The 72,089-nt window shown below is 45.0% G+C and overlaps 2 protein-coding genes across 2 annotated transcripts; both read right to left on the minus strand.

Annotated features, from left to right (window-relative positions):
• Positions 1-7,688: 7,688 nt before the first annotated feature.
• On the minus strand, positions 7,689-8,630 carry LOC141049967 (olfactory receptor 11L1-like). Its single transcript, XM_073546809.1, has one exon. It carries the CDS (start codon positions 8,628-8,630, stop codon positions 7,689-7,691), a length of 942 nt encoding a protein of 313 aa, XP_073402910.1.
• Positions 8,631-30,097: 21,467 nt separating this feature from the next.
• LOC141049968 (olfactory receptor 5G9-like) lies at positions 30,098-39,832 on the minus strand. The gene is made up of 2 exons (XM_073546810.1): positions 38,936-39,832; positions 30,098-30,142 (listed from the first exon to the last, which is right to left on the minus strand). Exons 1-2 carry the CDS (start codon positions 39,830-39,832, stop codon positions 30,098-30,100), a joined length of 942 nt encoding a protein of 313 aa, XP_073402911.1.
• Positions 39,833-72,089: the final 32,257 nt, after the last annotated feature.

Here is a 72,089-nt window from a genome sequence, read left to right on the forward strand (position 1 = left end):
TGATGAGGCAAAGGTTATCTGTAAGAAGTGCGGAAAGACCTTTAGCCAAGGGAAAAATCTCAGAAATTAGAATACCAGTTGCATGCTTAGACATTTAAACACCATGCACTTGCAAGTGTGGACGGAGTACAATACCTCAGGTATCACATGTGCACCTTCTCCGACTGAAGGTAGACAGCAAAGCAACATCGCTTCCCTCACTGTAAGCCCACCGGTTAGCACACCACCAGAAAGAAATGTTGAGGTGTCGTCGCAAGACCAAAGCAGTCATGGAATCACAATGTTTTTGCAACATAAGACTGAATCTAGGCCATCACCACCACCATCACCATCATCCACACCCTCCCAGTCCGTCATGTCCACCGCTAGTTCCCCCATATGCACCTCTCAAGTCCAGCTCATCATACCAGACACTCTGAGTAGGACAAGAAACTACTCATCCTCTCATCCGCGTACTCTGAACGCCTACATTGCCAAACTGATCTCATTAGTTGGTTGAAAGCGCTGCATTCAGAGACCTCATGGCCTACGCTGTCTCACGCTATGATCTACCCAGTCACCACTTCTTTTCTCGAAAAGCCATCCCTGCCATCCACCTGCATGTGAAAGACCACATTGTCCATGCACTCAAACAATCAGTGAGTGGAAAGGTGCACCTCACAACAGATGCATGGTCCAGTAGGCATGGCCAGGGCCGTTACGTGTCCATCACTGCGCACTGGGTTAATGTGGTGGACACAGGATCCACAGGGAACAGTGGCAATGGAACAGTGCTGCCTAGCCCACAGTATAGGAAACAGTTGGCTGTAGGCGTTCGACCCTCCTCCTCCTCCAGAAGTGAAAGCTCGTCGACAGAGCGCATTCACACGACCACTCCATCCGCAGATGCCAGTGTTGCACACGAGGTGTCCCACTATCGATCAGCTAGTGGTAAGCGGCAGCAGGTAGTTTTAAAGATGATGTCTTTGGGCGATAACAAACACACTGTGGAGGTACTGGCTGACTACTTGCAGCGAGAAACTGAGTCATGGCTGGGCAGTCTACATCTTGAGCCAGGCAAGGTAGTCAGTGATAATGGCTGTAATTTTGTGGCAGCCATAGCCCTTGCAAAACTCAGACACATACCTTGCCTGGCTCACACCTTGAACCTGGTGGTGCAGTGCTTCGTAAATAATTATCTGGAGGTAACAGCCCTGCTCCATAAGGTTCGAAGACTGTGCTCGCACATCCGTTGCTCGCCCAAAGACTCCAGTCGTATACAGAATCTGCAGCGATCTCTCCACCTCCCCAAGTACCGCCTAATCATAGACGTTGCAACAAGGTAGAACTCCACCATGCACATGGTTGAGAGGCTGTGCGAACAGAGGCAGGCTGTAATGCATTTGTGGGAGGATACATGGGCAGGCAGTTTGAGGGCAGACATGGAGTTGTCGTGTGTGCTGTGGTCAAAGCTGTAAGACCTCTGTAAAGTCCTTCAGTGTTTTGAGGAATACACATGGCTGGTAAGCGCAGACGATGCCATCACAAGCATGAGCATCCCACTCATGCGTCTGCTCATGCAAACTTTGACGCACATTAAGAATCAGGCGTCTGCAGCAGAGGAGGAGGAAGAGGAGGAGGGAAGCCTTGATGACAGCCATTGTCAGCGAGGGCAACTGACCGGGACGAGGTGGAGGAAGAGGATGAAGAAGAAGAGGAGGAGAAGGATGAGGGGGATGATTATTTTGGGGAGAAGGATGCTTCTCAGGGGGCAAGAGAAAATGTTGTTGTGCCAAGGTCAGGTAGAGGGTTTGTGCGGGACTGGAGGGATGTGGATTTGCCAGAAAGTGCTCCTCCACCCACCACTGGCAGTGCATCATTGACACCTGGAACATTGGCCCACATGTGTGATTATGCCTTGCGGATCCTAAAAAGGGACCCCCGTATTGCCAAAATGATGAAGGATGACGACTGCTGGCTGGCCAGCATCCTCGTTCGACGCTATAAAGGCAAATTACAGAACATCATGCCAAAGGAGAACCTAGAGCTAATATTGGCTAACAAACAAGCTACTCTGGTAAACCGTTTGTTAGAGGCATTCCCAGCACACAGCAGCGGTACTGGTTCTCCCATGAGCCGTAGTGGGCCAAATGGAAGAGGTGTTCATGGTGGACACAGCCGAAGTGGCGTTGGAGAAAGAGGTTTCATGACCATGTTGTGGACTGATTGCTCAAGTACCGCTCCCAAGACGGGTAATACTGAATCAATTGCAAGTGACAGGAGACAGCAGTTGTCAACTATGGATAAAAAACTACTTCTCCTCCCATATCGAAGTTCTCCCTCACAGGTCATTCCCCTGTGACTATTGGGCCACTAAACTGGACACCTGACCTGAATTGGCACACTATGCCTTACAGGAGCTCGCTTGCCCTGCTGGTAGTGTGCTATCTGAAAGAGTCTCCAGTGCTGCTGGATCAATCCTGACAGAAAAAAGGCCCGTCTGTTGATCCAAAATGTTGATGATCTAACCTTCATTAAAATGAACCATGCAGGGTTTCAAAGGATTTTGTCCCACCTTCCCCTGATGACACATAGGTTGCCAGAAAAATGGCCCGCTTTTGTCCTCTTCTTCCTCGTACTTCTCCAATTCCTCCATTTGCAGCTGCTGAATGTCCAGCCTACACATCAACATATGCCATTTTTTTCAACCTCCCTAACTGGGCTGCCCCCCAGGGCCGGGGTCACCACCTGGCGCACCCGGGCAAGTGCAGTTGCCCTGAAAAGGTGGGTTGGCCCACTCCTGGGCGAGGGCACTGCCACAGGGCCCCTCATAGTACAAAAAAGTGTCTCTGACGGTGGGGGGGCCCAATTGCTGTCAGACACACCTGCGAACTATGAGGGGCCATGTGTCAGTACCAGCGCCCACGAGTGGGCCTCCCTGCTTGCACAGGGCCCCAGCACTTCCAATAATTAACTCTCCCTGCTCCACCACTGTGTAGTCTGGGCAGTTAAATCCTTCACAGGGACGGCCACTACAAATTTGGTGAACTGATCGATGAGGGTTAAGACGTAGCTATGGCCTGTCCTGCTGGGCTCTACCTTCAGATGCTCAATGGCTACCATTTGTAATGTTAGAAGGTGACGGGGTGCTCACTGCTCCAGTCTGGTGGTCAGAGGAAAAATTAGAACATATTATAGAAAAAAACCTCGGCATACAGTATAGTATGAATCCAATATTTATTCTTCCAGAAAAATACATATCATGGGACCCAGATAATACAAACAAAAAATATCAACGTTTCGGCTATTCAGCCTTTCTCAAGATTTTATCTGCATAAGCAAAGGTCCATATATATCACGATTAATAATCCCTCCACATTCAATTCATATAGGTGATCAGTGAAAAAATCATTCACCAAAGTGTTTATCCTAGAGGCACAACGGCAAGCGCCAATGTGAGTTAACTTTTTGGACACCATCATTAAGCTACAAAACAATGAAATAGAGACATCCCTGTATCAGAAGCCAATCGACCGTCCAACATACCTTAAATGGGACAGTTTCCATCCAAAACATATAAAGAACTCTATTATCTATAGCCAAGCTATCAGATACAATCGTATATGTTCCAACCCCATGGATAGAGACAAACACCTTGGTCACCTCAAAAAGACCTTTTTGAATCAGGGCTACCATCCAAGAACAATTGAAAACCAAATTACAAGAGCCACCAGAATGTCAAAGAATCACCTGCTACATTACAAAGCTAAAGAAGAAAATAACCGGGTGCCTCTAGTAGTCACCTACAACCCAAATCTGGAAGTGCCAAGGGGAGCTGCACGGAAATTACAATCTTTACTACAAAAAGATGCTACTACTGTGCTTTAGGCAGCCCCCAAATCTAAGGAGCATCATTGTCAGAAGCTCCCTGTCCTCTCCAACAGCTGGAGGAACATTTCCTTGCAACCAGAAAAAATGTAAAACCTGTCCATCTATAATGACCACGGACAAGATAAAGATCCCCAATTCACATCAGGACTACAAGATCCCAGGTACTTTCAGCTGCATTACATCTAATGTGGTGTACTTAATTATTTGTACTAAATGTCCAACTGGGGGTCTGTATGTGGGGGAGACCGGGCAAAAACTGAGAACAAGGATGAATTCTCATCGTCACACAATAAGAGAAAAAAGAATGGCTCTACCTGTGGCAAAACATTTTTGTATGATGGACCACAACACCATGGATATGAAATTACTGGTATTGAAAGGTAACTTCACATGTCAGAGAGAGAGAAGAGTCTGTGAGTATAAATTTATGATGACCTTTGACACTCTCACTGCTGGAATGAATGTGTCTCATGGATTTATGTCTTTTTACATCAATTAAGGAATTTGCTCCTAAGACCTTGTGGGGACATCACAACACATTAGGAGACCCCAATTAGAGGACAATTAAACTTCCAGACTCCTCATCTATGAACTGGTCCAATATTTATGTTTCTCCCTCTCCCATAATCATAATTCTGCTTCACGTCACTTGTCTCATCTATTGCATTTTTTCTGTGCTGTATTGTGCATAAATATGTGACCCTTCAGATTTTGTATTAGTCTATGCCTGATGAAGAGACCTGAGTAGTCTCGAAAGCTTGCAATGTGTTACCATCTTTTCAGTTAGCCATTAAAAGGTATCAACCACTGAGGACTCTCAATTCTGAATATTTTTCTATCTACTGGCTATCAAGGTACAAAGATATACATCTTTCCTGTATGGCAATTATCCAGACACCCTCAATAAAGGAGTGGTTCTGCAGGTGGGGACCACAGACCACATCTCAGTAAGAATGCTTTCTGGCTGATGTTTTTGTCTCTTTTGAATGTTGGTTGTGCTTTCACACTCGTGGTAGCATGAGACAGACTCTACAACCCACACAAGTGGCTCAGGTAGTGCAGCTCATCCAGGATGGCACATCAATGCAAACTGTGGCAAGAAGGTTTGCTGTGCCTGTCAGCGTGTGTCCAGAGGCTGGAATTGCTACCAAAAGACAGGCCAGTGCACAAGGAGACGTGGAGGGGGCCGTAGGAGGGCAATAGGCCAGCAGCAGGACCGCTACCTCCGCCTTTGTGCAAGGAGGAACAGGAAGAGCACCGCCAGAGCCCTTCAAAATGACCTCCAGCAGGCCACAAATGTGCATGTGTCTGCATAAATGGTTGGAAACCGACTCCATGAGGATGGTCTGAGGACCAACGTCCACAGATGGGGGTTGTGCTCACAGCCCAACACACTGCAGGACGCTTGGCATTTGCCACAGAACTCCAGGATTAGCAAAAATAGTCAAAATTAAAAAAAAAAAAATCAGTGCTTTCAGACCTCAAATAATGCAAAGAAAACAAGTTCATAATCATTTAGAAACAACAATAGTAATATTTTAATTCAGGAAGAGTTCAGAAATCAATATTTTGTGATATATCCATTATTTTTAATCACAGCTTTCATACGTCTTGGCTGCTTTCCACAAGTCTTTCCCACTGTTTCTGAGGCAAAAATTTAGGCAGTTCTTTGTTTGATTGCTTGTGACTATACATCATCCTCTTGATTACATTTCAGAGGTTTTCAGTGGGGTTTAGGTCTGGAGATTGGGTTGGCCATGACAGGGTTTTGATGTGATGGTCTCGTAATTTTGGCAAGTGCTGTATGTATGTTTCCCAGGTAATTCTAGCATTTTTGGTCTGCTGTCTTTATCACTGTACTTTTTGTCTAGTCATTTTCGGTACTATTGATTTTATGTTCCAAGTACTGAAGGGAGAATTCATCAGCCGACGCCTGTGCTGTAAACAAATAATTTAAAAAATATAAGGTAATCCTCCCTTTTAGTCCTGCTAATACTCAAGCCGGTTGTGTACAAAATATAGCTCATCCGGACATTATACTGGTTAGTGACTGGGCGCTGATACTATATTTGGTTAGAAGAAACTTTCTCCCCCTTCTCTCTCCCTATATAATCTCCGGATGAGCTATATTTTGTACAGGACCAGTTTGAGTATTATCAGGACTAAAAGGGAGGGTTACCTTATCCCCTGTTATTTAACAAGTAGCCCCATTACAGTTTTGGTGCCATTTGGGATCTGTCATGGGACGTGTTAACTTTTGTATGCCTGGTGTATGACATACAGTATATATAAGTACTTTCATATGGAGGCCCATTGTCCCTTGGTGGTGTCTGACTGAGCACATTTGCTTTTACTCTTGTGTGTGTTATTTGTGGTCTTTTTGATGTTTAACAAAACTTTTGTAATTTTATATCTAAAAAATTCCTGTCATTCTGCTGTTTTCACATATCATTTGTAGTGGAGTTTATGCTTTCGTCAGGGCACAGCACAATTGTGCATGACATACAATGAGTCTGGATTTTTGCATAATATTAGGCTGATGGGAGCAGTACTTTCATCAGCCGAAATCAGTGACCGGAGGTAAACTATTTACCTCCGATCACAGCTGCAGGCTCATGCTGTCATTTGACAGCTTGGGAATCATGGCTTTCTTACTGGCATTACTGATTTTACTGTCGATCTGGTCACTGGTGCTGGCTGATGGGACTACTGCTCATATCAGCCAACACCTGCTGCCGCTAATAACAGAGAGAACAGGCGGCAGCTGATGGGAGAATTCATCAGCCGACGCCTGTGCTGTAAATAAATAATTAAAAAAATATGGCATGGGTTACGCTGCATATTTCATAACCAGCCAGGCAAAACTCACAGCTGGGGGCTGCTACCCTCAATTGTCAGCTTCTGCAAGGCTGGTTATCAAGAATAGAAGGGGTCTCCACATTGATTTTTTAAATTGTTCAAATAATTTAAGAAAACAGAGTGGGGTCCTTCCCATGCGATCATAACCTGTGTTTGCCATGCTGTCATACACATGACAACATGTCAAATACTGGATGTTTGGGCCCCCCATTCAAGTGAATGGAGTCCAGGTTCGGACTCGGGTCTGGGTACTGTTCTGGTACCCGAACTTTTTGTAACAGTTTGACTGAACCTGCCTTATCTAAACATCCAGAGGACTGTCCTTCTTCACTCAAGACCCAAGAACTACTAAGCAACTGTGCTAACCACTAATCCACCATGCTACCAATAGCCGGTAGTATCAGTGGGTTGTTGTTGTACAGGGTCATGCTCAGGGTACCAGGATTAGGGCCAGACTGAAGTTACAAAACCAAGGGTAGTGCTAATAAATAACCGTCTGTTTTTGTAACCACTGAGTCCCTTTGTGCCATTGCATTCACATACCTGTTCACATCTGGAAGTGAACTGCACTTTCAAGCTTTGTCAGTCTGCAGTCACAGTTACTGACTGCAGATTTTTCTTTTAAAATGCTCTTTAAGGAAATGTAAGGATAACTTAGAAAAAGACCTAAAGAAAAGAAGAGTCATAGATTAAAGAAGGACCCTAGGGAAACCCCAAATGACAGTGGGGTTTAAAGGTATAAAGGGCATCATTCCCATCCACTAATCGCTTACTAAGAAGGAGGATCAGTGGACATTTGTTGACTAAAGTGTGTTATGCTCATAATATCTACAATTCCCTACCATGCTTGAGCTGTTATCTATCATAATGTCCCCAGCTGCTAATAATTTTGAGATGATTGTTGACCTGTTCCTTTCCTGTACCACAGAAGCAGGAAACGTGACGGAATAGTTGGATATTTATTTGCATAAGTTTTTAATGAAAAAGAGAATTCTAGAAAACTGCCTTCGGATTTCTTGGTTCCTGAAATAATATATAATTGGATTTAGCAACGGTGTCCCCAAAGTATACAGAAGAGATAATATCTTGTTAATGTTATTGGATTGATCATGTGAAGGAAATAAATATATACTCAGCAATGAACCATAATAAGTCCCTACAACAAGCAGGTGGGAGCTGCAGGTAGAGAAGGTCTTTTTTCTTCCTGTAGATGAAGGTATCCCAATGATTGTCCAGAAAATGGAGATGTAGCTACCTAAGACAGTTAGAAAAGGCAATAGGACTATGATATTGACAAGGACAAATGTTTCAATGATGATGGGTGATACATCTGAGCAAGAAAGCTCTAACATCGGAAGGAAGTCACAATAGAAGTGGTTGATGGTCATACTGCCACAAAAGTCCAATTGGCAAAGCAATGAGATGGTTATGAGCATAAACATAAAACCAAGTAACCATGACCATACTGCAGAAAGCAGGCAAAGCTTACTGTTCATGACTGAAGGGTAACGTAACGGGACGCAGATGGCCACAAATCGGTCAAAGGCCATGACAGTAAGAAGATAACATTCAGTGGTAGTGCAAGACGCAAAAATATAGAACTGGATAAGACAACCAGAAAATGAGATGGTGCTTCCACCTTCTAGGGCAATGTGCATCATATTGGGGACAATGTTTGAGGAGAATAGAAAATCAGAAAATGACAGGTTGCTCAAAAAGAAGTACATGGGGGACTGTGAAAGATGACTGGTGGACACCATTGTGATAATAAGAAGGTTTCCAATGACAGTCATGATGTAAATGTTGAGCACAAATATAAAGAAAAGTTTATTGTAGTTGTCAAAATTCTGGAAACCAGTGAGGAAGAAATCTGTGACTAAAGTTGAGTTTTTCTGAAACATGATCTGTAGGTAGAAAAAGAAAAAGTTAAATTGTTTTTTCTTCTTTATATAGAAATGAGAGTCCTATCTACTTATTTAATTGCCTTGTAATGTTTTAATTTCCTGTTCCGTCCAGATGTCACCATATCCCAGAATTCCAAGTGGAGGAAGTTCACTGACCGCCGTATATGGACACCCAAGAGATGGGTGTCTCAATATCGAAACTGCTGCTGGTACGAACATATTGTGCGGTACCACCAGCGGAACGCCTTCGCACCACACACACTCACACTCTATACGTGGTACGCACCACACACACACTCACACACTCTCACACTCACGCAGCCTCTTGCATAGTACCACCAGAGGAACACCGTTGCACTGCGCCTGCACAAATTCCACGCAGAAGAAGTGAATGATTCAGCTGATCCCGGCGGCAGATGCGTGATGTATCTACAGGCAGAGGAAGCCAGTCATAATAAAGGGGTTTTCCCACCAACGAAAGTTCTTTTTAATAATTGGCATACAACATCTCCTGGGCAGGGGAGGAAGCAAAAAGTCAATACTGACATTACAGCAGGGGATCACAGAGGATTCATTTTGTGAGGTAAAATATTTCACTGACTGTTTTTAAACAATATTTTACCTCGCAAAATGTATCCTCTGTGATCTCCTGCTGCATTGTCAGTATTGTCTTTTGCTTCTTCCCCTGCCCAGGAGCTGTGGTGTGTTCTGTACACGGTCAGACACAGGGGTGAGAGAGACAGAGCACAGGGGGGAGACAGCTCAAACGGGACAGCACATGAGGGGAGAACACGGCACAGGAAGGAGAGAGACAGCAGACAAGGGAGATAACACATGGGGTAGACAGGTTAAAGAAGAGAGCACAGACAGGAGAAGTCAGCACATGGGGAAAGAGAGAGTAGATAGGTGGGTGACCACATGGTGGGAGATTCTCAATGCTGCAAAGCCTGCCCCCATCGTGACATTACCGCCATCCCGATGTGATAGCATCCGGCCTCCATCTAGTTGTTTATAATATAGAAATTCACATCATTTACAATTTATTTTTTAGAACAGTAAAGATGCACCTTTTGATGTTAGTCATCATCACCAAAGCCCATGGAGATTAGACTTACCTTAACTGGACCTTCTATCCAAGGGCTGTAAAGTCACTCGGCCTGCCTATATGACAAATAAGTTCTTGTCTGCCTTTGAAGTTAATGTATGTGGCAGTCAATCACCTTCCATGGGCCCTTAGCGGTCCAATTGGCATCCTCCAAGGTAGGCAAGTTCCAGATGTTTGGAAAACAGAGTGATTCATTTCAGGCAAAAAATGATTTATTGCCAGTAAATATCTTCTGGTAACGCTTATAAAGATTCACATTCTTGAACAAATACTGTAGTAATATCCAAACATGTAAGTTGATGTTTTTGAACAATATTTGATGTTTATGAGCAATATTTTTTCGGTTGAGATGTGATATTTCATCGAAACAGATATAAATAATATTAAGCAAAAAATATGCAATGCTGCTGCAGTGCAGTATAGCACAACCTCCACCACGGGGAGCTGGTGAGGGAAGCGAGGCTGCACTCACAGTGTAGCACAGCAATGCGGCAGCGCAGGAACTACTAGGTGGTGAGAGAATGGTCAGAAGAGCCGGGTCAGCAACAGTCAGGAAATGCAGTACTAGGGGGAAGCACAATACAAATGGTCAAGTACAAGCCAGAGAAGTCAGACCCAGCCAGGAGCAGAGATATCAGCGACAAAATATAGTTAGACAGGTTAGAGGGCAAGCCAGGAAACATACCAAGAAGACAAAGCATGGGGAGAAAACATTAAGACAAGCGGGGTAGCAGGAGTAAATGGGCAGAGGAAAAACCAGGGTGTAACAGGGTCAGCTGCTCAAGCCTGGGGCAGGAACTATAACTGATGCTGCCTGTCAGCCTCAATGGACTGAAATAGCAACACAGATCCCAAGACAAAGCAGGAGAGTTAACCCTTGCATGACCAGACTGGGGAGAGAATAACAAGAAACAATCCCCGGCCTGAATCATGACAAAATAAATGTTTTTTCATTGATCAGTATGCCTTTTGATGGGGTAAAAAGACCTTTATTTTCACTGACCGCAAAACAGCTGGTAGGTGGCACTATTCTGTGACATTATGGTCAGTGCTTAACATTCAAGGAACAGGGATGTGTCAGTCTACCACTGGGTTTATTAGTCTGAACCTGAGGTGCTAGGCCATGTTAAAGAGCATGCTGTGATGTTCCTCGTCCACTGCTTCCCTCTTTTTTGACACTTTAAATCTGTACCAAAACCAGTAGTTTACTAACATTTTCCGTTTTGATATGCCAATGAGATGGAAAGGTCCTTACTCTTCTTTTGAATACCCCTAATGCACCACTCCATGCCAAGGGCAGTACCTGTGTTGACCCCTCTTCTAACCTTGTGCCACATCATAAACTCTGTCCTCTCCAATCTGTCCAGAATGCAACAGCCAGGTTCATATTCTTTTCCAACCTTTACACCTACGCCTCTACCCTCTGCCAGTCATTGCACTGGTCACCCATCCAATGCAGCGTTCAACACAAACTTATCCCTCTCACCCACAAAGCTCTTCACAGTTCTGCACCACCCTACATCTCCTCCCTTATCTCTATCTATCACCCTACCCGCGCCCTCTGTTCTGCTAATGACCTAAGATTAACATCCTCTATAATCATAACCTCTCACTCCCATCTCCAAGACTCCTCAAGTGCTGCGCCAATTCAATGGAATGCACTACCCTGGATGATCCGATTAATTCCGATTAATTCCCAATACCCAGTTTTAAGCAATTCCTAAAAATGCATTTCTTTAGACTGACCTAATGCCCCACCTCTCTTATCTAATCATCCCTGTTTGGCCCATACAAAACCTTCATCTGTTCACATACCCTCCACTCACTTATCAGCCCTCTGTGTCTGTACTGTGCACATACTTGCTGGTAACCAGTTCATGCAGTGTTATTTGTGTCACCTATGTATTTTATTGTTGGTCGGACCGTACAATACAAGTATGTTTTACTATTCAGTTTTCGTTTCTCCCCTATTTCCTCATACATTGTAAGCTTGCGAGCAGCAGAGCCTTCACGTCTTTGGATAACTGAGACATGTTTATCCTGTAATGTCTTTATTGTCTGTATAAGTCCTCTCTAAAATGTAAAGTGCTATGGAATATGTTGGCGCTATAGAAAAAAAATTATTATTATCATAAGGCCCCTGCATGCATTTGTACTACTGTTTTTTTTTTCTCCAAACAGGCCCCTTTATCAACATTCTTAATCTCATCAAAATAGCTGATAAATTATCTTTCAAACATAACGTGATTGGGTCAGATATCCACCAGCGTTGCCCTGACCTACGCACCACTAAAAAGTGTAGGAGTCTGATCTGAGATCTGAATAATGTCCTTTATGGTTTGATTTCTCAATTCAGGAGGGTACAATTATGTAAGTGGTTTGGAGTCTTAGTTTATCAACGTGTCTGGTCTGAGGTGATACCTAATTTAGGGCTCTAATCTGGATTAGGACTGTATTTATGTTGTTCTAAGGGAGTTGTCATAAGAAGTCAATAATGGGCTGAACGCAACTAAGAACGGAAAAGAGGACAAGATCTACAACAAAAGGAGACATCTCTTCTGAGTCAATGCATTTATAGAGGAGCTGTCACTTCTAACATGTCTGTTATAGTAATTCCTTGTATTAGTATTACTCAATTTGAGGGAGGATAAATTTCCATGGATATTTTGGCCAGCGCTAGCCTTGTGATATACTGTAGCTTCCTTGTAGATGTAATTACTTGGTTATGCTGGAAGACTTCCTAGACCCTTTATCGAGTTGGCTTTCACATATCTTAGTGTCCACTGCATTCAGAAAATTGCACAATAATTGTCTGCAAATTTATGATGGATGAAATCAATGATCTGTAGAAACTTAGGGTACCGTTACACTTAGCGATGCACCAGCGATCCCGACAACGATATGGATCGCTGGTGCATCGCTAAGTGGTCGCTAGTGAGCAGCCACACAGGCAGATCTCACCAGCGACATAGCAGCGGTCGGGGGTCGCTACTTACCTGTTAGACGCGGCGATCCTGACGTCCTCCCGCCCGCGTCCACGCATCGCTCGTCGGTGCCACAGGAAGCCCAGCAGGAAGCGCCCGACGAGAAACGGTCCAGGACGTTCCCGCACGACCAGCGATGAGCAGCGGGGGAGCCGGTCGGAGGTAAGTATCAGACATAGCGATATCGCTAAACCAGTGATGTTATAGCGATATTGCTAGCGATATCGCTTAGTGTGACGGGGCCTTTAGTGTACACTGCATTCTGAAAATTGCACAATAATTGTCTGCAAATTTATGATGGATGAAATCAATGATCTGTAGAAACTTAGTATTACATAATACAATTAAATTAAAATCATTAAAATAGTTGTAATATTGTAAACAGATACTGTAGTTGAATTTTAAGGAAGGTCTTTTGCATAACGATAATTTAGTTTTGCTTTCATTGCACGAATAACCAATAAATCATGAATTACGAGTTATGGGTTTACTCTGTGAGGTGTTTAATGTCTGCACAGGTCCCCCCTGAAATGCAAAATGCTGACAAATGTATTGGAGCAATATAGATTAAAAATTAAGAATTGTTATTATTAATGCATATCAAGAAAGTGATAAAACAAATATTGTAAAAAGTTTGATAGTGGAAAAATGAAATAAAAATGTAATAAATCTACAGACTTTATAAGAAGAACCTGGATATTCTGGCTCCAAGTAGGCTATAACGTAGTCCACAATAACAAGCTGCAGCTCAAAAGCAAATAAGAAACTTTGGAGCTAATAAATGAGAGATAAAATCTGCCATCTTTCTGTAATATTACTCTTCCATAAATAACTTCTGAATGCAGGATTTGCTTTGGGCTCCACATCGTAAAATGGATATTGGAGAGACAAAGAGACTTGTGGTCTCCTGATGAAGTCAGTGCATGTCGAAACTCATTGAGAATAAAACCAATCTTTCCACTCAACCATCTCAAGTGTTTTCTGACATCTCTATCTGCTGAGTCGCCAGCAGCGCAGCACATCCGCTTCTCCACATCTGCTTCACTCTATGTTGGATCCACCACCCTGCAGAGCAGCAGCTGCTGGACCACTTATTTCTGAGCCCTTCCAAGGATTGAGGTTTCTCACGACACCACCAGATGAGCAGTTTACACACATTGAAATGCCTGTTGTCTGGATACTGTCCTATTTTGCCCTTCCTTGTCCCTAAAGTTTTTATTCAAAAAAGGTTCAATGGGCTACGTGGCTAGAAAAAGACATCTTAGAGGTGATCTCATCTGACGTGGTGATATCAAAAGCTGTCCCATGATTTATTGCCTACAAAGACTTTAAAAAGTTACGGTCACAAAAAATGATCCCTCCTTTTTCAGTTTAATATATTACATAAATATCTAAAAAAAATCTACATATAAGTAATTAAAAATTAATTTAATAATTTGAGAATATATATGCTAATGCAACTGTCGGTAAAATTCCCCGCCGTAGAGGTGCTTCTTTACTCCATAGCTGATACCATGTTCCGTGTTGGGGAGTGAGTGAACGCTGCTCCCGGGGACATACTGCTACTTTATAAGAAGAGTTTTCCCTGCCGCTCCTCAGCCTTGCCATCTATCATTGCCCCACTGGTCTGTGCCCTGATCGGAGTGAGGAGAGAGACCAGGAGATGATACCATACACGCAGAAGATCACTCACTGCCACCACACCGCCCTTCACCAGCGGTATCACAGTTTCCCTGCGCACTGAAGCACCACTTCATCACTATCACTGTTCTTTCCTCTGATTGGAGCGTTTTCAATGTGATCATAGCGCAGATCAGTGATAATGATAGAGAAGCAGTGTGTCTCTGTGAGCAGCGCACTTTTACTCTCTACCTGCTCTTGCTTATTAGAAGCATGCGTGGTGTTGAGGTTCGGTCACTGTGGTAGTCAGCGGTCTTTACACAGGCAGACAATATCCTGCTCCTTCAGCATAACTAAAAACAAATAGCCTTTCTCTGAGACAAAGGTCCAACAAAACCAAAACAGTTCTTTCAGATGTTACAGGCTCACTTGTTTAGAGTACAGTCCACTCTTAACCATTCTTTAGCAGGGTCTGACCAACCTTCAATAATAAATCTTTCTACCTTCACTCATAGACAACCTCTGAGGCTGCACGGTCTGGATTGGAGATATGAGTGCAGCCAGTCCCACCCTGCTCTTCTAGCTCCTCCTAAAACCCAGATCCAGAAATCTGGTCCCATATAAAACCATAACAGCAGCCTAAAGCTGCATGAAACTGCTATCTTGGCTTCACATCACCAAGGCTAACTATGTAGGTGACACATATTTCCGATTCAGGACCTTTCCGGCTGCAACCTTACAGTGGTCAGAAACATCAGTGAGAAGCATTGCCATCCACAAGATGGTGGTGCACTTCCATTGAAAAATAGGTGCAAAACATAGGTTTTTAGACAAATATTGACTTTAAAAATAGTCAGTATACATCTTACATAAAACACATGTATCTACATTTTTTATATTTTAATAATATAATATTTTTGGCGATAAGTCCTCTTTAAAGATAAATAGGGAACATCCATTACATGTAAGATGAATCTGATTCTCAGAGATAGCATTTTTAAATCTTACAAAGTTACAAATTTCTGTACCAAGAAACCTTGCAGGATTATCATATGCGCATCATGTTAGGAAATGCTACATCTGTAGAGATTATTATAGGAAAAGGCTTGTTACATCTCTACAGTTACAGAAATCAAACTACAGGATACTAAATACCAAGAAGTAGTAATGGCAGATAATAAGTCAGTATCTAACGCCTGGATGCTATTCTCATAGCAAATGCCGGTGAAGGTTCGAAATAAACGTTGTATAACGGATCAAGAACGGTTGAACTTGGTGGAATTGTGCTTTTTTGTTAACTAATATAACCATAAATAATCTCTTCTTTAAGAAACACTTACATGTGCTGGTAGATTCAGCATAGATCAGGTCACCTCCTGGAAAATCTCGTAATATATAACAATCCTGTTTATATATCTTTAGTGTTCAGATAGAAGAAGAATAAGGGAACAGCAAACTGAACACAAAGACATTTGCAGATTTCCCTTGTGATCTAATTACATGTGAAAATGATACTAAGGATTGCTGACGTTCGCAAAGTTTGACATTAACTTTCTCTTAATTTTTTTTACTCCAAACAAAGAAAGTAAAGTTATTCACTGAGCAAAAATCAAGTAAGATACAAAAACATTTTTGATCTGTTTGAACAGGATGATTCAGAGCTTGGGACTCGACCAGAGATTGACCACAGCCCAAGCTGCCACGTTTGAAGCTTCATAGATGTTATTACTAGGTGGCCTGGCCCTCGGCTTACTACTGGTCCAGAGCAGACACAGTTGTGCTCAAAAGTTTACACACTCCGGCAGAATTTTTGCTTTCTTGGCCTTTTTTCAGAGAATATGAATGAGAACACCAAAACCTTTTCTCCACTCATAGAGTAGCCATTCACACCCATTTGTGTCAACTTCTGTGCATGTTATCAGGCCAAAATCACCAGGGTATGTAAACTTTTGATCAGGGTCATTTGGATGTTTCAGGTTGTAATTATGATTTAAAAAGAGAAAACACAGTAGTTTGACAATAAATGGCTTCACCCAACCACGAGTGGAGAAAAAGCTTTGGTGTTATCATTTGTTAGGCACCAGGATTCTCCCGCTGTTTGGGATAGATCCCAAGCCTCATCTGGTGCTGTGGTCTCCCATTCAGGCTCTGCCCCTGGGATGACTGCTCAGCCCAGACTCCAGTCCCAGCACCTTGCCCAGGGTTCTGCTGCATGTATAGTTACTGCTGGCTCTCCAGCCAAACCTATAGTGATTACTGGAAGACACATGCAGCGTTGCACTCTGGAGCCTAAGTCCGGATTTCACCTTACTGAGTATCTCTGTGAGGCACCTTCTCATTGGTGCTCGGATGTCAGGTGCGCAAGTCCTGTGGCAAGTCTGGATTGGTCCACTAGCAAGGTCCCGGAACATAAAAAAAGTTCTCAGGTGCGCACGGCCATGTGCTAGTATCATTTTCATTATAATTTGGGTCGTGTGTGCTTGGGACTTCGGCTCTGCCTGTAAGGCCGGGGTCACACTAGAGAAGAATACGGACGAGTGAGATGCGTTAAAAGCACACATTACACACGGAGCAATGATTCTCTATGGGGCAGCTCCCAACAGCCGTATATTTCTCGTCCGTATTCTACAGTCTGTGCCAATCGCAGCATGCTGCGATTGTCAGCGTACTACGCCCGTAGTACGCCAATGCAAGTCTATGGGTGCGCAAAAAAAAAATGGATTACACACGAACCACACGTTTGACTTGCGAGAAATACGCAGGTCTTTTGGCAGGTGACAGGAAATGGGCCAATCCATCATCAGGAAGCCTAGACATGCAAATGAGCTCAAAAAGCGCTCCAGACATCCAGGAAGTACGCCTCCACGGAGTACAGCAGCGTCATGGCGCCATATTTTCTCACTGTGGAGATGCTGATTGTCTTAGTGCAGGAGCGGCCAGAACTCTGGGACCAACGTTATGTCCATTATGCCAACCGGGCAAGAAAGGAGGCGTCATGGAGGTGCATATGTCGCCAGATGTTCCACGATTTTGGTGATCGGCCACGTGAGGAGCAGCAGCAACTGAGTAAGTACAACCCAAAAGCTGTTTAAAATTACCTCACTTCAAAAAATGCATTTAGAATCAGCCCCCCCCTTCCTGTGCTTGGACTTTTTGCCTCATGAGATGGGTAGATTTTGATGTGACCCATGGTTTTACACTGCCATAATTTGGCCCAGCCCACACGCTCCTCATCCTCCTAGCCAACCAAGTTATTAAGTGTAGTTACTTGATACATGAACTATTGTGCCCCTGTGTATCTGACCTGGATGCCCCAATTATACAGTTGTGGCCAAAAGTATTGACACCCCTGCAATTTTGTCAGATAATACTCGGTTTCTTCCTGAAAATGATTGCAAACACAAATTCTTTGGCATTATTATCTTCATTTAATTTGTCTTAAATGAAAAAACACAAAAAGAATTGTCCTTAAGCCAAATTGGATATAATTCCACACCAAACATAAAAAGAGGGTGGACAAAAGTATTGGCACTGTTCAAAAAATCATGTGATGCTTCTCTAATTTGTGTAATTAACAGCGCCGGTAACTTACCTGTGGCACCTAACAGGTGATGGCAATAACTAAATCACACTTGCAGCCAGTTGACATGCATTAAAGTTGACTCAACCTCTGTCCTGTGTCCTTGTGTGTACCACATTGAGCATGGAGAAAAGAAAGAAGACCAAAGAACTGTCTGAGGACTTGAGAAACCAAATTGTGAGGAAGCATGAGCAATCTCAAGGCTACAAGTCCATCTCCAAAGACAAGAATGTTCCTGTGTCTACTGTGCGCAGTGTCATCAAGAAGTTTAAAGCCCATGGCACTGTGGCTAACCTCCCTAGATGTGGACAGAAAAGAAAAATTGACAAGAGATTTCAACACATGATTGTGCGGATGTTGGATAAAGAACCTCGACTAATATCCAAACAAGTTCAAGCTGCCCTGCAGTCCGAGGGTACAACAGTGTCAACCCGTACTATCTGTCGGCGTCTGAATGAAAAGGGACTGTATTGTAGGAGACCCAGGAAGACCCCCACTTCTTACCCCGAGACATAAAAAAGCCAGGCTGGAGTTTGCCAACACTTACCTGAAAAAGCCTAAAACGTTTTGGAAGAATGTTCTCTGGTCAGATGAGTCAAAAGTAGAGCTTTTTGGGCAAAGGCATCAACATAGAGTTTACAGGAGAAAAAAAGAGGCATTCAAAGAAAAAAACACGGTCCCTACAGTCAAACATGGCGGAGGTTCCCTGATGTTTTGGGGTTGCTTTGCTGCCTCTGGCACTGGACTGCTTGACCGTGTGCATGGCGTTATGAAGTCTGAAGACTACCAACAAATTTTGCAGCATAATGTAGGGCCCAGTGTGAGAAAGCTGGGTCTCTCTCAAAGGACATGGGTCTTCCAGCAGGACAATGACCCAAAACACACTTCAAAAAGCAATAGAAAATGGTTTGAGAGAAAGCACTGGAGACTTTTAAGGTGGCCAGCAATGAGTCCAGACCTGAATCCCATAGAACACCTGTGGAGAGATCTAAAAATGGCAGTTTGGAGAAGGCACCCTTCAAATATCAGGGACCTGGAGCAGTTTGCCAAAGAAGAATGGTCTAAAATTCCAGCAGAGCATTGTAAGAAACTCATTGATGGTTACCGGAAGCGGTTGGTCGCAGTTATTTTGGCTAAAGGTTGTGCAACCAAGTATTAGGCTGAGGGTGCCAATACTTTTGTCTGGCCCATTTTTGGAGTTTTGTGTGAAATGATCAATGTTTTGCTTTTTGTTTCATTCTCTTTTGTGTTTTTTCATTTAAGACAAATTAAATGAAGATAATAATACCAACGAATTTGTGTTTGCAATCATTTTCAGGAAGAAACTGAGTATTATCTGACAGAATTGCAGGGGTGTCAATACTTTTGGCCACAACTGTGTATGCCACCCTGGGTAGAAAGCACACCCCAGAAGGCCACATGCCTAGGCGACTGGCATCATGTTCCCACATGCTTTATGCATCCATTAGCCCTCTGTGTCTGTACTGTTACACACTTAACATTATGGCTGGTCCATACAATCAGGGCAACTGTTACCACCCACCTTTCGTGTCTACCTCTTTCCTCATAGACTGTAAGCTTGCGAGCAGGGCCCTCATTCCTCTTGGTATCTGTTATGATCTATGTGATTATTGTTATGCTGTAATATCTATTGTCTGTACAAATCCCCTCTGAAATGTAAAGTGCTGCGGAATATGTCGGCGCTATAGAAATAAAATTTATTATTATTATTATTATTACTGGTAGCAAATTTGACCTATCAGATATGTGAAATTGAGAATATTTCCTGTCACATTGCAGTGGAAAATGTGATTAGACGCTGGCGCAGCATCCCGACCAATACAGGCGGGAACGTCAGCAGCGGTCCAGGAGTGGTGATGCGGGTCACATAAAGAGGAAATACATCTATTATGACCGCCTCTCCTTCCTCACTCCTATTCTGGATCTGAGACCGTAAGTAGATACCTCACACCACATTACACAGATACTTTACAGGGCCAAAAAAAATGCTTTATTTTTGGCTCTGTTCTATTTCATAACAGAATTCAGTCCAACCTTACGGAGAGAGGAACTGGCTCAGATACCGAGCCCATCATAGATCCTTGGTCTGTAGGGAATTAGGTGGCTGGCCCATCTTCTCCCCCTCCAACAAGCATGGGTGAAGATTCCTCTCAGGAAAACCCAGTGCCTGCGCCACAAACCCCACCACCAGGACCACATCCACAAGCAGGACCGTCTGCTGCTGCACCATCAGCCATACAGGAGGAGCAGGGCAACATGAGCAGCAGCCCAACTGGCCAGATCCGGGGCTCCCCACAGCCTGCTGTACCATCCCGGCGAGGAAGAAGAAGGCGCCATATCCCTGCCCAAGATACCCGTACCAATGTGGACACAGAGGTACTGAACTATCTGACTAGAGTCAATAATGATGATGGCGAGGAGGCATACTCACGCAGCATGGCCCTTTATCTTCGTGCCCTTTCCCGTGAGGTGAGGCTCCATATTCGAGGATGTTTTCAGATCATGCTTGATGCAAGCACACACCACAATACCCCATATGAGTTATTTGAATATCTGGAGAGGTGGCAGCTTTCACCCAGAAATCTAATGCGCCTTAGACACCCCACACACATGCTTGCTCAAGCAGGCTCTGAGGATCCTCAAATACGTGGGCCTACACCTCACCCCCTTCCTCCCCCTACCCAACCTTTCCAACAGCAGCCACATATGTCTGGCTCTAGCCAACCTCACCAATATGGCCACTTGTTCCCACCCAGTGTTGGAGGCTGGTCCCAACCTAGTTGGGGATGACATGGCTATATTGGTGAGTTTGAGACACGGGCCTACCAGACCCAACAAGAGGCCCCTCTCCAGTATCACTCTGGTCAGTACCAAGCACAATCCCAGGAGGCAGTACACTACCCACATCATGGGCAACAGTATGCCCCCACACAAGGCGATGGCCAAGTTGGGCAAAGTAGCCAGCAGCAAACATAGGCTGGTCTTCCGCCTTCTCCTCCCCGACGTACCAAAATTTATAATATTGCCATTTTGTTATTGCCTAATGGTATTTTGTTTGTTTTATATGTCCGAAAATGTTAATTGTACCCAATTTTCACATCTGCACAAAGGCCAATTTGGCCCATTGCCACATTTCTCATATGGCAATAATATGTTTTGCTTAAAAAAAAAGCCAAAAGTAAACATTTGTCTACTACATTTTACGTCTCTGTCTCAATTTAAAAAACGGTGTCAGCATACTAACATACGCTTACCAATGCAATTAAACAGTCATAGAATCATAAGGAGTTTAAATATATATATTTAGACAGACATAAACCAAAAAATTATAACATAGACACAGCATGCTCTTGCCAAGAAGTTTCCCCCTCAGGTGACATAAAGTAATTTGTGAAAATATCACGCACTTTGAACCCAGTGAATGGTCTACGTTGAGGGTTGATAGGTGGTCTCGCCCTACGCACATTGTCCCACCCACGCACAACACCAGCAGAGGAGGAACAATCATGTATCCTGGTGAAGTTATGAAGAACCACAAAGGCTTTAACTACTTCATTAACATTTTGTTCACTCAGCTGAATGGCAGACTGGAGTACACGCCATTTGGCACAAAGAATGCCAAAGGAACACTCCACCAGTCGCCGAGCACGTGATGGTCCAGGTTGCGCTGGGGATATGGCCTCATGACATTGCGCATTAATTGAAACGCCTCATCTGCCACAAGGACATGAGGGACTGATTCTTGAGTGGAGCCTGGTAGCTGGCATGGTGATGGTAGATCCAACTGGTTGGTGCGTAGCTACCGACCCATAATGGAAGTACTGAAGACTCTAGAGTCTCCCATCCTTCCATAGGCCCCAATGTCAACAATTATAAACTTGTATTGAGGGTCAGCCAGAGCCAACAATACAACAGAAAAGTATTGTTTATAATTGAAGAATTGGGAGCCAGAGTTCGGCGGCTTACGCACCCGGATATGTTTGCCATCAAGGGCCACAATACAATTAGGAAACTGGCATTCCTCCTCAAAGTCCCTTGATGTCCTCAACCAGTCTTCCATCCTGGGCTGGGGCATGACGAGTTGATGTAGTCTTGACCATATTTCACTACATGTCGACCTGACTATGCCAGAAATGGTAGATCTTCCAATGAGAAACTCATGGTGGAGGGCGGCATAAGACAGGCCAGTGGACAGGAAGCAGAAGAACAACAGAAATGTAACATTTTAGAATGCACAAATTAAATAAAAACCAGGTAGATACATACCAAACTTGTTAATAATTCAGATCTACTAACACACATATATTTGGTCTCACAATGACTAAGTGATATTCAGTACATGTTACACATAACATTCTGGTCTGTAAGTTTAAATATATCTGGAATAGGATGAGGGCATTAAACTTAGTCCAAGAAGCAAAAAATACATACTTTGGGCAATACATCATGAACATAGAGAATGTGGTTGTGTAGTACATACCGTAATGTGAGTAGAAGTCGCTCCTCTGCAGATATAGCTTTGCGTATCCTTGTGTCCTGAAAGGTTATCCCAGGGCGCACTGTCTCCAAGAGTAGATCAAATGTTGCAAGGCTCATGCGACAGTATTGGTAGAATTTTTCCGGATGCTCCCGCAGAGAAGAATAGAGGCGGTGAAAATGACCTCTTGTGAGTCGTTGCCTCAAAAGTGGATGGACCCACATGCGTCTCCTCCTCCGCGGATCCACTATCACTGGGTATGGTTGACCCAAGCGGCGTGACAAAAGCCATTTGAAGAGAACCTGCTCATTTGTGTTGAAACTCAGACTGTCTGCCATTTTGTACATACAACAGCAACACACCTAGTCAAGGCAAGGTCACAAATGGATAGAATGGAGGCAGCCACCTGTTCCTGAGCCAATAAATAGGGTGCAGGCTAATGATTTAAATAGTTAGCAGGCCTCAAAACCGTTAAATGTCCATTTTGCAAACCTGCGAGAAAATCTCGCCTTACGGATGCCATACAGATTACATACGGATGCGGACATGCGCAAAATACGCGACCACACGTTGCTTACGGATGACATATGGAGCACTATTTAGGGGTCATTCATCCGTATTACGCATGTAAAATACGGACCGTATTTTGCGTCGGTTAGTGTGACCCCGGCCTTATGACCTGTGTCTGTGAGTGTGTGCTGTGAGTGGATGCGTTAGTTTCTCCTGGTGAGGCAGGTTATCCTCTACACAGGGCACAGTCTAGCAATGCGCTGTGGCACACACCTGCTAGCACGTGCTGTACATAGAGCACAGTTTATCCACATGCTCTGACACATTTCTTCTTTACCTCTATGTGGAGTAACAGGGTATGTTCTTTATGGTCTGTGCACACTGTGTGACGTTTAACGCAGTGTGCTTAGCCTTAGGTGCTCTGCAGCATTGTACCGCTCTGAGGAGTAACAGAGTGCAGTCCCTTTGCGTCCCATTCACATTGTGTGCAGCTAACCCAGTGTGCTCTTTGTGAATGCTTGCAGTGCAGCGTCATGTCAGGATCCTGACAGCGCCGGCGTACAGCCTCCGCTGAGCAGTGACTCACCCACACTGTAGGGGGCCCAGGGACAGGTACGGCCGGAAAGTACAGATGCACAGGATCTGTGGACGCTGAAGTTTAGCAAGCAGTCACAGGACCTACGGTCCTGTGACTGCAAGGTGGCGGGGCTTAGCGTCCTGCTTTCAGAGATAGCAGGACACTATACAGAAAACTCAGAGTCAGGCAAAACGGAGGTCATACACAGTACGGGCAAGTGAGGTACAGGAGAGATATACAGATGTGAGGTCAGACAAAGCCAAAGGTCATACACAGTACGGGCAAGCGCGGTACAGGAGGGATTTTCAGGAGGGAGGTCAGACAAAGCCAAGGGTCATACACAGCACAAGCAAAGCAGGTACAGAGTCAGCAAACCAGAGACGTAAACCGTAACAGAGCAGGGTCAGAATACCAGGCAGACGGACAATGATTGGCGTGACGCACGGACAGAGCAGGGTCAGGTACACTCAGATAGGAGTATAAGCAACAGGAGACGGCTCTCCCCTGAAGCTATTAAAACCCTCCCCAGATCCACAGAGAGGCTCTCAGAGTTAACTCCTACACCACCTACCCAAAACTCAAAACACACCATGACAGTACCCCTCCTTCAACGGGGGGCCTCCAGACCCCCAGGTCTCTCATGATACCGAGCATGGTAAGCTCTAACCAGACCATCAGCGTGCACTAACCTGGCTGGTACCCACGATCGGTCCTCCGGACCGTACCCCTTCCAATGTACAAGATATTGCAAGGAACCGCTTACTCACCGAGACTGTACAATGTTTTGCACTTCGAACGCCATATGACCATCTACCAACACTGGAGTTGGTATGGAACCAGGTTCCTCTACCACCGAGCCCACTGGTTTGAGTAGAGACCTATGGAACACATTATGAACTTTCAAGGATGCAGGGAGAAGTAAACGATATGCCACTGGGTTGATTACCTCGGTTATTACATAAGGGCCAATGAATTTAGGTCCCAGCTTGGCGGAAGGTAATTTTAAGGTTATGTTTCACGTAGAAAGCCATACCTTATCCCCACACTATAGTGTCAGACCCGGATCCCTCTTATTGTCAGCAAAACGTTTATATTTCTCTTTTGCTCTGGAAATGTTCGTCCGAACCTTAGCCCATAAATCACTTATTCTGCTGACGGAGTCTTCTGCCCCTGGACAGCTAGAATCCAGCAGTGAGAACTCACCAAAGTGAGGGTTCAATCCATAATTAATAAAAAATGGTGACCTACCCGTGGATTGGTTTATTCGACTGTTAAAGGCGAACTCCGCCAATGGTAAGGCCTCGCACCAGTCATCCTTTAACGTGGAAGTTAAACACCGGAGGATCTGTTCCAGTGACTGATTGGTGCGTTCCGTCTGTCCATTGCTCTCTGGGTGGTAAGCTGATTAGAAAGACAGAGATATCCCCAACTTTCTACACAAAGCCTGACAAAACTTAGCCACAAATTGTGTCCCCCTGTCCGAGACAATGTTAGTAGGTACCCCATGAAGGCGAACAATTTGAGAAAGGAAGTGTCGAGATAGAACTTCTGCAGACGGTAATTTAGTCATGGGTACAAAATGTGCCATCTTAGAGAATCTATCCACAATTACCCAAATTACCATATTACCCCGAGAAGGAGGGAGGTTAGTGATGAAGTCCATAGACAAATGAGTCCAAGGCCTTCTTGGAATTTGTAAAGGCACCAATTCCCCGGCCGGCCGTCAATGAGAGCTCTTAGAACGTGCGCAAACCCCGCATGCAGTGACATGTTTCTTAATCTCCCCGACATACATGGCCACCAGAAGACTCTTTTTATCACGTCACCTGTGGTATCAATACCTGGATGAGCGCCCAGTTTAGAGTCATGAAACTCTCGTAGGAGATTAGAACGCAAGTGTTGCGGGACAAACAATTTTTTAGCGGGTTTGGACCTTGGAGTTAAAGATTGAGCCTCCATAATCTCCCGCTCCAGTTCTGATGACAGTGCAGCTAAAACTACCCCAGGTTGAAGAATGGATGATGGAGGATCAGGGGCAGACAATGGTTCAAAACTGCTTGATAATGCGTCTTCTTTCACATTTTTAGATCCTGGATGGAATGTAATCGAGAATTGAAATCGGGAAAAAAAAGTGACCAACGGGCCTGTCTGGGGGTCAATCTCTTAGCAGTTTTGATATATTCCAGATTTTTGTGATCAGTGATGACCTTAATTGGATGTTCTGCCCCTTCCAAAAAATGTCTCCATTCTTCAAATGCCAGCTTAATTGCCAGAAGCTCTCTATTCCCAACATCGTAGTTTCTCTCTGCCGGAGAAAACTTTTTGGAAAAATAAGCACAACGTCTAAGGTTAGTCAGGGTAGCTGGCCCTTGAGACAACACAGCCCCTACCCCTACCTCAGAGGCGTCAACCTCCACCACAAATGGCAAGGACGGATCTGGTTGCACAAGTATTGGAGCAGACATAAAACAATTTTTTAAAACCAGAAAGGACTGTTTCGCTGAGGGGGACCAATTTTGATATCAGCCCCTTTGCATGATGAGATCGGTGAGAGGTTTCACAATCTGTGAGAAGCCCTTGATAAATCTACGGTAATAGTTTGCGAATCTCAAGAAGCGCTGGAGTCCTTTCAGGTCCTGAGGTTGGACCCACTCCACAATGGCTTGCACTTTCTTGGGATCCATCCGAAACCCCTGTGGCGAGATTATGATTCCCATGAACGTTAGCTCCTGGACGAAAAAAGTACATTTTTCAGGTTTAACAAATAATTGGTTTTCCTTGAGTCTTTGAAGTACCGTTTTGATATTCAACAAATGAGACTCTTTGTCAGTCGAGTAAATCAGAATATCGTCAAAGTAAATGACAACGAAGCAGCCGATGAGATCCGCAAACACCACATTAATGAAAGTTTGAAAGACCGCTGGAGCATTAGTGAGGCCAAACGGCATCCCTAAATTTTCAAACAATCCCTCTGATGTGAGAAAGGCAGTTTTCCATTCGCCTCCTTCTTTAATTCTTATCAAATTATAAGCCCCTCTAAGATCCAATTTGGAAAACCATTTTGCCCCTGAAAGTTGGTTACACAAATCTGTAATCAGGGGTAAGGGTTGCGCATTCCTGACAGTAATCTTGTTTAGCTCTCTTAAGTCAAGGCAGGTGCACAGGCCACCATCTTTCTTTTTAACAAAGAAAAACCCTGCTGCTATCGGAGAAACTGAGGGTCTTATATGCCCTTTTCGGAGACTTTCTGTTATGTATTCCTTCATTGCCAGATGCTCTGGTCCTGACAAATTAAATAAATGGGCTTTGGGCAATTTGGCCCCAGGGATTAGGTCTATAGTGCTGTCAAATGACCTATGTGGGGGTTATGCCTCGGCCTTGCTTTCGGAGAACACGTCCTCGAAGTCCTTGAGGTACTCCGGAATACCCTACAGACAAACCGAAGACTCACAGGCAGGTTTTGCAGGTGTAATACAGAACACAGGTTTATAGGCACAGTCAATACATTTAGGACCCCACTTAACAATTTCTCTTTTCTCCCAATCAATAACTGGGTTGTGCCATTGAAGCCACGGCATGCCCAATACCAGCCCTTCGTGCAGGTTGTCCATTTCAAAACATTTCATCTCCTCAACATGGGAGGAACCAACATGCAAAACAAAACTGTTAGTAACATAATGAATCCCCGAACGGGTGAGAGGGGAAGAGTCAATGGCAACGATTTTCAGAGGGGTCTCCAACCTGACTGTCCCTATCTTGACCCTGGAGACGGTACTGGAACTGACCAGGTTAAGTGATGAACCGCAGTCCACCAAGGCTGTGGAAATAAAATGACAGTTGTCTACTACCAGTTCAACATTAAGTAGAAATTTAGGGCATGAGTAAAAAAGTACCTGGGGGTCTGGGCAGCCTCCTCGATCACTACCCAGACCTAGTAGTTTCCCGTTGGCTTGGAGGACATTGGACATACTGGACAATCTCTCCTCCAATGTCCTGGTTCCCCACAGTAGAAGCAAAGTTGTTTCTCACGGCGGCGCTTCATCTCTTTCTCTCTGACCGAGGTGGCACCAATTTCCATAGGCACAGGACTGGCCTCCACCTCTTTACTACTGGAAAACAAGGATGACTCGGAGTGCATAACCCCTCTAGCTCTGAGCCGGCGATCCATCTGCACGGCCTGGGTCATGGCATCCTCCAGACTGTCAGGAGGTGGATGCAGAGCCAGGGCGTCCTGAAGGCGTTCCGACAGGCCCCTACGGAATAGTCCACGGAGAGCAGCATAATCCCAGGACACTTCCGCTGACCACCGTCGGAATTCAGAGCAGAACCACTCTGCTGAGTGCTGACCCTGACATGTGCTCATCACCATGTCCTCTGCCAAGCGAACCCTGTCTGGTTCATCATAAATGTGGCCCAAGGCCTCAAACAATGCATCCACAGTCATACGTTTTGGAGCTGTGGGGGCTAGAGAGAACACCCAGGCTTGGGGGGCACTCCGAAGTAGGGAAATAATCACCCCCACCCTCTGAAATTCTCCCCCAGACGAACGGGGTATCAGGGAAAATAACAATTTGCATCCCTCTCTAAAAGCCCTGTACTCCCTTTTGTCCCCAGAAAAAGAGTCCGGCAGTTTAACCGGAGATTCCGGGGAAGTAAGTGACACGTCCCTGATCTCAGGACCGAGAGCTCCCTGTACAGTATTAACCAGCTGCTGCTGGGTTTGGGCCATAGAGCGCTGCTCCACATTAAGTTTCTGAAACATCTGTGATAGTTGTTTAACCTGGTCAGATAATGTTTGCATGGGGTCCATGATGCAAACTGTAATTCCCACACTCACACACCTTACTCTCAGGGGCAGGGGGAATGAACTGTTATAGGTCGCTTATAATGTCACGATCCTGACAGCGCCGGCATACAGCCTCCGCTGAGCAGGGACTCACCCGCACTGTAGGGGGCCCGGGGACAGGTACAGCCGGAAATTACCGATGCACAGGACCTGTGGACGCTGAAGTTTAGCAAACAGTCACAGGACCTACGGTCATGTGACTGCAAGGGGGCGGGGCTTAGCGTCCTGCTTTCAGAGATGGCAGGACACTATACAGAAAACTCAGAGTCAGGCAAAACGGAGGTCATACACAGTATGGGCAAGCGAGGTACAGGAGGGATATACAGATGGGAGGTCAGACAAAGCCAAGGGTCATACACAGCACAGGCAAAGCAGGTACAGAGTCAGCAAACCAGTGACGTAAACCGTAACAGAGCAGGGTCAGAATACCAGGCAGATGGAAAATGATTGGCATGACGCACGGACAGAGCAGGGTCGGGCACACTCAGATAGGAGTATAAGCGACAGGTGACGGCTCTCCCCTGAAGCTATAAAAACCCTCCCCAGATCCACAGAGAGGCTCTCAGAGTTAACTCCTACACCACCTACCCAAAACTAAAAACACAACATGACACGTCGCCTTTGCTCATATTAGCTGTAGTTACAGTAATGCCACAGCCTTCTTGGCTTTGGGCAGCATTACTATGATTGGCTGGCCACCCAGCGTCATACACGAGTCATAGGCTATAGCCTAGGAGTCATAGCCTGTCTCTATATACGCCCTGCCGCCGCCATTTTCTGAACATTGCATGCAGAACATAGCTAGTGTAGGGAGAGTGTGAGCAGCTGCTAGGGAGAGTTGTGTTTGTTTGTGCAAATCATCCAGAAATCCTCTGTAAAACCCCAAAGCTCTTTTCAGAGCTGAAAGTATAAGGTCAGGGACTGAGTAGTGACAGTTTTCCCAGCTATTTTTGTGGTCACGTTTATCCCTGCAGGGCAGTTTTTTTGTGATGCTGCGGTGCTGTGTTCACAGCGAATAGGACGCACGGTACTGCACAACAGACACACAGCCAGCTGTCTTGTGTGGTGACTGGGGTGCGTAATCTCGCCGTAAACCTCAGGGAAATTTTTAGTGGCAGCACCGCTGTTTTGTGTGGTTACTGGGGTGCGTAATCTCACCTTAAACTTCATGGCAACATTTTAGTGGCAGCATCGCTGTCTTGTGTGGTTACTGGAGTGCGTAATCTCACCTAAAACCTCAGGGCAATTTTTTTATTGGCAGCATCGCTGTCTTGTGTGGACACCGGGGTGCATAATGTCACCTTAATCCGGAGGGCAATTTTTCATTGGCAGCACAGATTTCTTGTGTGGTGACTGGGGTGCATAATCTCGCCTTAATCCTCAGGGCAATTTTTTTGTTGGCAGCACCGCTGTCTTGTGTGGTTACTGGGGTGCATAATCTCACCTTATCCGAAGGGCAATTTTTTTATTGGCAGCACCGATGTCTTGTGTGGTTACTGGGGTGCGTAATCTCGCCTTAAACGTCAGGGCAATTTTTTAGTGACAGCATCGCTGTCTTGTGTGGTTACTGGGGTGCGTAATCTCGCCTTAAACCTCAGAGCAATTTTTATTAGCAGCATCGTTGTCTTGTGTGGTTACTGGGGTGCGTAATCTCACCTTAAACCTCAGGGCAATATTTTTGTGCTGCTGTGGTGCTGTTTAACACAAAGCAGTACTAGGCTGTACTGCTACCATCCACAAAGCACTAACTGCTACTTGTTCCCCAATATCTGCATCTGAACATCAGCAACTATGGCAGAAAAATCCAATATTCCTAAAAAGGCTGTTATGAAGGGATAAGGACATGGACGTGGACAAGGGGTTGTCATTGGTGCCCAACAAGGCACAGAGTCTGGGAGACCGAACAAGGTTGATGGATCTAGGTTCCTGGCGAAATTTCCCAGTTTGGAACGTAAATGGGTCTGGAAGCCAGAAGAAAAAGAACAGATACTGTCTTGGATGGCTAATAATGCCTCAACAAAATTTTCTAGCATCAGTGGCACAAAATCTTCCAAGACAAAACAGTCTCCTGTCCATGCAGAGAATGCTGGGTCATCCTATTCTCAACCTGTTTCTAGTTCATCACCCAGTCAAGAGTCACAGGAAACATTTGACGCCAACCTTGGCCACTCCGAGGATCTGTTTGGTCCATTTCCTTTCATTGCCTCTGGCCTGTCACCAACACGACATTGAAGAGGAACATGGTGAGGTATTTTCTGTTGATGATGGCCAAATATTTGAAACCCCACGGGCAGAAGAAAGCTACTTTCATCCACGTGATATACCGGGTGAAGAAGTGGAGGCAGATGGTGATGATACACAGTTCCCATCTGGCCAGTCACCAATATCAACACGGAAGGAGGATGACATGGACGACGAGGTGGTCGATGATCAGACCACCGATCTGACCTCGACCGCTTCACGCATAGCCAGCACAGCAGCACAGAGGAAGAAGGTGGATGCGCAGCACCAACAAAGGCACCAAGGCTACTGGTTTGAGTAGAGGGCAAAGTGTGTCAACTGTTGACAAGAGCAATCCCTCTGTGCCCCATGTCAAGGCAAGGGTGCGTTCAGCCACTGTCTGGAAATTTTTTTCCGATAGTCTTTCTGAACCAAATGATGTCATCCATAGCATCTGCTATACGAAGCTGAGCAGAGGCCAGGGAAAAGGCAACCAAAGCACCACCAGTATGCGGAAACACATGCCAGCCAAGCACCCTAGTCGGTGGGCTGAACAACAGGGTACCAAATCAGTGTCTGCGACTGCGGGTCAAACCACTGCCATGTCACCTGTGATACGTTCTTCCCAATCTGCTGGGCAGGAAGCAGGTGATCATCATACCTCTTGCTCACAAGTTGCAGTTCCACAGACATAGGACACAACAAGCTCATCCACTTGTTTGTCCCAGGAAAGTGTCCAATTGTCCGTGCCCCAGATGTATGAAAGGAGGTGTAAATACCAAGCTACGCACCCACAAGCACAAATACTGAACGCGCACATTGCCAAGTTGCTAGCCATGGAGATGTTGTCATTTAGGCTTGTGGGGACACAGTCTTTCCATGGTCTTTTGGCTGTGGCTGCCCCACGATACTCTGTTCCCAGCCGTCACTATTTTTCCCGCTGTGCTGTCCCCGCATTAAACTAGCACATCTTAAACAATCTAAAGCGTGCTCTCACCAAGCCATAACTGGGAAGGTCCATCTTACAACAGACATGTGGACAAGCACTTGTGGCCAGGGATGATACATCTGTCATGGCACACTGGCTCAACCTGGTGAAGGGTGTGACGAAGTCTCAAACTGGATTATCACATATCCTACCCATGCCATTGTTTCCACCTCATCATATACGTCCTGTCCCCCCTCTTCCTCCTCCGCCTCATCATCCTATGTTGAATTACCCTCCACATCATTATTATTATTATTTATATGGCACCATTGATTCCATGGTGCTGTACATGAGAAGGGGTTACATACAAATTACAGATATCACTCACAGTAAACAAACTAACAATCACAGACTGATACAGAGGGGAGAGAGGACCCTGCTCCCGGGGGCTTACATGCTACAGGATGGTGGGGAAGGACACAGTAGGTTGGTGGGTTGCAGCAGTTCCGGTGTTGGTTGAGGTGATATCACCGGTAGTGGTGAGTGGTAGTGGTCTCCCCTCTTCCTCCTCCTCCTCCGCCTCGTCATCCTATGCTGAATTACCCTCCACATCATTCCTAAGTTGGGAGCTGTGCAGCAGTGCATCAGCAAAGGGGCAACATGCTCTGCTGAAGCTGACCTGCTTAGGTGAAACACCACTCACTGCGGCAGAGTTGTGGCAAGGACTAAAACAACAGACCAATCAGTGGCTCTCCCCACTGCAACTCCAACCTGGTCTGGTTGTCTGTGACAATGGGCGTAACCAGGTGGCGGCTTTAAAGCTCGGGAAGCTGGTACACGTGCCATGCATGGCTCACGTGCTGAACCTAGTGGTGCAGAAATTTATAAAAACATTCCCTGACTTGCCGTACCAACTTGAGAAGGTGCCCGTATTTGCGCCCATTTCCGCCATTCCTCAACCACTGTTGCCGGTCTTGCAGTGCTTCAAAAGCAATTTAATTTGCCAAACCACCGACTCATTTGCGACCTGCCAACACGGTGGAACTCAACATATCATATGTTGGCAAGGATAGGTGAGCAGCAGAGGGCACTTTCTGAATACCAGCTTAAACATGCCCGTCACACTGAGACTCAGCCAAGACACATAACAACTGTCGAGTGGGTGTGGATCGCTGATATTTATGAGGTGTTTGATAACTTTGAGTACTGCACCAAGCTTGTGAGCGGTGATCAGGCTATTATCAGCATAACCATCCCTATGCTATGTCTGCTGAAAAATCGCTGCAGAATCAAAAACTGGAATCTTTGCATGCCCAGCAGCTGGGTATGGAGCAAGATTTCAGAATGAATGATCCTACCCAGCCCAACCAATATCATCAGGTAACATTGGGGGATGAAGAGGATGATGAAAATGAGGAGGGAGAGGACTTCTTTTTCAGTGGTACCGAGGGGACACCTCATGCTACAGTGGGGAATCCCAACCCCAGCTGAATAGTGTGAAGCAATGTCAGAATGCCATTGCTATGCTCATGTCCCATTTTATGTTGTGTTATTTTACTGCTCCAGTGTTTAGTAGCCTGGAAAAGATACAAAAAAAGTTCTCATTGTTCAGGCAGCTTCAGTAGGAAGTCATGGGCTCTCAATACAAAGTAATAGACTCTGGTGGTGGAGCCGCTGTCATAATGATGCATAGCTCCCAACCGTCCCAATTCTCGTGGGATAGTCCCGTTTTTGACACACCCCTGCGTCCTGCCCGGGACGCTATTTTTCCCACATTGCACTGAGCCGCCATGCCCCCCCATGCACCGACACCATTTTTGCCCTCCCAGATAGACCCACCGCAGCTTGCAATGATGAGGCTGGTCTGTGTGATGTTTGCGCACAGGACCTGTGAGAGGGGATGAGTCTGGGTCTCATGATTAGGGGCCTCCGTGTCTGCACTCTGCAGGACTCTGCTGTGCTGGTTGTCATGGCGCTGGATGAGGTAAAGTTTCTGTGTGGGGTCAGGAGGGGTTTACTTTATAGTGTGGATGTAGCAGAGCCGCGTGTGTACGAGGTGTACGGAGCAGAGCCGCGTGTGTAAGAGGTGCACGAAGCAGAGCCGTGTGTGTACGAGGTGTACTGAGCAGAGCCACACGTGTACATGATGTACGGAGCAGAGCCGTGTGTGTACGAGGTGTATGGAGCAGAGACGTGTGTGTACGAGGTGTACAGAGAGGAGCCTTGTGTGTATGAGGTGTATGGAGCAGAGCCGCGTGTGTACGAGGTGTACGGAGACGAGCTGCGCGTGTACAAGGTGTACAGAACGCAGCCATGTGTGTACGAGGTGTACAGAGCGGAGCCGCGCGTGTACGTGGTGTATCGAGCCGCGTGTGTACGAGATGTATGGAGCCACGTGTGTATGAGGTGTACAGAGCGAAGCCATGTGTGTATGGAGCGGAGCCATGTGTGTACGAGGTGTACGGAGCGGAGCCACATGTGTACGAGGTGTATGGAGCCATGTGTGTATGAAGTGTACAGAGCAAAGCCACGTGTGTGCGGGGCATACTGAGAGGAGCCGCGTCTGTACGGGGCGTACGGAGTGGAGTCGCATGTGTACAGAGCGGTGCCATGCGTGTACGAGGTGTACGGAGAGGAGCCACGAGTATAAGAGGTGTACGAAGCGGAGCCATGCTTGTACGAGGTGTATGGAGCGGAGCCGCGCGTGTACGAGGTTTACAGAGCGGATCCAAGCGTGTACGAGGTGTACAGGGTGGAGTCGCACGTGTACGAGGTGTACGGAGCCACGTGTTTATGAGGTGTATGAAGTTGAGCCTTGCGTGTACGAGATGTACGGAGCGGAGTCACGTGTGTATGGGGTATGCAGAGTGGAGCCGTGCATGTACGGAGTGGAACCATATGTGTACAGGATATACGGAGTGGAGCCAGGTGTGTACAAGGCATAAAAAGCTGGCTTTTCCCATGGACACAGGAGTACACAGCGGAGCCCGAGGAGCACTTTGAAACTCGCACTTGATGATCCACCAGAAGTGATGTGCTGTAAGCTGACTGGAAATGAGGTAATTTCATGAGGAGACTGTGATGGAACCAGGAATGCTTCATATCCATCACCATGTCCTCCAAACAGCGCGGACAGCAGGATCGCCTTGGAATCGGGGATGCCAGCCATGTGAGCAGATCATGATATGTCCTGCACTGGGAGGCTCAGGTGGGCATTACAATGGGAGCCGGGCTGCTATAGTATATTTATAGAATCTTTCTTTCTTTCTTGCTTTCTTTCTTGCTTTCTTTCTTTCTTGTTTTCTTTCTCTCTCTCTCTGTTTCTTTCTCTGTTCTTTCTTTCTGTTTCTTTCTCATTCTCTGTTCTGTCTTTCCCTCTCTTTTTCTTTCTCTCTCTGTTCTTTCTTTCTCTCTCTAATCTTTCTTTCTTCTTTCTCTCTCTATCTGTTCTTTCTTTCTCTCTCTGTTCTTTCTTTCACCTCTTTTTTTTCTTTCTTTCTTTTTCTTTCCGCTCTTTCTTTCTCTCTGTTCTTTCTTTCTTTCTTTACTTCTTTCTTTCTCTCTCTCTGTTCTTTCTTTCTTTCCCCTCTTTCTTTTTCTCTCTCTGTTCTTTCTTTCCCTTCTTTCTTTCTTTATTTTCTCTTTCTTTCTTTCTTTCTTTCTTTCTTTCTTTCTCTTTCTCTCTCTGTTCTTTCTTTCCCCTCTTTCTTTCTCTCTGTTGCTCTGTTCTTTCTTTCAACTTTCTTTTTCTTTCTTTCTCTCTCTGTTATTTCTTTCTCTCTTTCTTATTCTCTTTCTCTCTCTCTATTCTTTCTTTCTTTCCCCTTTTTTCTTTCTTTCCCCTATTTCTGTCTTTCGCTCTCTGTTCTTTTCTGTCCCCTCTTTCTTGCTCTCTCCCTGTTCTTTCTTTCTCATTCTCTCTGTTCTTTCTTCTATCTGTTCTCTCTCTGTTCTTTCTTTCCCCTCTTTCTATCTTTCTTTCCCCTCTTTCTTTCTCTCTCTCTGTTCTTTTTCCTGTCCCCTCTTTCTTTCTCTCTCTGTTCTTTCTTTCCTTCTGTTTCTTTCTTTTTCTCTGCTCTTTCTTTTCCCTCTTTCTTTCTCTGTTATTTCTTTCCCTTTCTTTCTTTCTTTCTTTCTTTCTTTCTATCTTTCTTTCTTTCTGTCTCTCTATTCTTTCTTTTTCTCTCTAATCCTTTTTTTCATTCTCTCTCTCCGTTCTTTCTTTCCCCTCTTTGCTCTCTTTTTTTCTTTCTATTTCTTTCCCCTTTTTCTTTCCATTTATTTCCCCTCTTTCTTCTTTCTCTCTGTTCTCTTTCTTTCTTTACATCATTCTGTCTCTCTTCTTTCTTTCTTTCTTTTCCCTCTTTCTTTCTCTCTCTGTTCTTTCTTTCTTTCCTTTTCCTCTTTCTTTCTTTCGCTCTCCCTCTGTTCTTTTTTCTGTCCCCTCTTTTTTTCCTTTCTTTCATTATCTGTTCTTTCTTTCCCCTTTCTTTCTCTTTCTCTCTGTTCTTTCTTTCCTCTCTTTCTTTCTCTCTCTGTTCTTCCTTTCTCTTTTTGTCTCTGTTCTTTCTTTCACTCTCTGTTCTTTCTTTTTATCTGTTCGCTCTCTTCTTTCTTTCTTTCCCCTCTTTCTCTCTCTCTGTTCTTTCTTTCTTCTCTTTCTTTCTCCCTCTCTGTTCTTCCTTTCTCTTTTTTCTCTCAGAGTTGGAAGCATTGGATCTTTTCCATATTTTAAACCTGAACCCTTGTGGCCTTTCCTTTACTGCTAATACGTCTAGTATGTCTATCCAATTCTTGGATTTGGTTGTGCACGTGGATGCTGTAGGCCGTTACTTTACATCCACGCACTTCAAGAATGTGGATGTTAATAGTTATTTTAGTTTTAACAGTGGCCACCTCCCAAAATGGATTCTCAATATTCCATATGGGCAATATTGGAGGATCAGGAAGAAATGCATTAAGGACACCGATTTTCAGACTGAAGCAAAGGTTTTGAAACAACGCTTCCAAAATAAAGTCTACCCAAAGAAACTGGTCCAGGATGCATTTCTAAAAGCTAAATCATTCTCTCAGAAAGATTGTATAGATGAGATTAAAAGCAGGAAAACGAATGATCCTTCCGCTTCTGATTTTGACAAATGGTGCTTTGTCACCACCTTCAATCAATCACATATGAAGGTAGAGAAACTCCTGATGAGATATTGGTTTATTTTGAAGGGTGACGCTAAACTCTCTGGTCATATTCCTTTCTGGCCTAGAACAGTCTATAGAAGAAGTCGTACTCTCCGTAATCTTGTTGCACCAAGTAACACAACCTTGAATCCTTCTCTTGGGTTTGGGGCAACATCAGCCAGGAACCCTGGATGTTTTGAATGTAGATTTGCGAAGTGCCTGGGCTGTGCATCCATTATGGTGTTAAGGAATTTAGATCTAACACCACGGGCAATAGTTACAAAATTAACTATTTTCTTAATTGCCAATCAATTTTTGTAAAGTACTTACTGGGATGTGGTTGCAGTCTCCAACATGTAGGCCACACCATACAGACCATGCGCGCGTGGCTAAATAAGCACCGCCAGAACATTAGGAATGGCTTTCCATTGCACATTTTGTCCAAACATTTCCTTACTACGAATCAGAAGGATCCAAAATCATTAAAGTTAATAATTATTGACTGTATACCATATACCGTACTTGATCGCTACAGTTGTTTAATTAATCTGAAAAGTTTTTGCATATTCAAGCTAGGCACATTGGCCCCTGAGGAACTGAATTTGACGATTGAGAAAGTGACGCAATAATTTTACTTCTTTTTACTCCCTTTAGCCATATATAATTTTGAATGCAATATATATGTTCTTAAACTTTACTTTTTAATCTTGTTTTATGCATTTTTACTATGTATTTTTATCTCTTCTTCCTGAGTAACTATATTTTGTCATGTGACATGCTAATCATGTGGTTGTTGATTGCTGGGATCATTTTGATTGGTTGTCTGTTATATTTATACCCCTTCCTGTCTTGTAATAATAAACTACCACCTGAAGAAGACGGGATTACCGTCGAAACGCGTTGTGGGCTAAAGGAGACACTATTGTTTGTCCTTGTGTTACTAGCGCTACGCTGACCGTTCATTTTCATTGTCCTAGGAAATCAGATTAGGCATTTTCCTACAAATGGAGAGGCAGTGGGAATGATGTTGGGACGCAGTGAGATTCCGCAGGTACTGAAAGAAGGGAGAATTGTAGAGTTTTTGTACACAAAAGAAAAAAAAAGTAATGGGAAAGTGAGGAAATGAGTGTCTGTTACATGTTACAGAACCACTCAGCACCCAGAATATGTTGTGCAGTTATATGTATGTATAATAGGTAGAGGGAACACGATATTCTCCTTTTGTCCGCCCTCCCCCCACCTTTGTAATTCCCACAGTAAACATCGGCAGGCTCCGGCCACCTGCAGCTTTCGTAATGCATGTCTGGCCTGCCGCTTTTCTATTGGCCTGCCCTCTGTATCTGTGTGATATATTCTGTGTCCTGTGAGTAAAGAGTTGTCAGACTGGAAATACATGGAGAAGCAGTGATCTTTTATATGCGCCCATGTAACCAAGGAATTCCATCCAGCGTCATTCATTCAGACTCCAGCCAACGCAGAGCGGACCTCCGAAAACACGGGGTGGTACTGAAAGAGGTACCCCAGCTTGGTAGACCCCGTTACAGTGTCCAATACACACAAGGTGAACAATTTCATCCACTGTAATTATAGCGATAATTAACTTTATTATTATTATGGCTAAAGAAATCTGAACTTTTTAATTAGACTGCAAAGGATTTGAAGGTTTTATAGAATCATAGAATCGCAGAATGGTAGAGTTGGAAGAGACCTCCTGGGCCATCTGGTCCAACCCCCTGATTAATGCAGGATTCGCTAAATCATCCCAGACAAATGTCTGTCCAGCCTCTGCTTGAAGACTTCAATTGAAGGAGAACTCACCACCTCTCGTGGCAGCCTGTTACACTCATTGATCACCCTCACTGTCAAAAATTGTTTTCTAGTATCTACTCTGTGTCTTCTCCCATTCAGTTTCATCCCATTGCTTCTCGTGATTTCATGCACAAATGAGAAAAAGGATGATCCCTCTAGAGTGTGACATCCCTCTGAATTGTCCAGTGATGGAGATTATGTTGGCACTATGTGTATAAAAAGATTATTATTATTACTAGAAAAAAAATCTGCACTAAAGAAGAGTAGAAAAATGTTAAAAATAGAAAAAGAAATTCAGAAAAATTCCGTTTATTGAAAAGTGATATTCTATAAATGAGATCATAATAATAATACGCTACAATTCAGTCATCTTACATTTTATGAAATTTTAATATATGAATTTTACTACGACAACTCTCATTTCATCAGCACGATAAATCGATAGAAGGCTACCTTCATGTCTTTACTTCTAAAGCTATATATGATTGGATTGATACAGGGAATGACCACAGTATATAGCAGAGACAGGACTTTGCTTGCAGTTAATGTTTGTCCTCGTGTAGGAACAAGATAGGTGCACAGAAGAGTCCCGTAATACATGGACACCACCGTCAAGTGGGAGCTGCAGGTGGAAAAGGCCTTCTGTCTACCAGTGACTGATGGAATTCTTAAGATGGTGAAAAGGATATATGAATAGGACACAATGACTAAAAGAAACTGAAAAAAAGCCATAGGGATGACCAATAAGGTGACTTCTATCTGTACAATGAAGGTGTCCGAGCAGGAAAGTTCCAGCAGAGGAGAAAGATCACAGAAGTAGTGGTCGATGACATTGGGTCCGCAAAACTCTAAACCACAGATGGCTATGACGTGATTTAATATCACAGAAAAGCTCAAAAACCAAGAAAATCCTATAAATTTCATACAAAATAAATAGTCCATTATATTGTTGTAACGCAATGGGTTACAGATGGCCAGATATCGGTCATAGGACATGCCGGAAAGTAGAAGAGAATCCAGCGCCAGTGAGGCGCTAAAGAAATAAAACTGAGTTAGGCAACCCACGAAACTGATGTTGGCATCATCTTCCATGACTACGTAAAGCGTATTGGGTATTATACTGGTGGCCATCAATGAGTCAGATATGGAGAGATGGGTGAGGAAGAAGTACATCGGAGACTGGAGGCTCCGGCTGCAAGTTACTAGGAGAATTATGGCCACGTTCCCACTAATTGTCACATAATAAATCAGCAGTAACAAGACGAAGAGTAAAACATTGAGCTGAGGAAGAGTGTGGAATCCCAGAAGATGGATCTCAGAGATCATGGTCAAATTCCTCACCGGGGTCATTAGTGGATAAAAGAAAAGTTCAAGATTTTATTAAGCAAATACAAAGTCAGCAGCTCCAGAAGCTAAAAAAGAACCTTTAAGAATTTGATTTATTCTTCGCATTTTAACTAAGTTTAGCATTTTACTAAATTCTTTCAGCCCAGTAGGGAGAAGAGGCAAAAACAAGTAACTTCATTTTCTGTAAATGATAAAAACTTTAGGTTTCATTCAAAAATGTAATTTAATTATATATATATTAATCATCCACAACATTAAAACACATTAGGTAAATAACACTTATCATTTATTGACAATGCCAGGAGAGGGATGTTTTAGGTAGAAGTTATTTTATGGCCTCTTTCACACATCCGCGTCTCTGGTAGGTGTGGTGACAGTTTTCTCTCGTACCGGAGACACGTACACACGTAAACCCATTCAAATGAATGAGTGTGTGCACATGTCAGTGCGTTTCCACGGACCGTGTGTCCGTGGGCAAAACACGCTGACATATCCGTTTTTTGCCGCCATCACAGATGGCAATACGCCCCGCCACGTGCACAACAAGAACACACATTGATGTCCTAAGTGTGACACGGATAGCCACCGGGGAAGAAGCGCTACAGTAAGTGCTGTTCCGAATGCGGCAGGTGCTGAAGTCGGTTCTAATCATTCTTCCCTGCTCTACCGGCGATCAGAGAAGAATGATGAGCGCTATATTAAAGTCTGAATGACAGCAGGTGGGGGCTTTTGGGACTGTTACCCCCATCATTCGACACCTGCTGTATTCCAAAGCCCCCACCTGCTGTTGTCCGGACTTTATTATAACGCTCATCATTCTCCTCTGCTCGCTGGCAGAGCAGGGGAGAATGATTAGAGCCGACTTCAGCACATGCCTCCGGAGAGCAGCGCTTACTGTAGTGCTTCTTCCCCGGCGGCTGCCCATGTGGTACTGATGTGGCACACGGCTGCCACACGTAGTACACACATGGACACGGAAATCTCCGATACTGGTTTTTCTGGTACTGGAAATATATGGATGTGTGAATGAGGCCTTAGTTACTATGTTGTTTCTTTTATCCAAGTATGTCAGAACATCTCCATAGCGCATTGTCTTGTGGGGTGATCCTAGCATAATAAAGGTCTTGTGGGATGTAACCAAACTAAATAACTTAGAGCCTATAATAAAAGTATCATTGAGTGCCAGAAAAATATGTATTAATATATAAAGCTCAATGTGGATGTGAGTGTATGTATGTATGTGTGTATGTCCGGGATTGTCATCCGCACGGTCGCAGCTACAGCCACAAAATTTGGCACAGTCACACGTCTGGACCCCGAGAGCGTCATAGGCTATGTTGTGAGGCAAAATTTTAACCCCGCGCATTCCAATTCACGAAACAATTTTGCCCCTCTCTACATATTGGGGAAAAACCAATCACTTTTATGGAACCCGTTATCAAAGAACAGAAAACCACTAAATGGCATATTATACAAAATATTTATTTTTATTTTACAACATTAAAAATACAAAAAATTACAATGAAAAGTACTGGAAAAATTCAATGAGGGATTGAACAACCATAGGAATCCACCGAAAAACAATTACCAGCTAAGGTAATATATTTTATCTCATGTCAAACTGAATCTAGTGCCGAGTAGAAACCAGTGTGCCTAAGATCCTGAATATAAATAAATTACTGCTAAAGTGCACAATAATAATCAGGATAAATTGCAACTCAATCAACCACTAAACCGGACAACAGCATGACTGATGTGAACAAACACAAATGAGATAATAATCAAGGCCATAATTAACATACCAAAAGGTCAGGTAGGTGGAATTCCCCTGACGTCCCTCTGCCACGACGCGCGTTTCGCACTGCTTCTTCAGGAAGCGCCATTTAGTGGTTTTCTGTTCTTTGATAACGGGTTCCACAAAAGTGATTGATCTATATGTATAGTATATTTTTTCCTTGGTATATATGAAGGATTTGATTCCTGGGCAATTTTCTTGTGATTTATATTGGGGAAAAAGTGTATGTATTGGCATCTGCACCGTCGTAGCTACAGCCACAAAATTTTGCAAAGTCACACATCTGGACCCCGAGAGCATCATAGGCTATGTTGTGAGGCGAAATTTTAACCCCGCGCGTTCCAATTCACCAAACAATTTTGCCCCTATCTACATAATGGGGAAAAAGTGAAAGGAAAAGTGTTGGAGGCAAATTGACAGCTGCCAGATGTGAACAAGGGGGACTGAAAGAATGAGAGTGGTGGCACCAAAGAGTATATACCGTACAGTTGCTAAGTTGGGGCCCTGACATGGGATACTCACCACACACGGGGATATGAACACACACACAAAATGCGCCAAACACTACAACGTGCTTCACCACATAGACCACCCTCAGCACACATTTCACCACACATACACCAACCTCGCCACATAAAAGTCCAAACACAAAAGTCGCCACTCAAAACTCGCCACGCTGTCCCAGAGCTGTTTAAAAGATGAAAAATGAGCTGTGATTGGTCGCTTTCAGCAACAGTTTTCTTTGTAGACAGTTGTGGTAACTGAGGCCTATTATTCTTATCATTTCTATGGTGTTATCGTCCTTCTGTAAAGCTGTAAATAACAATTTATTACCGTGCCAACACAGACCACCCTCTGACACAGACTGCAGGGGGAACCCATTATCACACAGGATAGGATTAGATACAAGGCTCAGCAGTCAGTATCACACAGGATAGGATTAGATGCACAGCTCAGCAGTCAGTATCACACAGGATAGGATTAGATACACGGCTCAGCAGTCAGTATCACACAGGATAGGATTAGTTACACGGCTCAGCAGACAGTATCACACAGGATAGGATTAGATACGCAGCTCAGCACACAGTATCACACAGGAGAGGATTAGATACACAGCTCAGCAGTCAGTATCACACAGGATAGGATTAGATACAAGGCTCAGCAGTCAGTATCACACAGGATAGGATTAGATGTACAGCTCAGCAGTCAGTATCACACAGGATAGAATTAGATACACGGCTCAGCACACAGTATCACACAGGATAGGATTAGATACGCAGCTCAGCACACAGTATCACACAGAAAAGGATTAGATACACTGCTCAGCAGTCAGTATCACACAGGATAGGATTAGATGCACGGTTTTTATGTGCAATATAATCATTATGATTTGTTATAACTAACCACAGTTGGTTACTATGCTCAGGCACCGCCGTGCTCTGCAGCTAGTACATATGTATACACACATATATATATATATATATATATATATATATATATATACTGCTCAAAAAAATAAAGGGAACACTTAGGCAACAGAATATAACTCCAAGTAAATCAAACTTCTGTGGAATCAAACTGTCCACTTAGGAACCAACACTGATTGACAATAAATTTTACATGCTGTTGTGCAAATGGAATAGACATCAGATGGAAATTATTGGCAATTATCAAGACACCCTCAATAAAGGAATGGTTCTGCAGGTGAGGACCACAGACCACATCTCAGTACCAATGCTTTCTGGCTGATGTTTTGATCACTTTTGAATGTTGGTTGTGCTTTCACACTCATAGTAGCATGAGACGCACTATATAACCCACACAAGTGGCTCACGTAGTGCAGCTCATCCAGGAAGGCACATCAATGCGAGCTGTGGCAAGAAGGTTTGCTGTGTCTGTCAGCGTATTGTCCAGAGGCTGGTGGCAGTACACCAGGAGACAGGCCAGTACACCAGGAGACGTGGAGAGGGATGTAGAAGGGCAACAACCCAGCAGCAGGACTGCTACCTCTGCCTTTCTGCAAGGAGGAACAGGAGGAGCACTGCCAGAGCCCTGCAAAATGACCTCCAGCCGGCCACAAATGTGCATGTGTCTGCACAAACGGTTAGAATCTGACACCATGAGGATGGTCTGAGGGCCCGACGCCCACAGATGGGGGTTGTGCTCACAGCCCAACACCGTGCAGGACGTTTGGCATTTGCCACAGAACGCCAGGATTGGCAAATTCACCACTGGTGCCCTGTGCTCTTCACAGATGAAAACAGGTTCACAGTGAGCACATGTGACAGACGTGACAGAGTCTGGAGACACCGTGGAGAGCGATCTGCTGCCTGCAACATCCTTCAGCATGACCGGTTTGGCAGTGGGTCAGTGATGGTGTGGGGTTGCATTTCTTTAGAGGGCCACACAGCCCTCCATGTGGTCACCAGAGGTAGCCTGACTGCCATTAGGTACCGAGATGAGATCCTCCGACCCCTTGTGAGACCATATGCTGGTGTGGTTGGCCCTGGGTTCCTCCTAATGCAAGACAATGCCAGACCTCATGTGGCTGGAGTGTGTCAGCAGCCCTTACAAGATGAAGGCATTGAAGCTATGGGCTGGCCTGCCCATTCCCCATACCTGAATCCGATTGAGCACATGAGGGACATCATGTCTCGCTCCATCCACCAATGTCACATTGCACCATATTCTGTCCAGTAGTTGGCAGATGCTTTAGTCCAGGTCTGGGAGAAGATCCCTCAGAAGACCATCCGCCGTCTCATCAGGAGCATGCCCAGGTGTGGTAGGGAGGTCATACAGGCACAGGGAGGTAATACAGGCATGTGGAGGCCACACACACTACTGAGCATCATTTTGACTTGTTTTAAGGACATTACATTTCACTTTAATTTTGTGTGTGACTCCAAATCCAGACCTCCAATGGTTAATAAATTTGATTTCCATTGATGATTTTTGTGTGATTTTGTTTTCAGCACATTCAACTTTGTACAGAACAAAGTATTCAATGACAATATTTCATTGATTCAGATCTAGGATGTGTTATTTGAGCGTTCCCTTTATTGTTTTGAGCAGTGTATATATATATATATATATATATATGTGTGTGTGTACAGGTGTGTGTGGTGTGTATATATATATATATAGTGTAGGGATTCACTCTCTTTGGTAAACATTAGGCCTTAATTACCGTTCACACAAGCAAAGCAGTGTTGGACCAAACCTGCAGTGTTTATTGCTTTCCAAATGTTGCAGAACAATGAAACAAAATCATAAACATAGATCTCGGCCTTGTCGAGTTGCTAACTGAACAGTATAGACCCTGGCTACTCATACTGTATATGAGCTACCCCCAGCTTAGTCAAACAAGACAGCTATTGTCCATAGTAACCAGTGATACTTGCGGATCTCTGCACATGTCTGGTGCAGACTCTACTCACACAGGGATTTTGGCCTCTCTTCAGCTCCAAGAAGCATTCTGTCTGGTGTCCATGGTCTGTGCATTCAAGAGCAAACACATTTGTTGCTACTAAATCCAGCAGACTGACTCCCAGTCACTCCATTGAAAGAGAGACCCAGGCAAGTCTCTCTCTCAGCTGCCTCTCACATCTTGGCTGGCCAGCTTTCCTGATTCTACTTCCTGACTCTTAGGGTATTTCGCCACGTCAGTTACCGGCAGCGCTTTGGATACAGCACATGTCCTCTGAGTCCAATGCGCTGCTGGCTTCTGAACCCAGGTGATTCCAAATGTGTTCATTGAAACGTATCATCTCATCCTATACATTGCAAGAGTGATATTTATCTTGCGGAAATGGACATGCTGCAGTCAGGAAAGAGGCACCACATGTGTGTCTACACAGGGAAGCCGGAGGAATCCCTGCACACATAGTGGACATTGGATTTGAAATCCCATCCACTATTCTGTAACATCTGGATGCTGCAGAGCATCCAACCCACAGCGATTATTGACCGAGGGAAGATACCCTTTGAGAAACCATGAAGGTGCTCCTAATCAAACACTGCAGATCTCTGATTTAATACTGTCCTTCCCAGATATGTTGCAATATACAGTCTGCATACAGTGGGGAAAAAAAGTATTTAGTCAGCTACCAATTGTGCAAGTTCTCCCACTTAAAAAGATGATAGAGGCCTGTAATTGACATCATACGTAGACCACAACTATGAGAGTCAAAATGAGAAAACAAATCCAGAAAATCACATTGTCTGACTTGGCAAGATTTATTTTGAAAAGCCACCTCGTGTGCATGTCTACCCTTTGTCTCTCCCGGAGACAGAGGCTATTTCTTAATACATCAAGGAGAATTTGGCTAGAGGTTTCATTAGGAAGTCTGTATCTCCTGCTGGGGCTGGGTTCTTCTTTGTTCAGAAGAAGAATGTGGAACTTCGTCCATGTATTGATTACAGGGGGTTGAATGTCATCACCATCAAGAATAAATACCCTCTGCCACTCATCTCGGAGCTCTTTGACAGATTGCGAGGGGCAAGAGTAGTTTCCAAGTTAGATCTGTGTGGTGTCAATAATTTGATTCGTATACGTGAAGGGGATGAATGGAAGACCGCATTTAACACACAGGACGGTCATTATGAATATCTGGTAATGCCGTTCATTCTCTGTAGCACTCCCGCATTCTTCAAAGACTTCGTTAGTGACATCTATCGGGAGTTATTATCCTCCTCAGTAGTAGTGTATCTGGATGATATACTTATACTTATCACGCTCTGCATACATCATTTCTAATATTGAAGTGATCCCCATTATGACTCCTGCACAGCGGCTTTTTCGCTTCCTTTCAATGATGTGTTGTCATCTCGTTTTTTTATCATGTGTTTTTTAAACTTATTGCTAAATAAAAATCATGTTTTTTAAGAAATTACCTTGTTGTTGGAGGATCTGTTCCCATATCGGTTCTTCTATTATAGAAAGGTGTACTATGATAAAGTGCGCCAGATCAACCATATAATAGAAGTGTCGGGACACACAGTACATGAAGACTTGTCATGTAGCTGCAAATAAATCAGAACACCCAGGATGCCCCATAAATAAAGTACAAAAAGAACATACAGCAAGAAGGAGTGTCAGAAAATACAAATTATAATTTTGAATTGGACAATAAATATTGATGACTGTTATTAACCCATTGTTCTCAATGAAAAATGTCATGGTCCTACTGGAGATACACTAAAGTGTTGCTATTAGAAAAAGATCAAGAAGAGTATCGTCTTCACTGGTTATATTGGATCATTATATATTTTCCTTTTACTTTTATAGTTTTGTCTACAGTAAACATTTATAGTTTTGAAGTTTTTTCCCAATATTTTAACCCCTTCATGACATTTGACTTATAGGTACTGTATGCCATGTATCCCCCTTTGATGTGGTCTCCGGCACTGACCCCGCCTCTTTTCTGGCCCATGACAGCTGATCTGATCAGCGGCATATAACATGCTCGCATCTCGAGAGCATCACTAACTACATGCATTGGTGCCCCTGTCTCATGATTGCGGGGTCCCGATGGTTTGGCATGACCACTGAAGGTCTGCAGGAGACCCCCGTGGTTGTCATTGCCAATCTGCTATGAGCACCACCCAGTGGCTGAAGAACTGCTGTTTAGCACAAGCGATCAGAAGATTGCAGCTTCTAGTTTCCTAAGGGAACTATTGAAGCAAGTAAGAAGTAGAAAAACATTTGTTTAAAATATTTAAAAATTATAAATCACCCCCTTTTTGCCCCATTCAAAATAAAACAATCAAAAAAATAAAAATGTTTGGTATTGCCTAGTTCAGAAACTCCCGATCTATCAAAATGTAAAACGAATTAATCCGAACACTAAAAGGTGTAACGAGAAGCAAATTGGAAACACCAGATGTACAGTTTTGGTCAACGCGTCATTGCAATAAAACGTAATAACATTTGATCAAAACATCATCCCTATCCCAGGATGGTATTAATAAAAACATCAGCTTGGCACTCAAAAAAAAAAGCCCTCACCCGGCCCTGGATTCCAAAAATGGAGACCCTTTTTTTTTTTTTTTTGCAAACTTTGGATTTTTTTTTTCACCAGTCACCACCAAAAAAACCAAACTATAGATGTTTGGTATCTGCAAAGTAATAATCACCTGGAGAATCATAATGGCAGGTCAGTTATAACATTTAGTGAACATAGTAAAAAAAAAAGACATTTCTAGAATTACACTTTTTTTTTATAATCCAGTGCACTTGGAGTTTTGTTTCCCATTTTCCAGGACACTATATGGTAAAATCAATGGTGTCTTTGAAGAGTTAAACTCCCACAAAAAAAAACAAGCCTTCACTTGGCCATATTGAAAGGAAAAATATAAAAAAATAATGATTCTAGGAAGAAAGGGAGCAAAAAACAAAAACAAAAAAAAAACAACCAGAGAATGGCCCAAGAGTGAAGGAATTAAACACTTACTGTACATGAAGGGGTCGTCTAATTTGGTAATCTGATGTTGATGGTAATGAGACATGATTCTTATTCCGGTATTAGTTATTGTGTCGCTTTCTGAGATATATAGCCATATAATTTCAACATGTTCCATCTTGTTGCCAAAAGTAGGAATTGTACATTTGGGAAGATCGAAGATATTGTCAGAGTTTATATGAAATAAGTCCAAGGGTTTGTCCGCATCCCTTTATAAAGTAATGATGCTCATTATATGTATACCGGATCAGTCAACAGGGAATAATTAATGTACGGTAAAGCATTGGGGAATGAAACTACTGTGAATGCAATTAGAAAGCATTCTGGAACGCTGAGTGAGAGATCCCGATAACCGGTTGTGTCTGAAGCAATTGCAGCTAGAGTTGAGTGAAACAGGTCGGTCAGATTCATAAGTTGCCGACTTATTCCAAAGTCAGGTTTCGAAACCCGACCATAGCGTGAGGTCGGCCATGCGGTCGTCGACCCGCGCACCAAAGAATTTTTGCGCAGTTTAAAAATGCGGTCCGGCATGTAGGTGTGTTTACTGTCCTCCACTCCCTGCCGACTTTGCTTCCCCATTGACTTGCACTGGATTTTGTATTTCAGTCAGACCTCCGACTTTTCACGATAGTCGGCCGATTTCGTTCGACTCGACTTTTGAGAAAGTCGGGTTTCATGAAACCCGACTCGATCCGAAAAAAGGCAAAGTCACTCATCTCTAATTGCAACTAAACTGACCAGCCTGAGGAAGACGTGTACTGCATAATATGTGCAGCCTAGAGGAAGCAGAGGAGCAGTTGATAGAAATTCCTAACATGTAGATGCTCCTCAGGCTCTAATCTCGGGATAAAAATTTACAATCGCCTACCATATGGTGGACTCCAATTTGCAACCCGATAGACACACTCTAGGCCACGCTGTGGAGTCTAAGCAATCCTCTTTTCCTAGAGGTATAAAACAACTAAAAAAAGGTCTCAACTAATATTTAAATGTTTTATCCCCTCAAACAATTAAAATAACTCGGTGGGGAGGGATGGCGGGAAAGTGTATTCACACCACTTCAAGTTTTTTCCCAATTTCTACTACATTATATAGTAAAGATAGTGATGTTTTTAAAACTACAACTGCCCCACAAAGTACAACCGATTATATGGCTATGGTAACAGAAAAACAATTAAAAAAAGATATTATGAAATCTTGAAAGACATAAAAGAAAAAACAAAGAGGATGAAAGATGGCTCCAAAGAGTTAATTTTAACATTTAGGTCAATATTATTACATGGATATTAAATGTATATTTTTTTATGTTTTTTTATTTTCATAGAATGAAAAACTATGCATTTCTTAGGGTGCGGTGCAGTTTTTAATGGTAACATGACTTTCAGGATAGATGAGGGGACCAAAAAAATCTGGGTTTTCTATGCCTATATATATACACTCACTGGCCACTTTATTAGGTACACCTGTCCAACTGTGTGTTAAGACTTAATTTCTAATCAGCCAATCACATGGCGGCAACTCAGTGCATTTAGGCATGTAGACATGGTCAAGACAATCTCCTGCAGTTCAAACCGAGCATCAGTATGGGGAAGAAAGGTGATTTGAGTGCCTTTGAACGTGGCAAGATTGTTGGTGCCAGAAGGGCTGGTCTGAGTATTTCAGAAACTGCTGATCTACTGGGATTTTCACGCACAACCATCTCTAGGGTTTACAGGGAATGGTCCGAAAAAGAAAAAAAATCCAGTGAGCGGCAGTTCTGTGGCCGGAAATGCCTTGTTGATGCCAGAGGTCAGAGGAGAATGGGCATACTGGTTTGAGCTGATAGAAAGGCAACAGTGACTCAAATTGCCACCCGTTACAACCAAGGTAGGCAGAAGAGCATCTCTGAACGCACAGTGCGTCGAACTTTGAGGCAGATGGGCTACAGCAGCAGAAGACCACACTGGGTACCACTCCTCTCAGCTAAGAACAGGCATCTGATGGCTACTTTCAGCAGGATAATGCGCCATGTCATAAAGCTCGAATCATCTCAGATTGGTTTCTTGAACATGACAATGAGTTCACTGTACTCAAATGGCCTCCTCAGTCACCAGATCTCAATCCAATAGAGCATCTTTGGGATGTGGTGGAACGGGAGATTCGCATCAGGGATGTGCAGCCGACAAATCTGCGCCAACTGTGTGATGCCATCATGTCAATATGGTCCAAAATCTCTGAGGAATGCTTCCAGCATCTTGTTGAATCTCTGCCACGAAGAATTGAGGCAGTTCTGAAGGCAAAAGGGGGTCCAACCCGTTACTAGCATGGTGTACCTAATAAAGTGGCCAGTGAGTGTATATATAATCCCTCACTATTTGTCCCCAAGGATGTGCGAAGAAGGAGGCAGGGAGAGTGCATTGCAGGCATAGGCATAGCTGTGGTTGCAAGGCAGAATAGAAGTACAGGATGGCAGTGGGGCTGTCCATTTCCTTTTCCAGACCTAGGTTTTCCATGTGGCCCATGGCCACACGTTTGTAAAAACCCTTGCAGCAGGGGGTTGGGTGTGTCAGTTTTGGTCTTGCATGCAGGCAGAGCAGTAGGTCTGCAGAGCTCAACGGTGTGAGGCAACACAGAGCCAAGCGGAGCCAAGAGGCCTGACACCCACAGCGTATATGGCGGTCCAGTCGCCCCGGCAACCAGCCAGTCACGGACTGTATTTGTTTCCCGGCTGTGATTCGGAGGATCTGAATTACTTCCTTTGTTTGTGAGAATGCTGTTTATTAAAAGAGACTTTACTTTGAACTTTTCCTGGGTCACTGCCTCATTCCTGCACAGTGTGGACACCACTGCACTACAGTATATATATATATATATATATATATATATATATATATATATATATATATATATATATATATTGTGGGGAATAGATAGCTCAGCCGGGATCTTTGCTTTGGCACAAGCGTGTGGCTATGAAGTCACTTCAGCAGACTAGCAATATGGACACGGCATATTTATTGTGCACACTTGTTATCCAATGTTACACATGCCAAACATGAAATAAAACGTCTAAGGCCGTCTGGCCACTAACTAACAATAGCAGGCTAACTACAAAATAAACCTATATAACAGCAAACAAGTCCATGTTATCTTACTGTGTCAGCTCCCAGCTCAGCAGACGATAGACTGAGAGATTCCAGCTCCTCCTGATTATATCAGCTGGACCAGTCAGGAAACCAAAACCTGGATTGAATTAGTGGAGGGGGAACTACCAGTCCTTTCCATGCTGATCACTAAGGAAACCAGGACTGGATTACAGTGAAATAAACTGGCGTCATCATCAGTACAGGGAGACATATGAAATGAAACGGGGAGAAACATACCTGTTTTCTAGTACCTCTCCCCTTGGCACCTCACACACCCCCCTCCTCTGTTCGAGCCCGTGGGGTCGGACACGACGAGTCACCAAGCAGTGCGTTCTAGACAACGCATCTGCATTTCTGTGCGCTGTGCCCGCCCTGTGCTCAACGGAAAATTTAAACCTTTGTAATGCTAAGAACCAGCGTGTCACCCGTGCAGTGCCTTCTTTTGCCCGGGACATCCATGTTAGGGGCGAATGGTCCGTCACTAGCCTAAACTGGCGACCTAGTAAATAATAGCGCAAGGTGCACAGGGCCCATTTCACAGCCAGGGCTTCCTGCTCAACTACACTGTAGTTCTTTTTTGCTCTCGTAAGCTTTCTGCTTAGATAGGCCACTGGGTGTTCCTCGCCATTTAGTTCTTGAGACAAAACCGCGCCGAGGCCCACCCCAGAGGCGTCTGTTTGGACAATAAACTCCCGTTTAAAGTCTGGTGCAACCAACACTGGTTGGTCACAGAGGACTGTTTTCAATCGCTGAAAGGCCTCCTCTGCTTCTGCGTTCCACTTTATTGTGACAGATTTCGACCCCTTAGTAAGATCTGTGAGAGGAGCTGCGATGGTCGCAAAATGTTTGATGAACCGCCTATAATAACCAACGATCCCTAAAAAAGCTCCAACCTTTGGTTACCGGTCGTGGCCAATTTTGAATAGCATCCACTTAATTGGCTTGAGGCTTCACGACGCCTCTCCCTATGCTATATCCCAGATAGCGAGCCTCTTCTAATCCCAACGTACATTTCTTGGGATTGGCAGTCAACCCAGCTGTTTTTAGGGAGTCTAAGACGGCTTGTACTTTTGACAAATGCGTGTCCCAGTCATTGCTAAAGATAATAATGTCGTCCAAGTACGCAGATGCATACTGGCCATGGGGTTTTAGGACAATATCCATTAGACGTTGGAAGGTGGCTGCGGCACCATGCAACCCAAATGGCATATGTCGGTACTGGAATAATCCCTGGGGCGTAACAAAGGCAGTTTTCTCTTTGGCTGATTCCGTGAGGGGAATCTGCTAATAACCTTTTGTTAAGTCAATAGTGGATATGTACCTAGCCGAACCCAGTCTCTCTATCAGTTCATCGACTCTTGGCATCGGGTAGGCATCGAATTTCGATACTTCGTTTACTTTCCGAAAATCGTTACAAAATCGGATAGTCCCATCGGGTTTGGGCACCAGTACGATAGGGCTAGCCCAATCACTCCGGGACTCCTCAATGACCCCGAGCTCTAACATCTTCTTCACTTCCTGGGCAATGGCTTGTCTCCGAACCTCCGGAATTCGATATGGTTTAAGCCGTACCCGCGCCTGTGGATCAGTAATAATGTCATGTTTAATTAGGTGAGTCCGGCCAGGAAGTTCCGATAAAATATCTGCGTTCCTCTGTATGAACTCCCTGGTCTCTCGTTTTTGGCTTTCGGATAGCGTGTCTGCAATACCCACTTCTGGCGGAGCTACCTGGGGGTCCTTTACCTTAGAAGGTGGTGCCCCTCGAGGCCCATCCTCAAGGGCAGCTCCTGCCACCAGACTCTCCCTGTCCCGCCAGGCCTTAAGCAAGTTTATGTGGTATATTTGTTCGGGATTTCTCTTGTCTGGTTGGTGTATCTTATAATTTACTTCACCTACTCGTTCCAGCACTTCGTATGGTCCCTGCCATTTCGCAAGAAATTTATTCTCTATGGTAGGCACCAATACCAACACCTTGTCTCCGGGTTGAAAGACTCGTGTTTTTTCCGCTCGGTTGTATACCGTGCTTTGGGCATGTTGTGCGCGCTCTAAACACTCTTTAACTATTGGCATAACTGCTGCAATTCGGTCCTGCATAAGTGCTATGTGTTCAATTACACTGCGATAAGGAGTCACCTCTTGTTCCCAAGTCTCCTTGGCAATATCTAACAGGCCTCTAGGACACCGCCCATAAACCAACTCAAAAGGTGAAAAGCCTGTGGAGGATTGGGGTACCTCATATATAGCGAACAGGAGGTATGGTAGTAGGGCATCCCAATCTCTCCCGTCCTTATCCACCACCCTTTTCAACATTCCCTTTAGGGTTTTGTTAAAGCGCTCCACCAAACCATCAGTCTGAGGGTGATATACTGAGGTACGCAAATGGGAGATTTTTAGCAGTTTACATAAATCCTTAAGTATATGAGACATAAAGGGGGTCCCTTGATCCGTAAGTATCTCTTTCGGAATGCCGGTGCGGGAAAACATATTAACCAGCTCCTTTGAAATTGATTTCGCATTGGCATTCCGCAAGGGCACTGCTTCGGGATAACGCGTGGCGTAATCCAATACTACCAAAATGTACTGATGACCCCTGGCAGATTTAACTAATGGACCGACTATATCCATTGCTATCCTCTCGAAGGGCACCTCTATTATTGGTAAGGGCACTAAGGGGCTTCTAAAATGTGACATAGGTGCGGTCAATTGACACGTAGGACATGACCGACAGTACTGGGTCACGTCTCCCACTAGACCCGGCCAAAAGAAACGTTGCAGAATACGGTGTTTTGTCTTTTCTACCGCCAGGTGACCTCCCAAGGGATGTTTATGTGCCAACTCCAAAACTACCTGGCGAAAGGACTTAGGTACCACTAGTTGTTCTACCACCACCCCTCTCACCTTGTCTATGTGATGCAACATATCCTGCTGCACCGCCACATGTGGGAACTCGTTTTGAGCCCCTGGGTACAATGGTCTTCCCTCGGAGACCTTTATGTTTTCCCACGCCCTTGCTAGAGTAGGATCCTGGTGCTGAGCGGTCCCGAACTTACCACGGGCCACCTCAAGGTCAGGCATTTCTAAAACATCCTCTAGCTGGTCTGCCTCGCCTGCATACACAGCCAGAGGAGAGTCCACAGATTCTAGTACTTCCTCTGAGATGAGTTCTCCGTCATCTTGCTGCAATGGTTCAGGGGCTAGCTCCGGAGCACCGTCTTCAACTAGAGGGTTCATGCCACTTTTGAAGTTCCACAAGTCCCAAAATAAGGGAAAGTCTCTCCCCAGGATTACACTGTGTCCCATAGACTTTATGACTGCCGCCTGATGTCTTTTGGTCCCTACTGGCGTGGCAAGAGTAACCCAGGCAATGGGGTAGTTCTTAGTATCCCCATGGATGCAACTAATGCCCACGGTTAAGTTCGTTAGGGCGCTAGAGTCCACCAAACTGGCATGTACCAAAGTTACTTGACTGCCGGAATCCAAGACCGCATTCACACTATAACCGTCAACCTCGACATGGCACACGTGTTGTTCATTTCCCGTGAGGGTCTCCGCCACACAGACTGACTGCACATATAATGAAAGACGCCTCATAGCATTACAGTCCATTGGCTCTGTAGTCATTGGGCAGTTAGCTGCTACATGGCCAAGCCCGCGACATCGCCAACATTGTATAGGCCCTTGTCTCCTCGATGGAGATCCCAGACGAGGTCTGCTGGCTTGATGTGAGCCCGTACCACCTCCATAGTCCTTTGTAGGTCTGCTACCCTTCATTGTGACGTTCTCTTCTTTTGAAGATGGAGTAGGTTTCGCAGGACTCTCCAGCGATTTCTTGGGGGGCCAGTGGGGTGAAAACGTCCCTTGGAGTAGGCTTTCAGAAGCATTGTAGCGTTCGACCATATTCACCAACTGGTCAGCGGTAGTTGGGTCACCCTGTCCAACCCACCTCTGGATCTTAGTGGGCAAGGACCGCAGGTACTTGTCTAGAACAACACGCTCCACCATCTGTGCGGACGTCAAAGCCTCCTGTTGCAGCCATTTTTTACTAGATGGATGAGATCATGCATTTGTGAGCGGGCTGGCTGATGCTCCACAAAATTCCATAAATGCACCCTCTGTGCACGTACATACGTGTTTACTCCCAGCCTTGCCAGGATTTCGCCTTTGAGTTTGATATAGTCCATAGCATCCGCTCCACTCAGATCGTAATAGGCTTTTTGTGGATCTCCGCTCAGAAATGGAGCCACTACCTCAGCCCATCTGTCCAGTGGTAAGTGCTCACGTTCTGCAATACGTTCAAACACGGTGAGGTATGCTTCCACATCATCGTCTGCGGTCATTTTAAGCAAAGTCTTCTGTACGGCTTTCTGTGCACTAGCAGCGCTTTATGCACGGTCTCCCTCATCTCGGGGTTGCCGAACCAAGGCCTGTTTTATTGCCTCCAACTGCTCTTGCTGCATCTGGTGTTGCTGCTCCAGAGCCTTCTGGAAGCAAGCATTAGTCTGCTGTTGTTGCACATTTGCTTGCAATAACTGCTTCACTAGTTCCTCCATATTACTGGACTCTTGGCTCTTCAAAAGCGCAGAAGCTTTCAGCCAGGACAAACACAGCGTTTTCTCTGCAGTCACAGTCCAGCAGCCACAACTGCCCGCATTCGAAACACCATTTGTGGGGAATAGATAGCTCAGCTGGGATCTTTGCTTTGGCACAAGCGTGTGGCTATGAAGTCACTTCAGCAGACTAGCAATATGGACACGGCATATTTATTGTGCACACTTGTTATCCAATGTTACACATGCCAAACATGAAATAAAACATCTAAGGCCGTCTGGCCACTAACTAACAATAGCAGGCTAACTACAAAATAAACCTATATAACAGCAAACAAGTCCATGTTATCTTACTGTGTCAGCTCCCAGCTCAGCAGACGATAGACTGAGAGATTCCAGCTCCTCCTGATTATATCAGCTGGACCAGTCAGGAAACCAAAACCTGGATTGAATTAGTGGAGGGGGAACTACCAGTCCTTTCCATGCTGATCACTAAGGAAACCAGGACTGGATTACAGTGAAATAAACTGGCTTCATCATCAGTACAGGGAGACATATGAAATGAAACAGGGAGAAACATACCTGTTTTCTAGCACCTCTCCCCTTGGCACCTCACAATATATATATAAAAGCTTCCTCAGACTGGTGTCCACTGGTCGAGGCCTGATCCATTTGTCTGCCCTTATTCACACACTAAGGTCAACATTGACACATGGTAAGGTTTCTATTAGTTTAGGACCGTCCCGATCTGAGTCACCGTGCTTAGGTGGGATGGCTTACATGCTATTTTTGATCAAAAACAGTATTACTAAGAACTCTGTGTTATTTATAAGTACTTTTACTTTTGCTTATTTAGTTACAGCAGGGTTTTTGCTCATTTTGTCTTTTGTAGGTTTTTTATTATCAGAGCTGTGGCAAGCTTTAAAACAACAGACCGATCAGTGGCTCTCCCCGCTGAACCTCCAACCAGTCTTGTCGTCTGCGATAATGGGCGTAACCTGGTGACGGCTTTAAAGGTCAGCAAGCTGGTACACGTGCCATGCATGGCTCACATGCTGAACCTAGTTGTTCAGAAATTTCTGAAAAGTTACCCAGCCTTGCCATACCTACTGGAGAAGGTGCGCTGTATTAGTGCCCATTTACGCCATTCCGCTACCGCTTTTGCTGGTCTTGCAGTGGTGCAAAAGCACTTGAATTTGCCATGTCACCGACTCATTTGCGACCTTCCCACGCGATGGAACTCAACCTATCATATGTTGGCAAAGATTAGTGAGCAGCAGTGGGCAGTAGCTGAATACCAGCTTCAACATGCCCATCAGACTGAGAGTCTGCCACCACACATAACAACTGTCAAGTGGGTGTTTATCACTGACATTTGTCAGGTTCTTGAGAACTTTGAGTGCTGGACCAATCTCTTGAGCGGTGATCAGGCTAATATCTGCGTAACCATCCTGCTGCTGTGTCTCTTGAAACAATCACTGCATAATCTCAAAGAGGAAGCTTTGAGTACCCAGCATGTTGGCATGGAGCCAGATTTCACAATGGTTGATACTTCCCAGCCCAGCCAATATTCTGAGGCAATATTGGGTGATGAGGAGGACGATGAGGAGGGACAGGACTTGTTTTTCTGTACTACCAATGGGACTCCTAATGCTACAGAGGGAACACCCAACCCACGTTTCATGTCTGTGCTGCCTGGATGGGCTGGAGAGGAGGAGGTGGAGGAGGAGACAAGTCTGCATGAGGAGAGGATAGGTACTGTTCCTACTGTTGGGGATGCAGAACATTTGCCTTTTTTGCAGCTTGGCTCACATGGCACAGTTCATGTGTAAGTGTCTGTGGCAAGACTCTTTCATGATACACATTTTATCCAACAACCAATACAGGTTGGCCATGTTTCTCAATCCATGGTACAAGGAGAAATTTCCTTCTCTCCTTGTGGAGTCACAAAGGAGTTTTACAATCATTCAAGAAGGCCCTTGTAGACCAGTTGCTGAAAACATCACCCTCAGACAATGCTGGTGGCAGAGGTAGTGGCTGTTTTCAACACCAAGGGATAATGGGGAGAGACATGAACACCAGCTCCAACAGAGATGGGGGGAAAATGTGCACAAATTGGGCAATTTTTAATAAACCAGTGCGACAGCAAGGGCTATCTGTGCAAGGAGGGAGAAATTGCAGAACATGGTCAAAGGGTACTTAAGTGGCTATACATGTGTCCTTTCTGACATTTCTGTTCACTTTAATTGCTGGGTTTCAAAGCTGAACACTTGGCCCAACCTCTCCTTATATGACTTGGATGTGCTTGCCTGTCTAGCTGCTAGTGTGATGTTAGAAAATGTTTTCAATTCCGCTGGGTCATCACTGATAGGCACACACGCCTCTCCATGGAAAACGCAGACAGACTTACTCTGATCAAATTCAACAAGAACTGGATATCTCCACTGTTTGCAATCCCTCCAGATGACGTAAGCCAACCTAAATTCACCAAAAATGCTGATTCATGCTACTGCTGTAAACGTCAACTACTTCCCATAAAAATCTGTTTCCTTCCTTTGTCAACTATGACTCAGCCCATAGAGCTAATTTTTACAAACCCTATGCATATTGTGCAATGGACATACTAGGACAGTATTCCTACTCCAGCCTAACTACTATTTGTGATTGGAGGCCCTTGCGAAAGTGGCTTCCTGTGTCATCGGTGACTCAGCCTCATAGAGCTAATTTTTACAAACCCAATGCACATTGTCCAGTGGACAAATCTTGAATGCAGAGTGGTTCTACCAAACTAATGTTTGTCATTGGAGGCCCTTGTGACAGGTTGTCCCACACTGTGACAGTTGTTAGGCGTCGGGTTCCTGTCACTGCACAGCAGGAATAATGAGCCTTGAATTCGGCAGTCTCCCATTCCTCTCTGGCCGCAGAGGAGGCTGCTCAGCAGACTCGTCGATCCCGGCGCTCTGCTCAGACCAGCTCTGTGGGTTTAGTTGCTGCTGCCACCTCTGGTCCAGCTATAGCAATGCATGCTGGTCAGCAGCGAGCTACTCCTGGGACTAAGTCCTCCTTTCGGTCCACTGAGCATGCCCGTGGGACGATCTCTCATTGAAGATTGGAGGTCACATGCTCAGGTCCTTCTCCAGCTCGGATTGGACCATCAGGAAGGTTAGGAAGGTCCTGGAAGGATGCTGCTATATAAAGTTGGCATGACCGCTCGGCCATGCGCTAGTATAGACTGCATTACCAGACTATGAGGAGTGAGTGTTGTATGCATGTATGAATGTCTCTGGTGAATGACTCATTAAGAAACCCCTACCCTTGGTATGCATGTGTTGTGCTGCCTAGCCTGTCAAGCGCCCAGGCTTAGGTGTAGATAGAGGCAGAGTCTGAGACAGGCATCAGTGTCCACCGGTGGCTATGCATGCCACGGTGCACGTGCTCGACACTCCACTATAGTCAGCGTCTATAGTGGCATCCGCAGGTGTGACGCCGCATGCTCAGAAGGTCTAGAGGGACTCTGACCCCGTGTCCTTGGGGCAGAGTTCTGTGACCGCATTCTGTGCACTCCGTTGCCGAGCTCTGTGAGCTAAACAGACTCTGGCATTTATGTTCTGCGGTAGTGCGGTTCTGTGAGGTAACAGAGTTCACCCTGTTCACATTGGGTGACGTTAACCCAAGTGTGACCTTTTGCATACCGCTTTATACTTCCGCCATTACAAAGCAGCAGTTTACCACGCCTGCACGGTGGACCCCGGTCTGCGAACGCACCTTACTATTATTTTATTATTTGGTGCATTCCGCCAGCCCTAACAATATGGGATACATATTCAATAGAAATCTAGGTTTAGTAGTTTTGTGTATATGTAAATATTGTGTAATACTGTGACAAACTTATTCAGAGAATCCATATGTGTCAGAAGTGCATGCAGGCATATTCTCCAGGCTCTTTGCATTCTGTTTCATCACATTCTGATCCATTTCAGCCTTTTCCTCAGGCCCCCAGACCCCTTTGTAGGGTCTAGCAGAAAATTACTCGCACTTCCCATTGACTTGCTTTGTACTCGCTATTCAGAACGAAAACATGATTTTTACAATGTAATCGTTATGAGTATAGCGATTACAAATATTATAGTACTCGCTGTTTGGCATCGGGTTCCTGCCTCTGCACAGAAGGAAGCCCGAGCCTTGCCTTCTGCAGTCTCATATTCCTCTCCAGCCACAGAGGAGGCTGCTCAGCAGAGACGTCGGTCCCAGCGTCTTGCACAGGCTAAAGGCCCCGTTACACGCATCAATGTCCCAGCGATCCCAGAAAACGATCCGTCGTGGATGGGATCGCTGGGACGTAGCTGATCACTGGTGAGCTGTCACATAGACAGACCCACCAGCGAGCAAGCTGGCATCCAAGGTTAACAGCAGGTATCTAAGAGCCGCGTGGCTCTTAATACCCGCTGTTTACATTGGAAACCAGCTCCCAGCGTCGCTGATCGTTGGTCTCTCGCTGTCACACACAGCAATGCATGCTGGCCAACGGGAGACCAACGATCAAAAAATGTCCCAGGACATTCGAGCGCGATCAGTGATACCCAGTGGGGGGGCCAGTCGCTGATACATGTCACACACAGCGCTGTGCGTGACAGGGCCTTAATACTAGGCGTCTGGTTGCTCCTCCAGGCTCAGCTATTGTACCATGCATGAGTCAGCGGCAAACAGACGCTCCTGGGACTAAAGTCCTGCTTTTCTCCTACTGAGCATGCCCGTGGGACGATCTCTCATTGGAGTTCGGAGGTCACATGCTCAGGTCCTGTTGCTGCTACAATTGGATCACCAGGAAGGTCCCGGAAGGCTGCAACTGTAAAAGGTTTGCATGGCCACCCAGCCATGCACTAATGTAGAGACTTACTCTTATTGCTAAACTGGTGTGTATGATGATGGATGTTAGAGACAGGTGAATGACTCATTAATGACTCCCTCCCTTGGTTGTGTATGAGTTAGGGTTCTAGAGTTGAGTCAGCACCGAGTACTGGCACTGCCTAGCACCACAGTGCACTCAGCTTGTCTCTTCCATTAGTGCCTGAGAGCGCCAATCAGTACATGGCAACGCAGTACCGCTTGTACCACAGCATCAGTCAGAACGGTGCCGTGCACAGATAGTGCGCTTTTCAGTGCTAAGCTTAGGCTGGCTAGTGGAGACTGCCAGTGCAGATGCTGTACCCGCTCAGAGCGGTAAGCAATAGTTTGTCGCGCCCTGTGAAGCTTAACAGGGAGCTGCTTTTCTTATGGGACTATCCCTGGCATCACAGTAGCAGTTCCGTAGGCGACTGGACCTAGTGAGGCACTGTTCCCAGGATTTGGGGTCAGCGTCCCGTCACGTCAATAGCCCTCTCCTAACCGTAGCTTGTGAGGTATAACAGGTCGCGACCTCTATGCCTGCAAAAGCAGACTCTGTGATGTAGCAGAGTTCGTTCCTGCACACACCTGGTCAGTGGGTAACCCACCGGTGTTCGGCTATCCCCTATCATATTCCGTCCGTTATTGTCTAGCAGCAGTCATCTCTGCACGGTGGAACCCGGACTGCGAATGCACCTAGCCGCTATGTATTTATAATTAGGTGCGTTCCGCCAGCCCGCAACAGTCGCTCATCACTAATTGTAACTTGTCACTCTGTAATTTTACTGTACACGGAAAATGATTTGCCGGCTTTTAATCTATATATCGTTTTAAAACTAAGTGTAAATGACAGAGAATTGCTGAATTTAAAAGCTCATGTTAAAATTGCATTGCAATCAGAGAACAATCGGATGCTAGGTGTGAGAAATCGGATTGCACTCACATTACACTTGCTTTACACTCCTGTGACTCTCGGCAGGGAGACTCAGACCAATTTTCCATACGGCAAGTGTGACCCCGTCCTAACACTAAGGCCGGGGTCACACTGGCAAGTAAATCGGACGAATGCAATGCGATAAAAAATCGCATTGCATTTGTCCCAATGTTATTCTATGGGGCAGCTCAAATCATGCGATTTTTGATCGGATCCGATCCTCGGACTGAGACAATCGCAGCATGCTGTGATTGTCACCGATTTTCGGATCGGATTTGACAATACAAGTCTATGGGGGCGAGAAATAATGGGACTAAAAATGGACCACACGTCTGACTTGCGATAAAATCGCACCCGGTGTCCTTTAGCAAAAGCCGCAATTCTTCCAATACAGTAAAATCACAGAGACCGGTTAAATAAAGAATGAATAGATCTAGACACATATATATATATATATATATTTTATACATGTCATAGAGACACATTAACCCCTTCCTGACATCCGACGTACTATCCCGTCCACGGTACCCGGGCCCGTATGACCGTGGACGGGATAGTACGTCTACCGCGATCAGCGGCGCCCACGTGGTGAGCGCCGCTGATCGCGGCCAGGTGTCAGCTGATTATCACAGCTGACACCCGGCACAATGTGTCAGGGGCGGTCACGGACCGCCCCCGACATGTTAACCCCTTGCACACCGCGATCAAACATGATCGCGGTGTACCGGGAGTTAAAGGGAAGCATCGGCAGGGAGGGGGCTCCCTCCGTGCTTCCCTGAGCCCCCCACGGCAGCGCAATGTGCGGGGGGCTCCTTTCCTCCAGGCCCCCAAATCCAAGATGGCGACGGGGGCCTTCGGGGGCCTGAGGAAGCTGGCTTCCTCAGTGCCTGCAAAGCGCAGGCATGAGGAAGCCTTCGGCACAGCCTGTGACAGATCGCTGATCTGTCACAGTGATCTGTGATGTGACAGATCAGCGATCTGTCACAGGACAGTGATGTCCCACCTGGGACTATGTAATAAAGTAAAAAAAAATGTAAAAATAAATAAAAAAAAATCGCCAAATAATTTAGTAAAAAAAAAAAATATTCCCCAATAAATTCATTTTTTGAAAATAATTAAAAAAAAACAATAAAAGTACACATATTAGGTATCGCCGCGTCCGTAACGACCTGCCCTATAAAACTGTCTCATTAGTTAACCCCTTTAGCGAACCCCTTAAAAAATAAAAATAAAAAACGAAGCAGAAAATAATGATTTATTATCATACCGCCAAACAAAAAGTGTAATAACGCGCGATCAAAAAGACGCATATAAATATCCATGGTACCGCTGAAAACGTCATCTTGTCCCGCAAAAAAAGAGCTGCCACAAAGCATCATCAGTGAAAAAATAAAAAAGTTATAGCTCGCAGAATAAAGCGATGCAAAAATAATTATTTTTTATATAAAATAGTTTTCATTGCATAAAACCGACAAAAACATAAAAAAACTACGTAAATGAGGTATCGCTGTAACCGTACTGACCCGAAGAATAAAACCGCTTTATCAATTTTACCGCACGTGGAATGGTGTAAACGCACCCCCCAAAAGAAATTCATGAAACGCTGGTTTTTGTTCATTCTGCATCCCAAAAATCGGAATAAAAAGCGATCAAAAAATGTCACGTGCCCGAAAATGGTACCGATAAAAACGTCAACTCGTCTCGCAAAAAATAAGACCTCACATGACTCGGTGGGTCAAAATACGGAAAAATTATAGCTCTCAATATGTGGTGATGCAAAAACTATTTTTACAATAAAAAGCATCTTTTAGCGTGCGACAGCTGCCAAACATAAAAACTGCCATACATAGTAAATCAAACCCCCCGTTATCACCCCCTTAGTTAGGGAAAAATAATAAAATAAAAAAAAATGTATTTATTTCCATTTTTCCATTAGGGCTAGGGTTAGGGCTAGGGTTAGAGCTAGGGTTAGGGTTAGGGTTAGGGTTAGGGCTAGGGTTAGGGCTTGGGTTAGGGCTAGGGTTAGGGTTAGGGCTGAGATTAGGGTTAGGGGTGTGTTGGGGTTCGGGTTGGAGTTAGAATTGGGGGTTTCCACTGTTTGGGCACATCAGGGGCTCTCCAAATGCAACATTGCGTCTGATCTCAATTTCAGCCAATTCTGAGTTGAAAAAGTCATATGGTGCTCCTTCCCTTCCAAGCTCTGCCATGCGCCCAAACATTGTTTTACCCCCACATGTAGGGTATCAGCCTACTCAGGACAAATTGCAAAACAATTTTTGGGGTCCAATTTCTCCTGTTACCCTTAGGAAAATAAAAAATTGGGGGCAAAAATATCATTTTTGTGGAAAAAAATGATTTTTTTATTTTCACATCCAAGCGTTATAAACTTCTGTGAAGCACTTGGGGGTTCAAAGTGCTCACCACACATCTAGATAAGTTCCGTGAGGGGGTCTAGTGTCCAAAATGGGGTCACTTGTGGGGAGTTTCAATAGTTTAGGTACATCAGGGGCTCTCCAAACGCATATGACACCCGCAGACCATTCCATCAAAGTCTGCATTCCAAAACGTCACTGCTTCCCTTCCGAGCCCCGACGTGTGTCCATACAGTAGTTTTCTCCCACATATGGGGTGTCAGCGTACTCATGACAAATTGGACAACAACTTTTGGGGTCCAATTTCTCCTGTTACCCTTGGGAAAATGAAAAAATTGGGGACTAATTGATCATGTTTGTGGAAAAAATACGATTTTTTTATTTTCATGCCCTGGGCATTATAAACTTCTGTGAAGCCCTTGGGGGTTCAAAGTGCTCACCACAGATCTAGATAAGTTCCTTAGGGGTTCTCGTTTCCAAAATGGGGTCATTTGTGGGTGTTTCCACTGTTTAGGTACATTAGGGGCTCTCCAAAGGCAACATGACACCCGCAGACCATTCCATCAAAGTCTGCATTCCAAAACGTCACTACTTCCCTTCCGAGCCCTGACGTGTGTCCATACAGTAGTTTTCTCCCACATATGGGGTGTCAGCGTACTCAGGACAAATTGGACAACAACGTTTGGGGTTCAATTTCTCCTGTTACCCTTGGGAAAATAAAAAAATTGGGGACTAATTGATCATGTTTGTGGAAAAAATACGATTTTTTTATTTTCATGCCCTGGCATTATAAACTTCTGTGAAGCCCTTGGGGGTTCAAAGTGCTCACCTCACATCTAGATAAGTTCCTTAGGGGGTCTAGTTTCCAAAATGGCGTCATTTGTGGGGGTTTCCACTGTTTAGGTACATTAGGGGCTCTACAAAGGCAACATGACACCCGCAGACCATTCCATCAATGTCTGCATTCCAAAACGTCACTACTTCCCTTCCGAGCCCTGACGTGTGTCCATACAGTAGTTTTCTCCCACATATGGGGTGTCAGCGTACTCAGGACAAATTGGACAACAACTTTTGGGGTTCAATTTCTCCTGTTACCCTTGGGAAAATAAAAAAAATGGTGACTAAAAGATCATGTTTGTGGAAAAAATACGAATTTTTTATTTTCACGCCCGGGCGTTATAAACTTCTGTAAAGCACTGGGGGGTTCAAAGTGCTCACCACACATCTAGATAAGTTCCTTGGGGGGTCTAGTTTACAAAATGGTGTCATTTGTGGGGGGTTTCCACTGTTTAGGTACATCAGGGGTTTTCCAATCGCGACATGGTGTCCGATCTCAATTCCAGCCAAAAACGTCAAATGGCGCTGCTTCCCTTCCGAGCTCTGCCATGCGCCCAAATAGTGGTTTACCCCCACATGTGGGGTATCAGCGTACTCAGGACAAATTGCACAATAACTTTTAGGGTGCTGTTACCCTTGGAAAAATAAGAATTGAGGGTGAAAAGATCATTTTTGTGGAAAAAATATGATTTTTTAATTGTACGGCTTTATGTTATAAACTTCTGTGAAGCCCTTGGGGGTTCAAAGTTCTCACCACACATCTAGATAAGTTCCTTAGGGGGTCTAGTTTCCAAAATGGTGTCATTTGTGGGGGGTTTCCACTGTTTTGGTACATCAGGGGTTTTCCAATCGCGACATGATGTCCAATCTCAATTCCAGCCAAAAACGTCAAATGGCGCTGCTTCCCTTCCGAGCTCTGCCATGCGCCCAAATAGTGGTTTACCCCCACATGTGGGATATCAGCATACTCAGGACAAATTGCACAATAACTTTTAGGGTCCTGTTACAGTTGGGAAAATAAAAATTGGGGTGAAAAGATCATTTTTGTGGAAAAAATATGATTTTTTAATTGTACCGCTGTACGTTATAAACTTCTGTAAAGCCCTTGTGGGTTCAAATTTCTCACCACATATCTAGATAAGTTCCTTGGGGGATCTAGTTTCCAAAATGGGGTCACTTGTAGGGGGTTTCCACTGTTTAGGTACATCAGGGACTCTCCAAACGTGACATGGCGTCCGATCTGAATTCCAGCCAATTTTGCATTGAAAAAGTCAAACGGCGCTCCTTCCATTCTGAGCTCTGCCATGCGCCGAAACAGTCGTTCCCCCCCACAAATCAGGTATCAGCGTACTCAGGACAAATTGCACAATAACTTTTGCAGTCCAATTTCTCCTGTTACCCTTGGTAAAATAAAAAAAATTGAACCTGAAGTATTTTTTTTGTGAAAAAAAGTTAGATGTTCATTTCTTTTTAAATATTCAAAAAAATTCCTGTGACGCACCTAATGGGTTAATAAACTTCTTGAATCTGGTTTTGAGCACCTTAAGGGGTTCAGTTTTCAGAATGGTGTCACTTTTGGGTATTTTCTATCATATAGACCCCTCAAAGTGGCTTCAAATGTGATGTGGTCCTAAAAATAAAATTAACCCTTATAACTTCCTAACAAAAAAAAATTTTGGTTCCAAAATTGTGCTGATGTAAAGTAAACATGTGGGAAATGTTACTTATCAAGTTTTTTGTGTGCCGTATCTCTGTGATTTAAGGGCATAAAAATTCAAAGTTGGAAAATTGCGAAATTTTCAAAAATTTTGCCAAATTTCCGTTTTTTTCACAAATAAACGCAAGTTATTTGAATGAAATTTTACCACTAACATGAAGTACAATATGTCACGAGAAAACAGTGTCAGAATCACCGGAATCCATGGAAGCGTTCCAGAGTTATGACCTCATAAAGGTACAGTGGTCAGAATAGTAAAAATTGGCCCGGGAGTTAACGTGCAAACCACCCTTGGGGGTGAAGGGGTTAATATATATATTACAAATTCATACAGTTCATCATAGCAGAATAGCCGCAGAAACATTTGCCAACTTTTGTATAATTATTCTCCTGCCCGACATGAAATGACACATATAGTTAACCATTTCATTTCATGTTTTTTTTGTTATGCCTATCACTATTAATTAGATGAGAGTTTGTGGGTAAAATTTTGGACTTGTAGGGGTTAATTTAAGGGGTTAATTCGTTGTATGAAATTACAGGGACTCCCTGCCGCCTCAGTGACGTCAGCAGGAGTCCCTGCAATTTAATATAATGAATTAACCCCTACAAGTCCAAAATTTTACCCACAAACCCTCATCTAATTAATAGTGATAGACATAACAAAAAAAAACATGAAATGAAATGGTTAACTATATGTAAACCATGTGTCATTTCATGTCGGGCAGGAGAATAATTATACAAAAGCCAGCAAATGTTTCTGCGGCTATTCTGCTATGAAGAACTGTATGAATTTGTAATATATATATTAATGTGTCTCTATTAGAGTTGAGCGACTTTTGGTTTTTTAGGGTCGAGTTTCGTTTCGTGAAACCCGACTTTTCCAAAAGTCGGGTCGAGCAAGATCGTCCGATTATAGGGAAAAGTCGGGGTCGTCCCGAAACACGAAACCCAATGTAAGTCAATGGGGAATAAAAGTCGGCAGTGAGAGGAGGACAGGAAACACACCTACAGTGCCCATTTGAATGCCAAAAGCATCAATTCTTCTTACTTAAGCTTGTCAACCTTAATTAACTTCATAATACAAGTTACGCACTGAAAAATGGGGGTTATTTGGCTAAAGTTGTGGGGGGGAGGGCTGGCTCCAGGTTTTCATGTGCCCTGGGCGAAAGAGCGCCCCTTTAACACATACCACAAATCATCATGCTCCGATACGGCAGAGAAATAGCGGTATTGTACAATGAAAAATACCTCACTTTTTACATCTCATGAAGAGGCCCATCTATTTCTCCATACAGAATCATTGGTCCCATATAATGTTTGAAACAGTATATGATGAGCTCCACATAATGCTACAGTATATGTTGGTCCCCATGGATGAAGCTCCACTGTCTTATGGGCCCAAATAATGCTCCAAACATAATGGGCCCCATTTCTAATGCTCTAGTGTATAATGGGCCCAGTACATGCTGCTCCAGTGTCTGATGTCCACCTTTGGAATGTTCCAGTGTATGGTGGGCCCCATCTATCATTCTCCAGAGTATAGTGCTCCCCAAAAATTGCTGTCCCAACATTGAAAACAATGAAATAAGTCTCCTAGCTAGGGAATCACTGTACTAGTCTGGACTCCTCGTGGTCCCCATCTTCCATCTCACTGCACAGTATTTCAACCTTGCAAGTGTTGTGATCCTGAGCAAGCAGGGGATGCCCACTCGTTGGCGACGGCACTGGCACAGGGCCCCTGATAGTACGGTGGTGTGTCTGATGGCGGGTGGGCCGACCCTGCACTTTCATCTGCAGCTTCCTCTTTGTCACCGTGTAAGATGGAACTGTATATGGGAAGGGTAACCTGAGTTTCATCAGGGTCAGATTCAGGCCGTGTAGCGTGCGAGGGGAATGTAGTGGTCTGGGTCAATGTACCAGCAGATTCATCGAGCAGTGGCTGGGCATCAGTGCACTTGTGTCGCCCCCAGGAGTACGGTCGCCACAGTGGCATTACCTTCCTCCTAGGGAGTGTGATGTCATGCTTGGGAGCAACGAAGGATCTCTCTAGCAGGTTAACTGATTGGGCGGCGTTATTCCCACAAGTCATGGCCCTCCAAACAGCGTTCATGAAGGCAAAATGTTTGTTTTATGTGGGCAGTATGGTTGCAAAGCTGAACTTTAAAGGAATGTCCAGAAGGGCACCACCAGGAGTGGAGCCTACGGCGTGATTTGACTCAACACGGGCAACCTCAACCATGCCAGCTACAGAAAAGATACACACATTGCAAGCTTAATTCCGTTAACGAACGAGACTCTGTCATGCCCCGCGGTCCGAGTCCGGCTTACTAGAGGGACACGTGAGGCTCTAGCACATGAGATTGGCCAATAACTGGTGTGTCATGCCGTTACATGTCCGTGGCTGCATGTGCGCTACACTGAAAAGGCCAGCGTTTGTCGCTTACAGGTGCAGATAACCCGCTGAACAACGTTAGTGATGGGGATCACTGATTACAATTATTACCTGCGAACAATGATTTCCCAGTAAGTGCAGGTCAACCGCAGTTCTGGAATTAGGCCTAACCGTCATTCCTGAAAAAATGAAAAACTTACGTGTGCAAACCACAGGTGCTGTAGCTTGCTTAACAGCTCGCCAGCCGTTCTCACGCCCAGTATGGATTACACGTGATTGCACAAAGGTGAGAAAGGGTACCGTATCCCCAGATAACATGTATGGATAGCGTACACATTCAAAATATATGTCTCAGGAGGCAGGCTCAGACGGTGTTAGGCCCAGTATGGATTGCACGTGATTACACAAAGGTTAGAAAGGGTAACGTATCCCCGGATAACATGTATGGATAGCATAGTGTACACATTCAAAATATATGTATATACATCAGGAGGCAGGCTCAGACGGTGTTAGGCCCAGTATGGATTGCACGTGATTGCACAAAGGTTAGAAAGGGTACCGTATCCCCAGATAACATGTATGGATAGCGTACACATTCAAAATATATGTCTATACATCAGGAGGCAGGCTCAAACGGTGTCTGGCACAGTATGGATTTGACGGCCCAGACTACACAGCGGAGGAGCAGGGAGAGGTAAAGATTGCAAATGCTGGGGCCCTGCCCAAGCAAGGGGGGCCCACTCGTCGGCGTCGGTACTGGCACTGGGCCCCTCATAGTACGGCAGTGTGTCTGACGGCGGGTGTGCACCACCACCGTCAGAGACACTTGATTGCACTATGAGGGACCCTGTGCCAGTGCCCGCGCCCACGCCCAAGAGTCGGCCTACCCACCTGTCCAGGGCAACGGCACTCGCATGGTGTCATGCGCTAGGTGGTGACCACGGCCATGGGGGGGGAGGCAGCACAGTTAGGGAGTTTTTGAAAGTGGTATATGTTGATGTTGGACATTCAGCTGATGCAAAAGGCGAAATAGGTCAAGTCCCAGGAAGAGGTGGACCAAAGCAAGCCATTTTTCTGTCACCCTATGTGTCATCAGGGGAAGGTGGGACAAAATCCTTGGAAACCCATGCGTGGTTCATTTTAATGAAGGTTAGATCATTCACATTTTGGGTTGACAGACGGGTCCTTTTTTCTGTCAGGATTGATCCAGCTGCACTGAAGACTCTTTCCGATAGCACACTTGCAGCTGGGCAAGCGAGCTCCTGTAAGGCATATTGGGCCAATTCAGGCCAGGTGTCCAGTTTAGCGGCCCAATAGTCAAAGGGGAATGACCTGTGTGGGAGAACATCGATATGGGAGGAAAAGTAGTTTGTAACCATAGTTGACAACTGCTGTCTCCTGTCACTTTCCATCGATGCAGTATTACCAGTTGTGTGAGCGGTACTTGAAAAATCAGTCCACAACATTGTCATGAAACCCCTGTCTCCAACGCCACTTCTGCCGTGTGCACCACGAACACCTCTGCCAAGCTGACCCCGGCCTGTATGGCTCGTGTGAGAACCATCACCGCTGCTGTGTGCTGGGAATGCCTCAAGCAACCGATTTACCAGAGTTGCTTGTTTATTAGCCAATATTAGGTCAAGGTTCTCCTGTGGCATGATGTTTTGTAATTTGCCTTTATAGCGTGGATCCAGGATGCTGGCCAACCAGTAGTCGTCATCGTTCATCATTTTGGCAATGCGGGGGTCCCTTTTTAGGATCTGCAAGGCATAATCTGACATGTGGGCCAATGTTCCCAGTGTCAATGATGCACTGTGAGTGCTGGTTGGAGGAGCACTTTCTGGCAAATCCACATCCCTCCAGTCACGCACAAACCATGTACCAGAACTTGCCATGCCAACATTTTCACTTGCCCCACGAGATGCATCGTCCTCCCCTAAGTAATCATCCCCATCATCCTTCTCCTCCTCCTCTTCTTCCTCCACCTCGTCCAGGAGAGGTCCCTGAGCAGACAATGGCTGAATGTCATCAAGGATTCCCTCCTCCTCTTCCTCCTCATCAACATTGGCTGCAGAAGCCTGCTCCTTAAGGTGCGTCAAAGTTTGCATGAGCAGACGCATAAGTGGGATGCTCATGCTTAGGATGGCGTCGTCTGCGCTTACCAGCCATGTGCATTCCTCAAAACACTGAAGGACTTTACAGAGGTCTTTCAGCTTCGACCACTGCACACCTGTCAACTCCATGTCTGCTCTCAAAGTGCCTGGCCGTGTATCCTCCCACAAATGCATTATGGCCTGCCTCTGCTCGTACAGCCGCTCCACCATGTGCAGGGTGGAGTTCCACCTTGTTGCAATGTCGATAATGAGGCGGTGGTTGGGAAGGTGGAGCAATCGCTGCAGCTTCTGCATACGAACGGAGTGTACAGGTGAACGGCGGATGTGCGCGCACAGTCTTCGCACCTTCTGGAGCAGGGCTGTTAACTCCGGATAATTTTTGAGGAAGCACTGCACCACCAGGTTCAAGGTGTGAGCCAAGCAAGGTATGTGGCTGGGTTTTGAAAGGGCTATGGCTGCCACAAAATTACGGCCGTTATCACTAACTACCTTGCCTGCCTCAAGATGTACACTGCCCAGCCATGACTCAGTTTGTCGCTGAAAGTACTCGGCCAGCACCTCGGCGGTGTGTCTGTCGCCCAAACACATCATCTGCAACACAGCCTGCTGACGCTTTCCACTAGCTGCTCGATAGGGGGACACATCGTGTGCAACAGTGGCAGCTGCAGATGGAGTGCTCGTACGACTGCGCTCTGTGGACGAGCTTTCCCTTCTGGAGGAGGAGGAGGAGGAGGGTCGAACGCCTACAGCCAACTGTTTCCTATACCATGGGCTAGGCAGCACTGTCCCACCACCGCTGTCCCCTGTGGACCCTGCATCCACTACATTAACCCAGTGCGCAGTGATGGACACGTAACGGCCCTGGCCATGCCGACTGGACCATGCATCAGTTGTGAGGTGCACCTTTCCGCTCACTGACTGCTTGAGTGCATGGACAATGCGGTCTTTCACATGATGGTGGAGGGCTGGGATGGCTTTGCGAGAGAAGAAGTGGCGACTGGGTAGGTCATAGCGTGGTACTGCATAGGCCATGAGTTCGCGGAAAGCTGTGCTTTCCACCAACCGAAAGGGCATCATCT

This window comes from Dendrobates tinctorius, unplaced genomic scaffold (assembly GCF_039654945.1).
Source record: "Dendrobates tinctorius isolate UK_male_01 unplaced genomic scaffold, ASM3965494v1 ptg000151l, whole genome shotgun sequence".
Classification (NCBI taxonomy): domain Eukaryota; kingdom Metazoa; phylum Chordata; class Amphibia; order Anura; family Dendrobatidae; genus Dendrobates; species Dendrobates tinctorius.

Coding starts and splice junctions, on each gene's coding strand:
- LOC141049967 (XM_073546809.1), bottom strand. CDS start 8,630: ATGTTTCAGAAAAACTCAACTTTAGTCACAGATTTCTTCCTCACTGGT.
- LOC141049968 (XM_073546810.1), bottom strand. CDS start 39,832: ATGACCCCGGTGAGGAATTTGACCATGATCTCTGAGATCCATCTTCTG. Junction 30,143..38,935: donor TTAGAAGTAAAGACATGAAG/GTAGCCTTCTAT, acceptor TTTCTGCCATAG/TTGCTGATGTTCAGATGCAG.